General features: G+C 47.3%; 3 protein-coding genes and 1 pseudogene across 3 annotated transcripts; 2 read left to right on the top strand and 2 right to left on the bottom strand.

The window, feature by feature from the left end:
• Nucleotides 1–10,295: 10,295 nt before the first annotated feature.
• Nucleotides 10,296–11,555, bottom strand: LOC136458624 (protein trichome birefringence-like 20). The gene is made up of 2 exons (XM_066458561.1): nucleotides 11,121–11,555; nucleotides 10,296–11,042 (listed from the first exon to the last, which is right to left on the bottom strand). Exons 1-2 carry the CDS (start codon nucleotides 11,553–11,555, stop codon nucleotides 10,296–10,298), a joined length of 1,182 nt encoding a protein of 393 aa, XP_066314658.1.
• Nucleotides 11,556–17,260: 5,705 nt separating this feature from the next.
• Nucleotides 17,261–19,128, top strand: LOC136458623 (uncharacterized). The gene has a single exon (XM_066458560.1). The coding sequence runs from the start codon at nucleotides 17,555–17,557 to the stop codon at nucleotides 19,055–19,057; it is 1,503 nt and encodes a 500-aa protein (XP_066314657.1). The 5' UTR covers nucleotides 17,261–17,554; the 3' UTR covers nucleotides 19,058–19,128.
• Nucleotides 19,129–29,291: 10,163 nt separating this feature from the next.
• LOC136456310 (uncharacterized) lies at nucleotides 29,292–41,142 on the bottom strand. Its single transcript, XM_066456126.1, has 21 exons — nucleotides 40,820–41,142; nucleotides 40,619–40,700; nucleotides 39,922–39,961; nucleotides 39,581–39,829; nucleotides 39,053–39,152; nucleotides 38,897–38,971; nucleotides 38,592–38,690; nucleotides 38,330–38,446; nucleotides 38,118–38,233; nucleotides 37,921–38,020; nucleotides 36,862–37,220; nucleotides 35,586–35,916; nucleotides 34,748–34,944; nucleotides 34,332–34,550; nucleotides 33,744–33,930; nucleotides 32,372–32,619; nucleotides 32,101–32,193; nucleotides 31,922–32,023; nucleotides 31,344–31,722; nucleotides 30,522–30,659; nucleotides 29,292–30,328 (listed from the first exon to the last, which is right to left on the bottom strand). Exons 1-21 carry the CDS (start codon nucleotides 40,949–40,951, stop codon nucleotides 29,564–29,566), a joined length of 4,128 nt encoding a protein of 1,375 aa, XP_066312223.1. The 5' UTR covers nucleotides 40,952–41,142; the 3' UTR covers nucleotides 29,292–29,563.
• A 22,668-nt stretch (nucleotides 41,143–63,810) lies between these two features.
• On the top strand, nucleotides 63,811–66,194 carry LOC136460821 (uncharacterized; annotated as a pseudogene).
• Nucleotides 66,195–71,445: the final 5,251 nt, after the last annotated feature.

Below are 71,445 nucleotides of genomic sequence, written 5' to 3' on the forward strand. Positions count from 1 at the left end.
AACTCTTTCGTTTTTCCACGCCGATCCATGTTATTAGATTGATAACTTAAACATTCATGGATGGAATGGCGGTTGGCTTAAGATTGCCTTAACTCTGAATATTGATTACGCACTCTGGGCAATTACATCTCGTGGGAAATTTCAAGCCTTTGTTCCAGCAGTGTTGGAAGAAAGGACAATTCCAATATAACTCTGCTTGTTCTCTTTCGTACCTTTCTTCCTCGCACCGACGTTCATATTCTTCTTCTTTAAGCCAGCGCTGGTAGTCCTTCTTCTTCTGGTGTTGCCACTTGTTCAATAAGATCCTGGAAGTTACATGAGGACGCATTGCACCAGCTCTGGATGTCTCACCTAGTTCATATCAGCCCTTTTGTTGATCACGCTCTTTCTTAGCATCTTCATACTCATTAGCCTATATTTGAACCTTGGGGTCGACCGACCCGTCTTCTCTAGACTTAGTCGATGTCAAAACCTTTGTCTTTCCTTTAGCCAACTGAAACTCTACCATATGCACCCCTAGGAAAGGATGCTTATCTATGTCCATTGTTGGTTTCTTGGTTGGCTCAAACTTGTTCTTTCCTTGCTCGATGGCCTTCTGAATGTGAAAGTGGAAGATTCTATACTCATTGGTACTATGGTTAGTAGCATTGTGAAACTTGCAGTACTTCCTCCCTTTAAGTTCTTTAGCCAAAGGGATCACATGATTTGTAGGTAATCTCAACTGCTTCTTTTTCAACAGCAAGTCAAAGATCTTATCGGCCTTCTTGACATCGAAGTCATAGGTATTTTCTGATTCCTTCACCCATGGACAAGATACATGAGCCTTGCCCTATGTCCACTCAACGATCATAACTTCTGGATCATCCCCATCAGAATCTACATCATAGGGATCAGTCATAGCAGTAGTACCCTTCAAATACTTCTCTTTGCGCAAGGCCTGATGCTGATTCTCAAAGGCAGACACTCTCTAAACTAAATAGGCTAAACTTTCAAATTCTTGGCCATCAAATTTCTCTTTGATTAGTGGAGACATCTCTTGAAGGGCCAATTCAACCAATTGGCCATCAGACAGATTCAACGAGTAGCAACGACTCCTTACTTCTCTAAATCTTTGAATGAACTCAGAGCCTGACTCATTGTTCCTATGTCTCATGCTTGTCAAGTTTGTAATTTTCTTCTCACCTATCCCACTGTAAAAGTATGCATGGAACTTGCTCTCTAGATCGGCCCATCCAGTGATTGAGTTTGGTTCTAGTGATGAAAAGCAACTAAAGGCCGGTCTAGACAGGGACAAGGGGAAGAATCTAACTTTGTGACTCCTCAATAGATGCTTCTTTGAGCTGAATGAGATAGCGGCTGATATGTTCCATGGTTGTCATCTCATCTATCCCAGTGAATTTGGAGAAATCTAGGACTCTGTAGCATGGCGGGAGATGCACAATATCATACTAGCCCGGGTATGGGCACTGGTTAGAGCTAACCTATCCTTTAGGCTTTAGAACAAACTGGCTCTATATCATAGCAGTGATCTGATTAACAAATTTATCAGCATCCATGCCAGTGACTTACTGTCTCGGCTGCCCTTGAGCCTGAGCCTGAGATCCTTGTATTTGAGCTTAATGACCTTGAGCTCATATGTGCTGGAATAAAAAAACTAGGTGATATCCCTCTAGATAGTTGATCCAAGCATTGTCAGTTGCATATCCTTGTAATCGACTTTTGAAGTAATTAGGATCAACATTCATGATGATCCTCTGTACTAATGGAGCAATTTTATGGACCGACTGAGGCATTTGATAGGAAGTACTGAATCTTCCCTAAGCCGGCTGTTGCACAACCTGCTGAGTAGCCGAAGAGGTTGGCTGCTAGACTGAATAGGCTTGGTTTTGTTCAGTAGGCTATTGATTCATCTATGTGATAGGGGCACTTGGCGATTGCTGTGCTGGTGGCTGCCCTCCTATCATTTGACCTTGCTCCCCTGCTGTTGGCAAGGCTTGATCTTTCCCCCTGCTATTGGCTAAGCCTGAAGATCCTGAGCTTGTCCTCCCAGAAGCTGTTGTATTGGTGGCTGTTGAAACTATCCACCATTCGGCTACTGACTAGAACTAGACACACCGCTTCCCATAGCCAAAGGATTCAAGCCATTAAAATATGATGGTCCTATTTGATCAACCGGCGCTCAGAAGAAAACTTCTTTTATGACATTGCCAATTGTATTAGCTAGCACCTAATTGTGATTCATGAAGGCTTCATGAACAGTCTTGTGGACCATCTAGGCTGCAATTCTAGCTTCAGCTTCCTTGTTCGGATCGCTCTGCCCATGCAGGAGGACCCTTGGTAGTGGAGTCTTCTGAACAACTAAATCATGCGTCCTACTATAAGACAACAACCACTTCTCTCGGAACTCTTCCGCTGCCTTATCAATGAGCGCCCTTTGCTCATCGGGCAAGTCTTCAAAGTTGACCTTGAGGATCGTCTGATTATCCATGTTGACGATTATGATCCCATTGGGCGTGCCAAGAGTGTGTCGACGACAAAAAGTGATAGGGTGCCAGGACACACAGCAAGCTGAGAGAAACCACATGGAGCAGATCCTGAGCTCTCTCTGGGCTTAGGACAAAGGACCGGTTGATTCAAACCTACGGCGTGCCAGTCAATTTGACCCTACAATTGATAAGGAGAGAAAGGTAATCAGTAATCTAAGGTGAAACATGTCGGTGTTGTTCCAGACAGTTCCAAATATACAGCTATATAGCCGATTCAATAAGGCTATCGACTAAATAGTTGATATCCAGTATGTCCACAATATAAGATATTGAAAGACAGATACTATTGGCAATTATCAAATATTAAATGATGTAGATTCAATGCCAATGATCATAAAATATGCGAGAACATGGTAGTCAATTGATATGAAAGAAGAACATCTGCATCAACTTATACTTTGTACTGGCTTAGAGATCAAGGCAAGAACAAGTACAATAAATAAAAGCCAATAAAATAGCAATGCACAGGCTACCGGCATAATAGCTGATTCCAAGGTAAACATAATGCATAACACATGGTCAATCACTTGTCTTAATATAAATGAATCTATAGGCTCATCAAATCTAATCTATCAACACAATAGAGGCGGCCGAACGGATCAAAGACAGCCATGATACTGGTAACAAATTAAACTCTCAAAGCATATAAATCTATCCATATTGAGACAAGATCATAAACACGTGCTACGAGCATGAAAGCATAAATAACTAGCCAAGGGAGGTCGATCTAGGTAAATTTATCATATAGCGCACGAACATTCAACCATCAAAGCATAAATAAATTTACAAACTGACCAAACCCAATTTACGGCACTACCAGTAGGTCAATCAGCTGATGCAGCATTGATAGTAGAATGGCAAACTACAAGTCTAGCGATATATAAATCTACTTGTGCTGTGACAGAATCATGGACGTGTGCCATACACGTGAAAGCTCAAGCTATCGGCTAAAATAGTCGATAGATACATAGCGGGTGGATGACGCCATATCCCCCTTAATGAGCAGATCCATTATCCACCGAAACCCGATCTAGTGTGCTACCAATAGGTTTATAATGAAGACAATAAATCAGAGGTCGATGACTAGTAAACCTATTCCTTAATGGAAACAGGACTCCAAACACTCGCTATGATCGATCTAGGTAGAGGTAAAACGGTCAAGTAAAACAAGATCTAACGTCAAAAGTAGATTTTAACGTTAAAACGGATAACAGATGATAGATCGAAAGATAAGGACCGAGAAACCTTTAATCTAGATTTAGTAATTGGTGATATTATGCCAAACAGTAAACCATCTAGCACAATATCGATAATTAACCTATACCATGGCTCGTAAGAGATCAATCAGCTGATGTAGCCTTACAAACAACGATATAGATTGAAACCTTATACTACGACTTGCAAGAGATCAATCAGCTGATGTAGCCTTACAATTAATAATATAAGCGGTGACGGATATTCATAAATAAGTCAGAGGTCAATCAGTTGATGCAGCCCTACTTGCCCGAAGAACTCGTCGAAATCTACTCTACTCCTACTCCTAAGGGTGGCACAAGGCCGGTAAAAAGTAAAGGTACTATTTTGATTGATATGATGATAGATGTCTATTACAATAGCCACGGTTTAATATTTATACCCGAGGCTTAACTACGAGTCCTAGTCGAATAAGACCGATCTCAAACTTGGAAAAGAAAATAAAGTTTCCTAAATTATGATAACTTGGACCTCAATCTTTCCCTTCTATGAAGTCCGACGTATCCTCTTGCTTCCTGCCTTATCGTGCTTGTCAATGGGGCCCATTTCCCTTATATGTTGATGGCAACTTTGGTTAGCCGATCTTGTTGAATATTTTGGCTTTCCTTTGACAAATTCAGACCTCGAGGTCCTCTTGAACAAAACTTTGGTGTCAACACTATGCGAAGATGCCAAAAGACAACTTTCCCTTAGACCCAAAGCCTTAGTCCTAGAAAACTTGCTGGAATATGACTGAGTACGAATGGGAAGAACCCATGATACGTTGATCAAGGATGTTAGGCTAAGTGAGAGATGAGATGATGCTTGGAATCCTAGAGAGGAAAAAGTCTCCGTGTTTTAGTAAAATGAGAAAAGTCACCACTAGGTATCCACCTATCATGAAGTTCCCCATGTAACCTCGGGCGAGCTCAAGGACGAGCTCTATCTTAAGGAGAGGACATTTTGTAACGACCCGAGTTTGTTACAACCTAGGCAGTCATTTTTGGTCATCAAAGAAAGCAATCACCCTAACTTTTGTGGAGATCCCTAGTGCTCTAAAAGTGAATGATCACTAAGAACCTACCAGAGATGAATCGTAATCATCCCCGGATGACCATAGTCAGGCTCACACTCCAAGCAAGGAAAGGAACCTCAAATGGAATAGGAGGCATCCTATTGACATTATGAACACAAACTCAACATCAGAGATCACATCAAGACATAATAACTTGGTCTCCATTGCCAACCCACTTGATAGTTGAATCAATTCAACAAAGACTATAGGCTACCAGACAGTCCGCTAGATTTACCGGAGTATCCGATAAATATCAGATCAGTAGCAGAAAGTGAGAAATTAGTTGTTTGCCACTTATGAAAGTGGGATCCACATGTCAACACGAAATGGGATAGATATTTCTCAGCTGAAGCCACACTCTATCACTCATCCTCCCATTTGCAACATTCTCTCTCTCTACTCACTCAAGAGCAAGCAAGAACCCTAAGAGCTAGAGACGAGAGGGATTGGAGGAAAGATTGAAGGAAGGAAGGGAGAGGAAGGAGGGAAGCATCGGCAGCAACACATGGACACCCTTCACCCCCTCAACCCCTTCATGGTGAGCTCAAGATGAACCATCCTCATTTCTTGGATTTCCCACCCAAGGATCTAATCCATAGTTTGTGATGCAAGATTGGAAGTTTCTTGCTGGTGGTGGTTCCATCATATGTAAGTAAGTTCAAGAAGTTCTTCTCTAGCTCAATCATCCAACAACTCCATGGATTATCCTTTGATTCACCTTTTGGAATGTTTGCAAGAAAGAGTTCATATGAAGTCAAGTCATGCATGGATGGGGAAGCAGGAATGGAGAAGGTTTGGATCTTCAAGTTTTTGGCTACGGAAGCTCTCAAATCCTAGAGCTAAGGATTTCATCTCAATCTCTTAGTTTTATCTTCATATCTTCATATCTCTAAGTTTGATCCTAAACCTATAGCCACACTTAGCAAAACAAGCTTCAAACCTAGCTACCTTGAGCCCAACAAGCCACCTAAGCTACCCTAGAGATATCTTGCACATGCATAGATCACAGCTCAGCACATCTAAGCTTGAACACCAAGATCACCCAAGAACATAGGTTCTGTCAACCATTTGATGGAGTGTCCGTCAATCTAGCGGAGTGTCCGCCAACCCTAGAAAACCACCCATCAGAGCCTTATCTTCTGTCAACCTAAGTCAATAGAGTGTTAGTAGTTTCATCGGAGTGTCCGCTGATTTATAAGAGTGTCTAACCCCACAACCCGAGAGCATAGAGCCCTTAGCGGAGCGTCCGTGACCTCTCACGAAGTGTCCGTTGATTTATAGACTCAGCAACCCAGCAAACCTGAAACCTCCCAGTTCCTACCAGAGTGTCTGTTACCTCCAATGGAGCGTCCGTCAACCCAAATAGAGCCAAGCCATACCTAAGTCACCTTGAAGCCCAACCCGACTGAGTGTCCACCACCTTGGTTGGAGTGTCCGTCAAGCTAACAGAAATGATGTAGTTGCCTAGATAGCTTACCCAAGAGGTCAATAATACTAGGATAGGTTTAGTTGCAAATAGTGCAATAGTAGAGCCACAGTTAGATGTCTCCTCCCATGTTTCAAAGCAAGCCTTTGTCTTCAAGTTCCCATCGGTTATCTTCAATCTCGATCTTCGTCTTCTTTTAGGAGCCGAGTAGCGTGAGGACGTGTGTGCGAGTGGTCATCTACACAACTTCGAATTCGTTCGAGCGGCAAAACCAGGCAGGCACCCCACTCTCTATTTTGGATACTTATTGTGTTTCATTATGAGTTATGCATTTCATGTAGATTTGGTTAATCAACTCAATGATGCTTCACTAAGTTAGATTTTCTCACTTGTAATTAGAGCCTTCTCTTAATCAATGGGTTTGGTAACATTTAATTGCTTACATGCTTAGCAATGGTAGAAGTCAAGTATGAGAAGGGAACTCATGCTTGCGCGTGTAGGTTGCTACACCGGGTTAATTAACTACTAAAATGAATGAGGGTTACAACTTGTGTGTCTTCCCTAATCTTGATTAAGGACTCAACCTAATTTTGATACATGAACATGATGATCAATTTGGTATTTCTTTCTCAAGCGAGGGGTAGGTCATTGTGAGTGTGGGATCTCAAGTGACATAGCTCATGGAGCAGTTAAGGACCATGCATTGGGATACGTGAGTCCGAGTAACCGTCGTACAGACCACATGTCGCGGATGGGGGTGGCAAGCCTAGTAACTAATTATGACTGGTCTATCCGTGAGACTGGCATGAAGGTGGCGCTGGTAAGTGGGTGGAAGCACTAGAACTAACCGAGCACCAGTCGAACCTTTCATGAGATATTCGGGCCAATTTAGGGAAAGGTTGGAAGACGTGAGGCAACCCTTACATTGTGCACAAGGTATGGAGGTTAGTCCCGTTCTTCCGTGTGAATACCAGTTGTACACCTCTACAGAGTTTTGAAAGCCTGAAGTCCCTCAGGATGGACCCCTTTGGTTGTTCCTACTCAATATACCCATGGTAGTGTAATGATGGAACTTGATGATGTTACAGTTAATGATGTTGACCACTCTTTTGGATATCATACCTTTTAATGCTAATATCTTTAATAATGAACCCATAGCATGTCATCTTAAGAAACGTGATATGCTTTTCTACAAATGTACAAATATCTGATAATACCCTTGCATCCACCACATATCTCTATGTTGGACTTAAGTCCTGCGAGTATGAAATGTACTCACAGTGCTACCGTTAAGTTGTTTTGCAGGTGTTGTTGCATTGGTGGACGTCAGGTAATGCTCTATTCACCGCTGCATAGTAGACCTTGGATTGGGCGAATCCAAGATAAGCTATGAGTTAACTCCTATAAGAATTCGAGTGAATTGCCGAAGAGTTGAACCTAGTGGGAGAAACTAAAATTGTGTATACTCCATGTATCATGTATTTTCCTATAATAATAATGATCTTGATAGATGGGCATGATGTCGAGTGTTATATGCGTTGGTTTGTCACATGGGGTGTTTTGTGTCACTCGACCATTACAAAGATCCTAAAGTGTCGCGTGCTGCTTGCGGGCGCGTGACAAAATAGTTGTCAACTACAAAGTTGTATATCTCATCGAGATCTACAACTTTGGTTTTGGTCATTTTTTCATCTAAGGTTGTTTGTACAATTCAAAAAATTTGAATTTCAAAATTTGAGTGCTTCAAACAAAATTCTGGGACCATAAATGGTTTCAAATGAAAAAGTCATCAATTACAAAGTTGTCGATCTCGTCAAGGTTCACAACTTTTATATAAAGTTTGTTTTCATCTGACTTTATTTGAAAAAAGTTATGAATTTATTTATACTGCAACATGGTTATCACCGCCGTATCATACAACAAACTGGCGGTAAAAATGTCTTCACCGCTGGTTCATATGGCGAGGCGGCAGTGATGAGGAGCACATTATCACCGCCGGTTGGTGGTGCAAAGCAGCTATAGTGATGGACTATCACCGCCGGTTGGTAAGACGAAGCGGCGGTGATAGTTATCAACCCGCACATTCTTACGAACCGGCGGTGATACTCTCATCACCAACAATTCGTATTACAAACCGTTGGTGATAGCTATCACCAACGGTTTTAATGATATCGGCGATGATAAAGGTGTTGGTGATAGGTCAACCTGTAGTAGTGATGCACATATGGGACGACTGTTGTTGTAGCAGCGAGTGCTATTGTGGACATAGGCGTGTCTTTGAAGACGTGTCTCCGCTGGTGGCGACCACGAACGATGGTGTTGTGACCCAAGGAGGCGACGTAGAAGCAGCCCTATTGCTTGGAGTACTCATGCGGTACTTAAGGCGAACATCATAGGAGCCTGGTGGATCATGTACAATTGGTTGGTCAGACCGAGTTAAGGACCGTCTCTCTATTATAGTGAGTCGGAGTAACCATCGTACAGACCACATGTCATGTATGAGTGTCACAAGCTGAGTATTTAGTGGTGACTAACTAATCACGTGGATTCAGCTCGAGATGTAGTTTGGGATAGCTGGAAATGGATAGTACCTCGGCTCATCGTCTTACTGTTCATGGATTAGGACCTTGAGGCAACCCTTATCCGGGCACGGATATGGAGGTTCGTCCTAGACTTTCGTGTGGGTACAACACACCTCTGCAGAGATTTGTTCGAAAGCATGAGTGCCCTCAGACGATACCAGTTGTTCTTACTTCTAGTTTCAGAGTAGCGAGAGAATTTGTGTAACTTTTACTTGAGCTATTCATATGTCTATTTGGTCACTTAATTGCTTTCACTTAATATGTAGCACCTTGAGCACGGCGTATCATGTTTAACTTACGCCATACTTTATGCAATGATTACAAACTCCTAATAATTATTCCCCCTTTGTATCCACCAAATATTTATTTTGGAATAAACCCTATGTGTATAATTTATACTCATGGTACCGTCGTTAAGCTATTTTTAGGTGCTATAAAGACTCGGTGATTACTCATGCCAAACTTGAGTGAAGTTGATGGCCTAGATGGGAGTCCCTGGGAGCTGCGGTTAACTTTGATGGAGCAAGTATTGCGCGAGTAGACATTAGGACCTGGGTTATGCTTAATAGTTGGATTTGTTAGATATGAACAAGTAAATCATTTGAATATTTCATTTTATACAAACTGTAAAGTTCCTAAATGTTGTTGAGTGCAATTCCTTTGCGCTATGATTCTTGATGGTGGTTCTCGTAGTGTGGTTTACTACAACTTAATCCTACAGTAAGCTGCACTAGTGGAGTTCGTTGATGGCGACTCCAGGGATCCTTCTGCGATCGTTGGGTTAGTGCCGTGTTAGTCGACAGGGTGACACGTGGTACTTGACGGGCGGCCGGGATGGAGTCCTCGTACTATCGTAGTCATTTTTTTTTGCGCATATCTTACTATCGTAGTCATGATATACTTATAACACTTTGAAGGAGAGCAGGAAAGGAGAAAGAAATTCCAAGAATGAGGTCGCGGAGGTGGGGACAATGGTGATCTCGGGTAATGGGCCCTCCAACATAAAGGATGTTGTTGTTGTGTGGCAGGCGGTGGCGATGGCAACGACAAAGCCAGTGAGAGTTAGGATGGAAATAGGGAGAAGAAATTCATGCCCCTTGAAATGCTTGGTTATCTTCTAGATAAGCCTAACACATATTGATTTACCCCATACATCAAACACCACATTCCAAGAAAACATCAACAACAAATGGCTCAAAAATTGGCTGAAAGAAAATTTTATGTAACAATACAATCGGATATACGTAATTACGACGCTCAGTGCTCCAATTAGTGCCTTATTACAAATGGAACAACTTTGTTGAGTGGGCAAACCTGTGCTGAATCCAGCACGATGCACGGAGTAGAGGACATTGTATACATCACATCGAGGCAAAAAAAAAAACTAAACTAAACCAAATCAATGAGCACAAACAAAACCACCTTAATTTGTGTTAATTAGAATCTGACAGCATGTGAAGCAGCATGTCATTCCATGCGTCGATGGGCCCTGGCAGGCACCAGTGGATGCAGTCGTTGTACATCGTCCGCTTCTCGTCCGGCCAGTGCCCGTACCGGCTGGGGTGGCCGTCGGGCCTCATCAGCATCGCTGCGGTGGGGTCCATGAGCACCACGTCCAGGCCCTTGGCCTCCCTGAACTCCTCCAGCTGCGCCGTGTAGAACTCCAGCTCCAGTCCTCCCATCGGCGCCGTCTCGTTGGCCCTGTACGGCCGCGTGCGCCGGCAGTCCCCGCCCTTGTCGTAGGCTCCGCCCTCAAAGTGCGACATCGGCGACAGCGTCCGCAGGATAACCTTGCCCCGGAACCGGGCGTCGGAGGCGAGCGCCCGGAGCGCCGTACGGAACGCCATCCGGTGCGAGTGCCGGTTGGTGAGGCTGCTGGTGAAGTTGAGCGCGACGTACATGCCGCCGACGAGCCGCCGGCGCTCGTAGAAGTAGGACTGGCGCGTGAACCAGTTGGCCCCCGAGAGGAGCACGTAGTCGAACCGGGACGCGACGGACAGCCACTTGTCGTCGGGCTCGTCCAGGTACAGCCTGAACACGCCGGGCTGGTCGGCGACCTCCTCCGACCTCACCAGGAACGGCGACCAGAAGAGGTACAAGGTGACGTTGTAGCCCTCGTAGTACAGGATCATGTTCGGGTCCGTCCTGTCCGTCACCGACACGTCCTTGGGCTTCTCCACCTGCAAAATCCACGCATCGCCATGCCCATGCATGAGCCAGCTTCCAACTCAGCTGTAGTAGGCTGCTATACAACGCACCTTGGCCAAGTGGCAGAAGAGGGACTGCATGTGGTTCCTGGCCAGCGAGTCGCCGACGAACGCGAGGGACTTGTTCCGGACGACCTGCAGGAACCTGTGCGGGTCGAACCGCGGGAGGTCGCAGGCGTCCGGCTTCCAGCGCCACTTGAGGAAGTCCAGGTCCGGGCGGCCGTACCGCATGCAGTTCTGGTGCTCCTGTATGAAGTCGCAGGTCTCGTTGGTGTACTGCGGCGAGTCCGGGTCCGGCACCCACTCGCCCCGGAAGATGTCGCACCTGGGCACCACCGGCGCCGGCGCGAGGTAGGAGGAGTGGCTGAGTTCGTCGGTGTAGCCGACCTGCAGGTACGGCACGTTGGTGAAGCAGGAGAGGATGACGACCGCCGAGAGGAAGATGGCGGCCGTGGGGCCGAAGAGGAGCTTGAAGCACAGAACCATGTCTGCTCTATCCCTCGCTCACCAGATGACCACACGACTGTGCAGTGTGCAGTGTGCACTGGAGAGTGTGAGCGTTTGGATCAGTGGCGTTTGGCGTTTGTTTAATACGGAAACAGAGCCCAATCTTTCTACTCGCGTGTTCCAATGTTCAACGTCTGATCGATCGGAGCTGAGTCACAAAGGATTTATAATTCAGTACTGCTTGCAAATGGAGGATCAAAAGGAAGTTTCTGCAGATCGATCGATCACATGGGTGGAAACTGGAAACAATTATATATTTGCAGCAACTGCTGAGGATCTCGATATGTTTTTAAATGGTTTTTCTCCTCTCGGCACTCGATACCACACATTACATTTACAGCAGCTAATTAATCCTATTTATATATTTTCTAATGCGGGCAAGTACGTTCTACTGTCAGTGCTATTAATGCCCGAACGGTTATTGTAATCCGATCTCTGAATTAGCTATACGACGAATGTTCAACGATGTCCTTGCTCGTAATTTCTGACAACTACGCCTCCTGAATCATGCACTGCTTCACACGATCAGACTTACTCATGCTGTCAGAAATCAGAATTCAGAACTTTCGGAAAAGAGAACAAATCCTACAATAAGGCTTTGCCTGCACGTCGATCAATCGATCTAAGCGTACTTCACACGCAAAACTGGCGAGAGTGCAAGAAAAACAATAAGGAGATCAACGTCGTTTCTGGCCAATAAGGTTTTATGCTTGTTTAATCTTACCGAGGAGTTGAACTTGGCAACGAGGAGGCTATGTGGAGTCGAGTCTCACGTTGGAGAACGCTAGTTTTATCCCCTCGAGGATTCTGCGTTAGCCCAGCTGCAATTTTTCTTTTGTTCTCGAGCATTTTTATCGAAACAAGAGGGAACCAGTAGACATCGCCTGCCTGGCTGCCTTGACTTGGTTAGTACTGTATTAACAGCAGTAGCTGTCAAAAGTTCAGAGATGTGCATTTTCAATCCAGAACGGCAATGCGGCATTCCCATTGGAAGAAAGAAATTGTACGGTTAACGATGTTTAATACAGGTTTTTTTTTACCGGATTCGATGCAAATATCTGTAAGCAAAGGGCACTACTCCCTACGTTCTAATTTATAGATCGTTTTAGCATTTCTAAATATGAGTGTGAATTTTCTAGGACGGGTGTAGTTGCACAACATTTGCAATATTCAGATGAAACACGTGCAACATCCACTTGAACACCTGAAACACCCGTTGCAACATTTGCTTGAAACACCCTCTTGCAACATCTGTTGAAACACATGCAACATCTAATTGAAATATTTGCAACATCTGCTTCGAAACACTTAGAAACATGCACGGTCGAAACATGTTCATATTACTATTAAAACATAGGGTGTGTAGCTACATCTGTTGCATGTCAATATTTCCATTCTAAATATATAACTTTTATTAGACACATCATATATTTAGGTGCATAACAAAAATTATGTACCTAAAAAAATCAAAACGAACCATAATTTACGGTAGATGATGGTACAAAGAAATCGGTTCTCCTGTCAGGATACCTTCTGCGTGCATCTTGATTGCAACTGTAGTATCTGCATTAGGCAAATAGGACGCGGAAGGCATAAGCAGTTAAACTAGCAAGTTGACCCACAGAAATAGCTTGAATATTAGGTTCTTCATTCTAACATCAGATTAGTATTTGGTATTTGAAGGTAATTTTATCCATTTGTTTAATTAATTGTAATAGCTCTCTCTTCACTCGTCTTCACGGCGTCTATCAGTATCAACACCATATAGCTATTGTCTACTTTTTTTTTTTTGCGAGACCTAGTATGGCCCTGTTCGCTTCTCTTATAATCCGTCATTTTCAGCTTGTTTTTTCAGCCGAAACCGTGTTTTTCTCTCGCAATAAAACAGTGTTTTGGCTTGTTTTTTCAGCAAAGTGAACGGGGCTATAGATGCACGCAAACGTTTGTATACACGAACGTACACTCCCCTAGGAAAGCACGGATGCATACACACCTTTTCCCTATGAGAAGAACTGAGTTAGACCGGCAAATCTCGAGTTGCACACACACCTTACACCTTATCCACATAGCTCACTCTTCTTCATGGTATCCATATTGTGTTGCCAGACCCGGTATAGACGTAGACGTCCATATACACGACTACACGAGCATACACTCACCCCTATGAACGCACGCATGCACACCCTACCCGGCCCATGAGCATCTTCAAAGAACCGAGTTGGACCGATAAGTCTCAAATCGCCTACCGCCGAAAGAAAAATGTCGTTAAATTCTTAAATAAATCTAGGAAAGTGCAAGTACCTATATCAAGCCAAGGACTTAAACTGATTAAGTGGACATGTTTCACTAAAAAAAACTAACCAATTGAGGTATTTATATACTCAAAGCTATTGTTGTATTTCCCTCATCTTCATTTTATTTCTCACTCCTATCTCGTGGCCGTGAAATTTCTGTCGAGGCCAAATCAAGGTGTGAGCTCCATTTCTTGATAAAACCATTGCTCCCACAGAATTTCTGTTTCTTGGCCCTATGGTAAATTTAAATTTTGGACTATGCATCTTCTCTTGTAGTGTATCCATATTGCCTCTTTTGCCCTAAAACGCCATTAGACTCATCACAATCTTGCTCATGTCTGCTAGAGTCATTGTTGTATCAAGTAGCCACTAGCCAGCTCTGTCATCACGTCAATGTTCTTGGTGTTGGAGTTGTTCCAAATTCACTCCAGGATATAGGCCGGGCTTCTGACGGAGCGAAGCGGAGGCCCGTCGCCGGAGGCTTGGGCCGGAGCGTAGGGTTTCGTGGAGACTTGATTCTCTTGTAAGTCGCCATAGGCGTGTAACCCAAAACTCTTGAGATAGTGAGATTGTTGCTGGCTGGTGCCTGTGGTTTTTCCCTTTCACATCGGAGAAGTTTTCCACGTTAAATCGTGTGTCTCCTCTGTGGCTTGATTCTTTACTTCATATTGCTATACGTCGTTCATAGCACTTGGCACCTCAAATCTTCCTAAAGAAACTGTAGGACCTTCATTGACGCGAGTAACCTGCTTATCTTAGTCGATACACTACCCATGCCACTGTTCCACATCATTGTGATCATATTTGTTTAGGCTTGACCTGATGGGTACGGGAGTGTCCAATCTTTCGTCGAGTAAGGGCCCAGCTGATCATTAACATTGGTATCTTAAAAAAATAACTCGATCACGTAAAAGGTTTGTGGGTCTTTGTATTAAGATAGAGAAAACATTTCCTCCTTGAATAAAAGTACGTATCAAGCTACACCATTTCTGATAGAAACCCTTCACGGAGAGTCTGTTTGTCGTAAAAGAAGTCACATTTTTCTTTGTCGCATGACTTTTCAAAGTCAATTTTGAATCATAACTCATTCATTTTTTCCCTATGTAACTCATGTATGGTCTCGTATACAGTGATAACTCCAAAATTTGAAACTCGCATTCAACAAGCATATAGTAATGTATTACCGAATTTGTTTTGCTTGAATACTCTAGTGAGATAATAGTCCAAAATTCAAACTATGTAAATGGACATTACCTTTATGAAAAATCCTGAAACAGAGCATTCAAATCCCTTTTTATAATATTCTAGAAAACTTTGTAGCATTCCGTGGGTTTTCCTATGTTTCCCATTAATAACTAATTGGAATTACTTAGTATTTGCGGCTCCTTCTAGTAAATTTTTACGAAAATGGCCCTGTTCGCTGGTCTGAAACTTGGCTGAAACTGACTGAAAATACTGTTCCGGCTGAATTATTGTGAGAGAAAAACAGTGTTTCGGCTGAAAAAAGAAGCCGAACAAGCCGAATATGAGGTAAGCCGAACATGGCCAATGTTTGATTCCGAGCGCGCACGCTCCCGACGCTCGGCGCGCACACCCGCGTGGCCGTCCAATGCGCGCGGGGAAGAAGAGAGATCCATCTGATGTGCTCGATGCCAGAGAAGGCAACGCGCTCGACGTCGGAGAAGACGCTCGATGGCCGGAGAAGATGCACGCTGGGCCGAGCTCGACGCCGCCACCGGAGAAGGCACCGCCCGCACCCACCATGCGCCCGTGCCCACGCCACACTCGCCAAGCCCCCGACCGCGACCGCACCGGCGCCGGCGAAGAAGACGGCGGCACCTAGGGTTCCGGCGAGCCACGCCACCCCTTCTTCTCCAACTCTGGCGGGGTATAGAAGGGCCGGCCGGGGAGAGACAGGTAGGCCTGGCGGTGGGGATGGTCGACGGGCGGTTTAGGGGAGCTGGCGGCGGTCGTGGCGGCCAGGCCAGGTCGGGGCGGGAGCGCCATGGCCGGAGTTTGCCGGAGCTTGGAGGAGTTTGCCATGGCATGCACGCGGGAGGTGGTTGGGGGAGGGGGAGGGGAAGAAGGTGGTCGCCGCCGGCGGTAGGGTCTTGCCGACCGCGGCCATGGCCGCGGAGCTCCGGCGAGACCCTACCGCTAGCGGCGGGGTGGTGGGTGCCGTGGTGGTGGGAGGTGGTGGAGGCGGGGACACTCAGAGGGCGTCGCTGGATCCAAGTCGAGGTGGGCGAGGGCTTCGTTGCGGAGCCAGAGCCAGGAGGGGTGAGAGGAGGCGGCGAGGGCGTGCGAGAGGAAGAAGATACGACACGCGGAAGACGTTGCCGCACGTGTTGTGTAGCAATATCCAAATATTTAACATTTTTCTTTTTCGTACCACTTCAATTATTTCTCTCTAAGAACTTGAGCTAATCTTTTGTTTAGGTGGTGTTTGGGATTAAGCTTATCTAATTGACCCCACTCTGTTTTCTTACCCAACGTCCAACTTATCTGGTACTCCCTCCGTCCCAAAATAAGTAATGTTTTAGGTTTGTCTTAAGTCAAACTATTTCAAGTTTGATCAAATTTATACAAAAAAGTAATAATGTTTTTAATACCAAATAAATATTATTAGATTTATCATGGAATATATTTTCATATTCTATCTATTTGGTGTCACAAATATTGATGTTCTTTTCTATAAATTTGGTCACGTGTCCGTGTCCTACCCGGTCTTGATACAAAGACCGGAACCACGTGTCTGCATACAATACGATGTCATTAACGCCCACACGACCTACCCAGTTTCATCGGATCCATGTGTTCACATCCGATATGAAGCCCTCAAAACTCATGCGTCCACGTCCGATTAATGATGTTCAATCCAAGATGATAAGCAGGTCGCTTCCCCTGTGTAGCTGTCCCTCTTGCCATCTACAATCAATCTGGTAAGGTCTCATCCCTGTGAAACTATATATTTAAAAAAATGATGATTAAAGTTAGAAATATTTGACTGTAATAACTAAAGTGAAAAAAAGGCCTCAATGGATTTAAAAATAGTTTAGAATTTTCAATACAAAATCATATATTGTTGTTTTTATTATTTTTATAAATCTGCCGCTATACGTATGGACCAAAATTCGTGGCCCTTGCAACATACAAACAGCTCTTAAGCTGGGCGGGTCAGACTCAAGCCCAAAGCCCCAAACTGACCTCCTTCACGTTATTTTTGTTGGGCCACGCCACAGCCCACTGTGGGTCCCAGTAACACTCTGTTTCAGGACTTTTGAGTTTTGACCTCTCAAAAAGGGAAATGGAAGCAATGTTTGGTTGAAACAGCGGTCATAACTCATGGTCATGAGAGCTTGCGTCGATCGAGTAGCACTGTACACCATCGAAGTGCATGGAGTTCCGCATGCATCATAGCTGATCCCCTCGCATGCATCGCCGCATCTGTAAGTAACTTAAGCCAGGGAAAGCAACCATGGATGACTAAGGTAGCAAGCTCCCAACTCCCAAGTGAAGTCAAATGCCTTCAAGACACTCCACCTTCACTGCTCCATCTCCAAAAGCAGTGCTGAATTCTGAACCGCGGCTAAAATCCTACCCCTTTGCCGCCATTTTGCGCTGCATCCGTGCAAGCGTCCATGCACGCCTAGCGAGAGCTAGCTCGCGCGCTCGGCGTGATCGATGGCCCTGCTCACCTCCCTGCCGAGGCCCAGGAAGCAGCGGTGCCCCTCCCACCCGATGCTCTCCCTCTCGCCGTCCCTCCTCTCCCTCATCCTGCTACTCCCCTTCCTCTCCCTCCTCCTCCTCCACCGCTCCTCCTTCCCAGGCTCCTCTTGCTCCCCGGCATTGGCGAGGGCCGCTTCGCGCCGGGGAAGCGCGGCCGGCTTCGAGGGGGACCTGCGCGACATCGAGTTCTCGTGGAACCACCTGCCATTCTCGGCGACCAGGCCGCCCCCTGCCAAGCTCAAGATCGCCGTGTTCTCCCGGAAGTGGCCCGTGGCCTCAGCGCCGGGAGGCATGGAGCGGCACGCGCACACGCTGCACACGGCGCTCGCGGCGCGAGGCCACCGCGTCCACGTGTTCACCTCCCCGCCGCCACACACCGAGGCCGCACCGTCGCCCTCCGCCGACGGGCCTCAGCTCCACTTCCTGGACGGCGAGCCGGGGCAATGGCGCTGTGACGAGGCGTGGAAGCTTTACGAGGCCGAGGGCGAGAACGACCCCTTCGACGTCATCCACTCCGAGAGCGTCGCCGTGTTCCACCGCTGGGCGCTGGGCGTGGACAAGCTGGTGGTGTCATGGCACGGCATCTCGCTGGAGGCCCTGCACTCGGGCATCTTCCAGGACCTCGCCCGCGGCGAGGAGGAGGCCAGGTCGCCGGCGCTGAACCAGACCCTGGGCCAGTCCGTGTACCGCGTGCTCTCCGAGGTGCGCTTCTTCCGGAGCTACGCGCACCAGGTGGCCATCAGCGACTCCACGGGGGAGATGCTCCGCGACGTGTACCAGATCCCCTCCCGCCGCGTGCACGTCATCCTCAACGGCGTGGACGAGGCGCAGTTCGAGCCGGACCCGCAACTGGGGCGCGCGTTCCGGGAGGAGGTCGGGGTGCCCAAGGGCGCCGACCTGGTGCTGGGCGTGTCGGGGCGGCTAGTCAAGGACAAGGGCCACCCGCTGCTGTACGAGGCCTTCTCCAAGCTGGTGCTGCGCCACCCGAACGTGTACCTCCTCATCGCCGGGAAGGGGCCCTGGGAGAACCGGTACATGGACCTGGGCCGCAACGCCAAGGTGCTCGGCGCCGTGCCGCCGGGGAAGCTCAAGGCGTTCTACAACGCGCTGGACGTGTTCGTGGACCCGACGCTGCGGCCTCAGGGGCTGGACCTGACGCTGATGGAGGCGATGCAGTGCGGGAAGCCGGTGGTGGCGACGCGGTTCCCGAGCATCAAGGGCAGCATCGTGGTGGACGACGAGTTCGGCTACATGTTCGCGCCCAACGTGGAGTCGCTGCTGGAGAGCCTGGAGGACGTGGTGGCGGAGGGCGCCCGGCGCGCCGCGCGGCGCGGACGCGCGTGCCGGGAGTACGCCAAGTCCATGTTCGCGGCCACCAAGATGGCGCTCGCGTACGAGAGGCTCTTCCTCTGCGTCAAGAACGACACCTTCTGCGGGTACCCAGCCGACTTCGATTGACCACTGTGCATTATACAAGTGTCGTACGGTGTTTTTCTCCCGTTTTTGCGTTGAACTCCCAGGTATAGATATTTAACTCGGAGCTCATTTCAAATGAATACAAATGAACAAAAATCTACGATTTGTGTTTTTTTTTATGCATGACTACACAAGTACGCATTCTGAGTTCACTACGAGCTGCCATTTGATGTTGATATGTCTTGTAAATTGTAATGGAGGTCCGGGTTCCAATTCTCAAATATACGCAAAGTACTACTAGAACTTTGCAAATTGCAAACACACGGATGGAGGTTCAAGTGTACGCCGTATGTGGCAAGCAACCAAACAGTACAACTGCGTTGACCTGCCGCAGCCACATGCTAGAATGGCTGACTTCCAGGGATGTCTCGGGATTGGCTTTCTAATATAATAATAGCATCTTGCTCTACGAGACGCGCCTTTACGGCATCCATTTCAGAAAGTACCGTACTAGAACGACTTTGACTAGGTCAGTTGCAGGCTTGCAGTAAGTGTCTGTGAATTCCATGCTTAATCCTCAGAATGTTTACTTTGGAGCTTGGACAGAAACCTTTGTGATATCAAAAGTCAAAGTGTCGGGTTTTTTTTTTTTTTGCATTTTTGGATGGATGTGTCAAGCCTCAAGGGAATTGGAATGTAGACAAATTTGGCTGTCGCGGTGAGCATATGTTTCATATTCGTGTAAGAAAAACATGTTATAGATTAATATAGAGACTATCGATCATTGGTTCACCTGTAAATACAGATGGCGAAGGAGGTTTGGATGCATCTCACAAACTGGGCAGGTCAGGAGATTACAACAATAGAAGACGGGTCACGAGTGGTCAGCGTACGTCCCTGCAGGGCCACAATGTAAGACAAAGGAGAACAATTGTGATGCTGCTCACGTACACGGTTTATTTGGGACATCTAGAAGGAGAGAAACAGAAGAATCTTTGAAGGCAAACTAAACTCAACAATGCAGGTTTTTAATCTAGCCAAAGAAGAATTGGCTCTTGTGGGCGGCAGCCTTGCATCCATGGATCAGCTGATCAAGATCTTGGTTCCTGTGATAGTGGTCTTCTGAAAGCATCTAGGCCCCTAAGTGGATTTCGGTGATTAATGTCAATACAAGATTACTATGACTAACGTGTGTTTTGCAGAGGCAATTAAGTTAGGTCATGGTAATGGAGATCGATTGGGCAATCGAGATTGTCATGCCCCTACGATGGAAATCGTTTCGGTTTTCAAAGGATGGACGACAAGGTTAAGGATAACTAGTTCTAAGTGTCAATTGAAGTTGGAGAGACACTTAGAGTAGTTTAGAACTTTGTTTTTCCTTTGGTCGTACTATGAAGGGGGGTATGAACGGATAGCTTGACCTAGTTGAGTCTAGTGAGTTAGGTGTGGTGCACACTTGTTAAAACTAGCTCTAGGTAGCTCCTATGAATGCCTAAGATCCTTTGGAGCAAACTTCATTCACATATGATCGAAAGTTGGAAGTGAATGGAGGGTCAAATACTGACCGGACGCTAGCTCCGGTGCGACCGGACGCTGACCGCAGGGTCCGGTCAGTTCATTTGACTGAGGAGAACAAGTCTGGAGTGACCGGACGCTGGAAGGTCGTGTGACCGGACGCTGAGGGCCAGCGTCCGGTCGACTCCAGTAAGGGTCCAGACTTGAGAAAGTGCGACCGGACGCGTCCGGTCAGTGGTGACCGGACCCTGAGTATCCAGCGTCCGGTCGTTTACAGTAAGCATCCAAGAGCGACCGGACGCGTCCGGTCGGTACTGACCGGACCCTGACAGCATCCGGTCATCACGTGAAAACTGTTGCGTGGGTTGAACTGACCGGAGCGTCCGGTCAAAATGATCGGAGCGTCCGGTCACCCCGCAGAAGCTCATAACGGTTCGTTTTTCAGGCTGCCTTATAAATAGAAGCTCCACTCGTGAGTGGAGTCACTTTTGCTCATTCCAACAGCTGAAAAACACGTTTGTGAGTGCCAAGAAGAGCAAGGTCCTAGTGAGGTGTTTGTGATTTGAGAATCCAAGAGTGAAACCTCATTAGTGAATCAAGAGTAGACAAGTGTGCATCCATCTTCTCATTAGGCTTCGCATGGTCAAGTGAGAGTTCGTGCTTGTTACTCTTGGTGATCGCCATCACCTAGACGGCTTGGTGGTGATTTGGAGCTTGGTGATCACCCGACGGAGCTTGTGGGTGACCCAACTCAAGTTGTGAGCGGCTTTAGGTGATTCGCCGCGACGGAGTGTCGAAGAATCAACCCGTAGAGAGCACTTGATCCTTACGCGGATCAAGGGGGAGCTACACCCTTGCGCGGGTGCTCTAACGAGGACTAGTGGGGAGTGGCGACTCTCCGATACCTCAGCAAAACATCGCCGCGTTCCTTTCCCTCCCTATTTACTTTGAGCACTTACTTTGAGTATTTACTTTGAGCAATTCAATACTTGTTTTACATTCATAGAATTGCTATGCTAGAGTAAGTTTGGAACATAGGGTGCAAGTCATTTGTGCGTTGATTTGATAGAAACACTTTTCTAGGCACAAGGGGTTAATTGGGCTATCCGTAGAATTTGATTATTGCAAGAAAATTTAGAATTAGTCCAATTCACCCCCCCTCTTGGGCATCTTGATCCTTTCATCTTCGTTAGAAATTTAGGCATTTTCATTATCAGTATAATCCAGAAATATAACATCAGCAGATTTGTGACAGCATATATGTGCATGTGTATATTTCTTATGAACGCTACAGCATGCATAGATGACATACTGGTTGATACAGTAAGAATACAAAATACAGTAATCACAGAGATTAGACTGTACCCAGTGGAGGGTCCCATGCCAAGGGCATCGGAGGCTCCATTCGCACTAGACATAGTGCGTTGCTCGAAGTCGCGAACCACAGTCGATGCAGGAAGATGTTCGCAGTGTTGTCCTATGAACGGATCACCAGGAAGAAGACGCCTTGACGTTCCAGAGAGAGGACGGATCCAAGAGCGATCTCTAGGAAGAAGATGAACGAGCAGTCGCTGATCGCTCCCCAAAAACCTAATCGCCGCTCACCCTGTGCAGGATTCTCAGGTGGACGAGGGTTCCAGAGGCACCTGCTCTCCCGCGACTCCGTGCGCGCAGAGGTATGGGACGGGGAAGTCAGAAGGCTGCTGATCTGTGGTTCTCTCGGGAGTGGTTACAGAAGATGGGGTCTGGACTGACGAAAGACAGGATATATGGCTGCTGACGGGGAAGAGAAGACGAAAGCAGCGGAGAATCCCAGGAGACGGGAAGCAGAAGCGGAAGGGATGGTAACTGACGCAGTCAGTTCGTCTCCACCATCAAGGAGCGAAACTCCCGTGATAATGTGGATTTAAGTGGCAAAAGACTGGCCACGCCCGCCCGCTCGCCTGCATGCCCACCACGCCCACGGCCTGCGCTCGCGCCCACGCCCACGGCCCGGCCAGGCCAGCGGCGGCGCGCGCGCACGTGTGGCACGCCTTTATCCTTTTCTCAGCTTCTCAATTTAGATGAATAATTTCCAACCATATAAGCTGAGTGAGCGTTCAGTCAAAATCCCGTATGGTATTAAACCATACAACATTTAATGTTACGCACCATAGAGTTTTATTTAATTATTAAATATTATATGGGCCAAGCCCATATTATATCCAACAATCCCCACCAAACTCTAGGGTTTGTAACAAAGTAGTCTTAGAACCACATTTCTTTTATATACCAGTGTTTTCGATGGAGACTATTAAGTTGAACATCCATCTAGAACAATAGTTTCACTCAGTCACAATTGAACAATGGACTAAGCCTTGAATTGACAGTTTTGTGTGAGGTGAGTGTCACTAAAGTCCTTAGTTGATACTGGGTAGCAAAAGACACCTCCTCTATTTGAAGCATATAAGTCATACTTCAGTGCCTTTCATGAGTATTTAGAGATCACCCAAATCTCATAGACTGTGACCAACAGTCTGACTCATATAGGTGTGTTCCTCAAAAGATGTTCTGTAGGACAACATCTTTGCTTTGACAAGCCACTTGGAACATATTAAGGCAAAAGTCAGCCTGCCTTACAGAAAGAAAATATATGCATAAGAAATGAGTCTTACTAAGGATCTTTCCTCACAATTTACTACTAGCTTGTTGCACCGTCCTACTTCACGGGATCTCCGATCACATAGAACAGGTTACCACTATAGTAAATTTCAAGTGGGTCTCAAACCCATCTCTCTCGATGCACTTTCTATCATATTGCGTGACAGACCCTTAGTGAACTGATCTGCCAGATTGTTAGACGTGTGAACATAGTCCAACGCTATTACTCCGGAGTTTCTCAATTTTCTGACAGATTTTAGTCGTCTCTTAACATGCCCTGTGGACTTCATGTTATTCTTAGAACTGTTAACCTTCGTAATCATAGTCTGGTTATCACAGTTCATAGAAATAGTCGGTATAGGTTTTTCAATAACTGGTAAATCCATAAGGAGATCACGAAGCCACTCAGCCTTAGATCCAGCAGTGTCTAATGCTGTGAGTTCTGCTTCCATTGTAGACTTCGTTAAGATAGTCTACTTGCAAGACTTCTAGGAAACAGCGCCACCTCCAAGCGAAAACACATATCCACTTGTGGCATAAAGCTCATCAGCATCAGAAATCCAGTTGGCATCACAGTAGCCTTCTAGCACTTTTGGATGTTCGGTATAACAAATATCATAGCTCATGGCCCCTTTTAGGTAGCGCATTACTCTCTCAAGAGCACGCCAGTGATCATCTCCCGGGTTTGACACAAACTGGCTCAGCTTGCATACTGCAAATGAGATGTTAGGCCTTGTTGCACTAGCAAGATACATGAGCGAACCAATAATCTAGGAATATCTTAACTGATCCCTTGCTATTTTTCGATTTTTCCTCAATAACACACTAGGGTCATAAGGTGTAGGAGCAGGTGCACAGTCATTGAACCCAAAGCGACTCAACACATTTTCCACATAGTGGGTTTGTAACAGAGTTACCCCACCATCACCTTCTCTTAGAAGCTTGATATTAAGAATAACATCAGCCTCTCCTAAATCTTTCATCTCAAAATTATTAGTTAAAAATCCCTTCACCTCTTCGATCACTTTGAGGCTAGATCCAAATATCAGTATGTCATCAACATATAAACACAAAATGACTCATTCACCCCCACCATACCGATAGTACACACATTTGTCAGCTTCATTCACAACAAAGCCAACAGATGTTAAAGTTCTGTCGAACTTCTCATGCCATTGCTTAGGAGCTTGTTTTAGGCCGTATAATGACTTTAATAATTTACACACCTTGCCTTATTGACCATTTGCTACAAACCCATCAGGTTGATCCATATAGATCTCCTCCTCCAACTCTCCGTTTAAGAAAGTTGTCTTAACGTCCATTTAATGAACGATAAGACCATAAGAGGCTGCCAGGGAAAGCAAAACTTGAATTGTGGTCAATCGGGCAATCGGTGAATAAGTATCAAAGAAATCATCACCTTCCTTTTGAGTATAACCTTTGGCCACAAGCCTTGCCTTGTACCTCTCAATAGTACCATCAGGCCTAAGTTTTTTCTTGAACACCCATTTGCAACCTATAGGCTTGCACCCATAGGGACGATCAACTATTTCCCAAGTTCCATTAGACATAACAGAATCCATCTCACTCCGTACTGCTTTCTTCCATAAGTTAGCATCAGGAGAGGAATATGCCTCTTCAATGGTCGTTGGTGTGTCATCCACAAGATACACAATATAGTCATCACCAAAAGACTTTGCAGTCCTCTGTCTCTTGCTTTTCCTGGTGACTATAGTGTCATCCTCCTTAGGATTTTGCAGATAGGGTTCCTCAATTTGTTCTATCGGAATAAATTTTTTATGCTCATGGGAAATTATAAATTCATGACCAGTTGTGCTAGGTGCATTTTTCATGAGAAACTCATTCTCAAAAAATGTAGCATCTCTAGATTCCATGATTGTATCAACAGCCATCTCAGGAACACTAGAGTTTATAATTAAAAATCTATAACCCACGCTGTGAATAACATAACCAAGAAAGACACCATCAACAGTCTTTGGTCCAAGCTTTCACTTTTTATTTATTGGCACATTCACCTTTGCCAAACAACCCCAAGTTCGCAGGTAAGAGAGATTTAATCTCTTCTTCTCCCATTCCTCGAATGGTGTTTCTTTATTTTTTGTGGGCACTCTATTTAGGACATGACATGCTGTCAATATAGCCTCACCCTACCATTCCTTACATAGTTCCGCAGTCTCCAATATGGCATTAACCAAATCAGTTAGAGTGCGGTTCTTTCTCTCTACAATCCCATTGGACTGTGGTGAGTATGGTGGCGTCCTCTCATGAATAATTCCATGCACCGCGCAAAACTCAGAAAATTCATTTGAGAAATATTCTCCTCCACGATCGAACCGCAAACGCTTGATTTTCTTCTCAAGTTGATTTTCTACCTCAGCTTTATAGACTTTAAAATAATGCAACGCTTCATCTTTAGTTTTTAATAAATACACGTAGCAAAATCTAGTGCAATCATCTATAAATGTCATGAAGTATCGTCTACCGCCTTTAGTCAATTCGTCATTCATTTCGCATAAATCAGAATGAATGAGTTCTAATGGTGCCAAGTTCCTCGCCTCAGCAGCCTTGTGAGGCTTGCGCGGTTGCTTTGATTGCACACACACCTGGCACTTAGAATCTTTGACTAAGTTAAATTTTGAGATTAAATTCAGATTTACAAGCCGCGTGAGACAGCCAAAATTAATATGACAAAATCGTGAATGCCATATATTCGACTCATCCGAAACAATAACATTGTTCACTACTTTATTACACACATCATCAAGCAAAGATAAGTGAAACAAGCCTCCGCAATCATAACCTTTTTCCGACAAATGTTCCATGTCTCGACACAACATATTTATTGGACTCAAGCACAATTTTAAAGCCATCGCGACACATCTGAGAAGCACTAACAAGATTCTTCTTGATGGAGGGGACATGCTGCACGTTCTTTAATAGCACCGTCTTTTCCGAAGTAAACTTCAGAACGACCGTACCAGCACCAAGTACACGCGCATGCGAACCGTTTCCCATCAGCAAGGCTCCACTCCTGCCAGCCTGATAGGAAATAAACAAAGAAACATCAGCACACACATGAATATTAGCACCACTGTCCATCCACCACTCAGGTGAAAGACAAACTAAAAGAACAAAGGGTAAAGAATTACCATACCCAGATGTTCCTCCTCCAGTCTCGCTAATGACCACATTTGCTGATTTCTTTTCTTGCTTGTAATTGCGGTCTAGGCATGCACTTGCCCAATGCTCATCACTCCCACAAACAAAGCATCCTCCACCTTTCTTGTTGTTTTTCTTCTTAAACTGTGCGGTCTGCTTAGGCTTTGCATTGTTGTTCTCTTGCATGTTCTTCTTCTTTTTATTACGAGATGCAAATGAGTTTTTATTCTGCACCATATTGGCAGCGGAAGACTCGACTTCTTTTTCCATGGTTGTCTTTTGCTCTCGCCCTCTCCTCAACATCAAGAGATCCAATAAACTCAGCCACGCTAAACTCTTGTCTTTTATGTTTTAGAGAAATAGCAAAATCCTTCCAAGAAGGTGGCAGCTTAGCGATTATACCGCCGGTCACAAACTTATCGGGCAACAGACACGGAAAATGTTCTAGTTCCTTCGCTAGCGCCTGTATCTCATGAGCCTGTTCAACCACAGAACGGTTTTCAACCATTTTATAGTCATACAGCTGCTCCATAAGGTACAGCTCACTGCCAGCATCAGAAACCCCAAACTTTGCCTCAAGAGCATCCCATAACTCTTTGCCTAATGTACAAGATATGTAGTTTTTCTCATACTTAGGATGAAGTGCACTAATCACGGCGCCTCGAAACAGGTTATCGGCAGCCAAGAACTTTTGCTCCTCCTCAGGAGTAAACTGTTCAGGCTTCCCCTGTGCGGCGTGATAGCAGTTCATCGCAGTCAACCACAATACCATCTTTGTACGTCATATCATGAAATTCTTGCCATCAAAATTATTCGGCTTCAAAGCGGCAGCAAATTCACTGACAGAAAATTGCCTATTATTAGGTTTTGGGATTGTTAGAAATTTAGGCATTTTCATTATCAGTTTAATTCAGAAATATAACATCAGCAGGTTTGTGACAGCATATATGTGCATGTGTATATTTCTTATGAACGCTACAGCATGCATAGATGGCATACTGGTTGATACAGTAAGAATACAAAATACAATAATCATAGAGATTAGACTGTACCCATGGGAGGGTCCCATGCCGAGGGCATCGGAGGCTCCATTCGCATTAGACATAGTGCGTTGCTCGAAGTCGCGGACCACAGTCGATGCAGGAAGATGTTCGCAGTGCAGTCCCACGAACGGATCACCAGGAAGAAGACGCCTTGACGTTCCAGGGAGAGAACGGATCCAAGAGCGATCTTCAGGAAGAAGATGAACGAGCGGTCGCTGATCGCTCCCCAAAAACCTAATCACCGCTCACCCCGTGCAGGATTCTCAGGCGGACGAGGGTTCCGGAGGCACCTGCTCTCCCGCGACTCCGTGCGCGCAGAGGTACGGGATGGGGAAGTCAGAAGGCCGGTAACTGACGCAGTCAGTTCGCCTCCACCATCAAGGAGCGAAACTGTCATGATAATGTGGATTTAAGTGGACAAAAGACTGGCCACGCTCGCCCGCCTGCCACGGCCCGGCCGGCGGCGGCGGCGCGCGCGCGTGTGGCACGTCTTTATTTTTTTCTCAGCTTCTCAATTTAGATGAATAATTTTCAACCATATAAGCTGAGTCAGCGTTCAGTCAAAATCCCGTATGATATTAAACCATACAACACTTAATATTACGCACCATAGAATTTTATTTAATTATTAAATATTATATGGGCCAAGCCCATATTATATCAACAATCTTAGTATCTAATGTAATAACACGATGTACTAAACCCACTTTCTCTTCTTCCTTCTACTTAAATGATATGCAGTGCTCTTGCAAAGTTTAAAAAAAATACAGATGGACATCAACAGCTCTCGTCTTTGCACGAGTGGCGATTAGCGAAGGGCTTGCTCGCTTGGTTGCTCATATACCCAGCAGCCCGTTGAGCCGCCTCTTCATTTGATCTACGCTCGGGCCCCTCCGAATAGTCGCCGACCACCGCGTCCCTCCCCGTGAGCCTCTGGACGATCGACTTGAAGCTATACCTGTCCGCCTCCACGTGCACCGTCTCGATGATCTTCACCGTGGCCTGCCTCGCTTCGCCCCCTCTCGTCGACATGGAACCAAACCTCAGAACACACGGTTTCTTTTCACGTCGAGGAGAGCAATCAACGCCAGACGCAAAAGCCCGAGCGGCGATCTGCGTCTTCTTATAGCCGGTCAGGAGTTCGGTCGCAGGTGAGAAAAGATCATCAGCCGATATCGTCTAAAAAACTCGAGCCGGATGAGACGTGCAGTCACGAAACCCTCCGTGAACTGGAGTTGCTTGACGGTCGCACGAGCGGCGACCGTACGGTGGTAGATACGTGACAGCTGACCGGAGAGTGAAGAGGTAGGACAGGGAAGCTGCACGGCTGCTGTTGCGCCACATATATTTCCTCATGTCAAAGTTTGCAATACCGGCCCGTCCGGCCGAGGGGCTGCCGTCCTATTGGCTAGTCAGAATAGTTGTCACTTTGCTGTTGCCTACTTGGCTTTTGACACGCCTCGACCAATGAGATTGACCGATGGAGGGCTAACCAACGGGCGACTGCCCGGACCGTGGTATTTGCTGACCGGGCCGACATGGAGCCTTCGGTATGCACAGATTCTCAGGCTGTGTTTAGTCGTAGGAATTTGGATTTGGGGTTACTGTAGCACGTTCGTTTGTATTTGGTAAATAGTATTCAAACATGGACTAATTAGGCTCAAAACGTTCGTCTCGCAATTTCCCACCAAACTGTGCAATTAGTTTTTCTTTTCGTCTACATTTAATGCTCCATGCACAGGCCGCAAACATTCGATGTGACAGGTACTGTAGCAACTTTTTAAAAATTGAGGTGGAACTAAACAAGGGCTCGAGTTAGATGACCCAGCAAGGCATTTTGCAAATCTCAGCACTTACGTTAAATCGGCAAAGGACGAATCAGTCGTGCAAGAAGGATATCGGTGATGCAGCTCGGTTAACTCATCAAGCAAAAATTGAACTGTGGCCCTATCGATTGGTCACAAACAACATAAGCTATGCCCACACAATGACACAAATGGTAGCACGTTCTCACGAGACGCAGACAGCAGATGTACAAGGCTTGCCTGGCGTCTACGAAATCTGAATACCATGGACAACAAATACCTATACCAGTATTGGGGGAAAATTAGTGGAACGAACGCACCAGCATACAAAAAATTGGCACACTGCTAAAAGAATCAGAAATGTTTTATACACCAGAAACACTGGGTGGAGGTGGCAACGATGCCTCTGTTGAAGATGGCTTATCCGTCAACTCGGGTGCCTCGGTTGAGGGGGCAGAGACGGTAACTTCACTGGGAGTAACAGCAGGTGCATCCGAGCTACTGGTATCAGCCGCAGGAGCAGGAGCAGCCGGAGCCGGAGCCGGAGCATCAGGGCTGCCTGCTGCATCTGAAACTGCAGCTGCTGTGGCTTCCTCGTTGACTGGATCTGCTGTGGCTTCCTCATTGCCAGGTGCTGCTTTAGCTTCCTCACTGCTGGGAGCCGCTGTACCTTCTGCAGCTGGGGGAGCTGCAGAGCCTTCTGAAGTCGCGGCAGCTGCATCAGCCACTGTAGCATCTGATGGCTTTGCCTCGTCGCTGCCCTGTGATGGAGTAACTTGATTCATGGGGACTCCTTGTGCCCCAGGAGCACCTTGAGCCATGGGAGCACCTTGAACCATCGGAGCACCTATAGGCCCATTAGAGGCCTTTGCTGCATTAGGGAGGCCAGGTTTTGCTCCGGCCTTTTTAATCACGATTGGAGGTGCAGAGAGGGGAGGCATCCCAGGAGGAAGTATTTCAATGGGAGGCTTTTTCTCAGTTTCCCCCAAGCTTGTGAGCTTTGGATCCTCAAGAGAAGCCAAGAATGCTGCGGCCGCATCGGTTTTTACAGTTGGTGTGTGATCCAGTTCCTTCTGTAGCATCTTGTTCCATGTTATAACCAAGTTCCTTAATGATGGACGACCATGGGCCTAGAGAGTTTATTAGGCTAGTGAGCATGATAATTTCAGCCAAATAAAAAAAAAGTGGATAATACAATAACAGCAATGGAAGTATGGAAGAAAATGGAAGGACAAAAAAATGTGTTATTCCACAAAACCATAATGGTTTGCAGCTCATTAAGTAGGATTGAGCATGAGAGAATTCAATTAAACCAGAACTTACTTGAGCATGTAAAACAGCCTCAGCCAACATTCCGGTGTCCTGCCATGCTTTCTCCATTAGGGCATTATCTCCCAGAACTGCAGCAGCAAATGCTGCTTCGCGTCCATGGCCAGCTGTTATCAAATTGCTTACCAAACCCTGGGCAAGTACACTGGCGTTAGTGGTTATTCCTATGAATTTGTGGCAATTCAGAGAACAATGTATTGCATTTCCAACAGGTGAAGTTAGACTTAGACATAGTCCCCATGAGATTCTAAGCATGTGCTTGGGCCCATGTTCCCTCATATACATGGGTATGAGCATGTCAGTGTCTCCCAGCATTGCAATATCAAAAGAAAAGGCACAATCCAACACCAAAACAGAAAAGGCAACATACACACTTGAGCATGAATTGTGTCATGCTATATCCCATAAAGCTGCACAAGAAAAGCTCTCAACTATATAATAACATTTTTCTACTCCCTCCATCTGAAAAAGAATACAATTCTAGCATAGTACCGAGTCAAACCATCTTGAATTTGACCAAATTTATACAAAAAAAAGATAAATATTTATGACATCAAATTTCTCATGGAATAATTTTCATAATACACTTATCTGGTGTCACGAATATTGATTTTTTTTCTACAAACTTGATCAAACTTTAGATAGTTTGACTAAGGACAGAACTAGAATTGCATCATTCTTGGGACAGAGGTAGTACCAGGCATTGGTGCTGTTATGAATGAAAATTAGAACTTTTTAATCACCAATACTCATCATGGATAAGAATCTCAAGTTTTCAATGTAAATTATTAGCTATAAATTTGTGGTCAAACATACCGACAATCTAGTAAGCTCCCCATGGTTTGCAAGACGGAGTGCCAGGCCTCGCAGCATCTGTCCATGGAGGGCACCCTTTACAGAAGCTGCAGCTGCTAATCTCTTCAAAACTTCACGAGCAATGTCAGATTGCCCAGTGGCATCTGCTGCATCAATAAGGTCAAAAAACTCCTTGACAAATTTCACTATTCCCTGCACGGCATCTGCAAGACTTTCCTGCTTAGCTTGCTTAGCTACCGCCAAATTAAGAATCTGTGTAACGTCAGTGGCATCAGTGGCAGAAGTTTCTTGTCCCACATCTCGGCTATTGCTCATTGTCAATAGACAAGCAAGTGCTCTTTTCAGGTCACTGCTCTGCATTGCAAGGTCAAACTCCAGCCTGCAGGGTATCATAACGAATTCAAATAAAGAAAAAAATCAGAATATGTCCACCAATAATTCTTGATATCCTACTTTGAGAGTTCAGTTAACTCAAAGACATTACTTTGAGAGTGAAGTTAACTCGAAACATGTCCAGATGTACTAGCATGTTACGTCATATAAAACACAGCTCAAATAGGCAAAAGCAAAGGTCTTACCTCTTAGATATTCCAGGCAAATGAAGAGCTTCAGTGGCATAGCCCATACCCAGCATAAACTGAGCCAGGTCATCGTGATGCTCTCGGCCAAGTCTCGTTGCCCTGCATAATGGGTATATATGTTATTCTTCTTCTCAGGTTTCCTAAACAGAGAAAGAGGCAATGCTCCACAAACATACCATTTCACAGCACTAACAGGGTCCCCATATGCTGCAAGGCAACGGCATCTTATACCAGGATGGCTGAGTGACAAGGCATGTGCACACATATACCTGCAAGGTACATGGAATATTTCATAGTTACATCCAGGTAAGCATATCAAAGAGTAACAAAAGGTAACAATGTAAGTTGTTTGAACAAAATTTAATTCCACAGCATTTCATTGTGCATTAAGGAACTGCTCTTGCTCTTTTAATAAAGAAATGAGATGCTCAGGAGAGTATATGTTACCTGTCAACAAGCCAGAGAACTCCATCTCTTACACCAACCACAACAAGAGGTCCAATAGGTCTCTTCTGTTCAGGAGGGAAGCGAGTTACTGCAACAGACACCCCACCTCCAGCAACAGCAACTTCAGCATATCTTCTGTCATCCAGTTCTTTCTGAAACACTGAATCATCTCCATCGAACTTGGATTGCTTTGGCACTATAAATGGTGGTATCGATGGAGAGTGCTGAAAGGAGGCTAAACGAACAACCTGGAATAAAAGTGAAGGTTGTAAGAACAATAAAATATGTCAATATGTACATCATTCAATATATTAACAGACTGCCATTTTTAAAAATAACAAAACATTGAAAAAAAATTACCAGGCTGTTTGAAACTGCAGCTCATTAAAAAAGAATGCATTGCCACATTAACTAAATGTATCCTGAAGAGATAGATTACTACTCAAGTTAAAAATGCCAGGTTACACCTGGTCCTGATTTTTCAAGATAGCTTTGGTTCACAGAAGATTTTACAATAAATTGTGGCCATGGAGAACTTTGATCTGTTCCATTTGTAAGGATTAGAAATACTTGAAACAAAATATTAATTTTTCAGCTCGGCATTGGGCAAATATTGGCACCTCAGCATAAAATAATTTTGTTTCTCAAACAAACTGCATTGGGCAAATATTGGCACCTCAGCATAAATAATTTTGTTTCTCAAACAAACTCAGATACATAGCCACAAAATATTGAACAATACTCCCACCGTTTCAAGATGTAGATCATTTTAGTTTTGTCCTAACTCAAGCTTCTCTAACTTTGACCAAGTTTATAGAAAAATGCACGTATATATACAACATCAAATTAGTTTCACTAAATCCACCAATCAAATATATCTTGATATTGCATTTATTTGGTATTCTAGATGTTGATATATTTTCTAGAACCTTTGTCGAAGTTAGAGAAGTTTGAATTATGACAAAACTAGAGGGAATAAGCATTGCTCCATACATTTTGTCTAATGATAAGGAGTGTGAAATTCTTTTTTATATTTAACATAGAACTTCAAAAGTGTATGTTGCATTTTACAAGGCTCGATATCTTTGTTAATTAACTGATCACTAAGGTGAAAGATTGGTGCTTCAGAAACAAAGTTAATGATGTGGATCATATTGAGCTTTTTTGTTGATAAGTGTGAAAGTCCAAAACACCAAAAAGAAAAGAATCATGTATAAAGAAGTTGCAAATACAGGAAAGTACATATTGATTATGTCCGCTCAGAATTTCTTACTATACACTAACTTCAAGTAACACTTATGAGAACAGAAGACAGCATATGAATAAAGAAGAAAATGGGCACTAAAAGCATCCATCATACTGAATGTCATACCTGCAACATTGGTGGCCTCAATGATACTTTTTCACTCACAGTAACCTGGGGAGCTTCAACAGTGATAAGAGCCAAATCTCCATGCTCTTCAACTGCCCGACTCTGAGCTTCTCTTGCTTTCATTTCTTCTTTTCTCCTTTTTGTTTCAATGTCAATAGCTGCCACTCCAGCATCAACAAAGACACACCTGGGAAATATTGTTTACAAGATCAAGGAACAGAAGTTGAAACCATTGTTCGCTTGACACAACCTAGACTACACGTTCCACTTATATGCAACTATAATCCTGAAATAAGAAAATCTCGAAGAATCAAATAAACTGCATGCTCAATAGCTTGGTACTATCATTTTCGGTACCACTGAACGCAATCCAAATTATAAAATGTCCCTAAAAATGAAATTATTTGCTAAGCTGCCTATAGGCTGCTACAATTTTAATCATAGAAGCAATCATAAGCTCAAGACCTTCATATGGCATTATCCATTTCTATATACAAGCTAGAATCATAAGCATAGCAATATTGAAATATCTTATTTCAAGGGCAAAAGGTGAACATTATTGAAGTATGAAGAAGATTAAAATCTTACTCAATTGTTGTTGGTGTAGCCACAAATAACTGCCTTCTATGCCAAACAGCACCAGTTGCAAAGGGAATTGAGACATCTCCAAGGTACCTAAATTGGGGCCGCAAGGAAGAAATTACTATATACTGCTGATAAGCAAATGCACAATACTCAACAGTTTGGTCCCACACGGTCCACTCAGGTTGTGCAAGCAGGCCGCTTACAGGCTGATAGGTCTCCCAGCTGCACCAATTTAAAATGCAATGTTTAGTCTCACAAAGATGTTAGCTGTTTAGATCATTGTACAAGGAAGCAAAGTGAACTTTACAGGTACATCAGAACAATGTATCAGCCAAGAAATAACTATCCAGACACTGCAGGAATCAGGAAGCAACAAGATCTAGCATAAAATGTCAAAAGAACAATACTTAAATGTATACCTGTACAGTTGGAAATTTTGTGGAGGCCCTTCCTTAGAGGAAAATGGATCATCAGATGCAAAAGATGATCCACTTCCACCAAAACCTGATAAGGGCATCGATTGAACAGTTGATATAGCTGTTGCTGTCAAAGGACTGATTCTACGAGATGTGCGGTATGTGACGCCAAGTAAAGCACCACCATGCAGTCCAATAACCTGAAATATCACAGTCATTAAACTAGACAGAAGAGTTTCTGCTGCTGAATTTGTGCCAATGGACAGAAAGTTAAGGGTTTCTATTTCACTGGTCAAACAAAGATGTACTCAGAAAGTCAGAAGTGAAAGAAAGAAACTCAACCTAGCAAACACCCATGTCAGTATCACTGCTAATGTTCAATGCAACTACAGCACGGTATGATCATATGAAAGCACAACTAGTTTCCAACGACACCAGCATGATGAGACAAGGAAAGTGTAACGATAAAATAAGATTCAATATAAAGAATTGTCAGTGTGTTATCACATTGTCCACAAACAGGAACTTTTATGCAATTGAGCAAGCATAAAAAAGTTCAGCCAATGGTTTAAATCAGTCGCACATCATCTAACTCACAAATGTTAAAAACCGCGTTAATTAGAAGAAAACATGTTACTATGAAATGCAATTTAACTTCTTTAAGCTGAAATTTTTCCATCACATGCTACCACTGCAGCATGTTTTGGACACAATATTAGGGTATCTACAAAAGGTAAGTTCAGATCTCCAGCAAACTATGAATAAAGAGAAATTTGGAATTGAAGACTGATTAGTGCTACAAAAGAAATAAAAAAAGGGGGAATGAGCGATGATTACTGACCGGTTCACTACGACCATCAATCGATCTCTGCAAAACATGTGCTGTTCCATCATCTAATAAGATACGCACTTGCACTGTGGCGGCAGAAGCAGCACTAGCTGCTGCAGCTGCTGCTTGAGCTGCAGCAGCTGCTGCTTCTTTTGCCTTTTTAGAAGAACCACCTTTAACAACAAGTGGCATTCTTGGGGCCAAAGCACTCTCTACTAAAGCATATCTGTCTCGACAGGTGTCCCAGGCAAAAAGCTTCCCTGTGCCTGAATCAACAGCTGACCAATCACTTGCTTTGTATACAGCAAAAGAAGGGATATCTGACCATACAATTGCAACATACCTGAAATGAATGTATAACACTATCATTAGAAAATTCATTTTAAATCTGGAGAGCAGCGAAAATGTCTACAGGTATGCAGGCAATGGGATATTGGAGAACTGAACCAGACAACAAACCATACAAACAGGTTTTTCCAGTTTTTGGCCTGTTAGATAACAAAAGGGTGGGGGTTGGGGCGGGAGTTGACTACGTGTTGACAAGTTTTTCATGATTTGATCACAAGACCATAACAAGCAGTAAATAAAAAAAAATAAAGTATTCAACAAAACCAGGACCACAGGTGTGTTCTAGGGCCTAAACCAATTTCTTTCAGGAAACAGGCTTCAAATCAATTTTTTAGGATGAAACCGGTGGAAACCAGAACTCAGAAATTTTCCAACAGCGCTACAGTAAATGCAAAGCAGATTAAAGCATTAAGCATAAGCAGCACTGACTTGGAAGGTGACAGATTGCACCCAAAACAACACAGCTTAAGCCAATTACTACCTTGTATTACTGGAAAATAATGTGGTTGGTGAATAATGCAACAATAACAAGACGAAGAGCCGAAAACTAGTTCAAATTCAGCTAGGGATAATGTGTAGTGTAGCTACCACAGGCTGGTTGAAAATTTGAAGTAGGTAAACAAAGTACAAAATTGCTAATCCATACTGTATTGTAGTAAAGTTCAGCTTCCTCCAACCAGAAATATAAGTCCATCTAGGTTTCTTCTAAGTCAAACTTTCCTACCTTTGACTACCAATAACTAAAATTTATATAGACAGACAACACAAGATTGGCATTGCTAGATTCATTATGAGAAATACTTCTTGATGTATAACTCTACCGATTTAAAATAATATACTTTTACAGATACATTCCTAGTCAAAGTATCATATTGGAGACTGTTTCGATGTTGTAATGGACTTATACTTGTGATCGGAGGACGTAGACCATATCACTTACTTCCCAGAACTGCTAACGGAAAGGACCGAATAGGAATCGTGGGGAGCAGGAGTGCTGATATGCTTCTTGGTCTGCTTTACTATCAACTGTTCTATTGAATCATTCCTTGATCTTCCTGCATCAGATGCAACACCAGCATTCCCAAGGGATGGATTCGCTGTGTTTGACAATTGGAAATTCAGTAACTTAAGTTCTCTTTCCACTATGTAAACAGCAGAATGTTCCTTGTTGCCTGTTGGTGTTGGTAAAGGAGCAATAGCTGGAAGTGCTCTTGGATCAAACTCGCTTAATATGATACCAATATTAGTTCCAGTAGCAACAAGATGTGGCTGCAAGGGGTGTGCCACCATGCAGTAAACCTATAATATAGCCACAAAATTTAATCTATAGTTAGCAACACACTTGAGGAAAATGCATCACAGCATTTGCAAACTAAAGAGTACTGAGATTTTTTTGCGGGGAGGGGGGGGGGGGGGGGGGGGGGCACCTCTGTTTCATGTACTAAATTGCATGTTTCGAATACAGTTATTCTACTCAGGAAACAAGCTTCAATTTGAAGAATATAGATCAAACAGAGATTATAAAAAGTGTTATATCACTCCAGTCTCTTGAATGAGAGCTGACCTAAATAAACATGGGTATAGGCAGTTCATTACTTTGCTAAAAGTTAACATCCTGGTATTCATGATTCTGAAGGTTTATCCACAACTAATCAAGCCATGGAAGATTCAGCTATCACTAACAACTGTCGATGAAATTGTAGGTGTAGGGTACTGGAATAAGAACCATTGGAACAGTACATGTCAGTTCCATTTTCTTTTTTTTATTAGGTAATGATAATGATATTTGAGATGTCCCAATGTGTGCATGTCCCATCAAGACTCACAGTATCAATGGTGAGATTTTTTCTTTGCAAGGCACAGCATGCAATCTATTCCAACTATTGCAAACAACGAAAAAAAATCATCAAACTATGAAGGCCCCTAGCAAACACCCATGTCACCGCTGAGATGAAAAAAATTAGTACACTCCGTTCAAGGAATAAGAACAGAAGAATACCCTCAGTTTCTTATGCTGTGCAAGAACCTGTGGAGGAACTAGTGATGACAGTTCGCAGAGCGGTCTTGTTAAAGCAGAATAAGTTGGGTGCTCTATGGCCCTGTAATAATAGAGCGTAGAACAGTGCAATAAGCTATGGTTAGCATCCTTAGAGAAAAATCTCCAACTAATGTCTCTGGAGCCGCAGAAATACATACCAAATATGGGAGTCCTTGACACAAGTTAGAATATCAAGGTTTGGTGCACGGGGATGACACCACGATGCAACACTATGACAAGCAAGTTTAGGAACTGGTTTAATGCGCCTTATTTCCTGAGCAGCAAACAGTAAATACAATACTTTAAGCTCTATTTAAAACAATTAAAATAATAAATAATACAACTTCATGCAAATATTTAATATAAGTACCTTGAAAGTAACAGTATCCCATATGGCTAAAGTTTTATCAGCCCCTATTGTAATGAGCTGTGGAGCACTCCCCATCACCCTTGAAAGTTCAACTGCAACTACACCTCCATCATGGGCCTTGAGAAAATATCCCCAAAAAACAGTATTAACCAACCCGCATGCTAAGTAAAGTTTTTAACGAGTTATTTACAAATGTTCTGCACAATTTTATTTTATTTCTTACACATAAATAATCAGTGATCGAAAGTCAGTAACTCAGTACCTTCATACTAATTTTAGGCACAAGCTCACGTGAGTCGTGGATATGATCAGCACTCCATAATATCAGCAGGCCATCGCTGCCACCAGAAACTAAATGTACCTGAAGGGAATGCATTGTTAATTGGAAGATATAACAGTAATATCCGCAGAAATGAAATCGGAAGAATTAACAACAAATAATTGCTAAAAAATGAAACATGCAAATAGAAAATCACAACATATGAACACAACAGAAAGAACATAATTCTAACCACCAAAATGAAACAACCAGAGTCAAAGACAAGACATATTTGTGCAAAATTTTACCTCACCAGCTGCAGACATGTACGTCATTAAGCAAGCTATTGCTCCTTTATGTCCACCTGTATACCTCCGCACAAGCTGCAAGGATCAAAAGACTCAGTTTAAACTTGCAGTACGCCAGTAATGAAGAAAAGGGGGGTAGGTTAGAGTATGTTTAACCTTCCATGTCAACATCGAAAGAACCCTGATGACGCCATCAGTTGACCCAAAGGCAACAAGAGGAGCATCGCTAGCAGATGACCTAGAGAGGAACTCCATACTGCAGAAAAAGCATAGGGTTTTAAATTATCACACAACAGATGAATGTTGAGCGAATACAACACATGCTGTTTGTGTCAAAAGAGTACACTGGTTACTCTGCATTCTATAATACATAAAACAAAGGCATGGTGTGAAGTAGGCAAGTAGCCTATAAGCCTTAAGCGATGTGCAATGTAGGTTAAACTCTTAGCATCTGAAAATATGTAACAGTTTTGCTCCTGAATCAACTACCCAAAATGAGCATTGTTAGAGAAAATCAACCTGGTATACATAATCCAATTAGGCCCATCTAAATGCCAACAACAACAACAACAAAGCCTTTAAGCCCCAAACAAGTTGGGGTAGGCTAGAGTTGAAACCCATCTAAATGCCATGAACAAAGATTTGTACCCATAAACTTAAGTAATTAGAGAAAAGTAACCATACCAAAGGAGTGACCTATTGTCAAGCTCCTGTTTAGGAACATCGCGGCCCCGCATAGTCACCAAATCCAAAAATATGACTTTGTTCTCACAACAAATGACAACAAAGTGCCTTCCTCGTGTTGAGGGTGCAGGTGCACTGAATGTGGAAGATTGCTGATTGACTGCAGTTGGGGCCTCAGCAGCAGCAGAGCAATTGCGCCAATGTTGCCAAAAGCGAACATCATCATCATAAAAGGAAACCTGCTTTACACTTGGGGAAGAACAGTAGGCCCATCGGAAGTCAGGTGAAGGTACTACGCACATGATCATCATAATTAAGGGACAAAAAACTCAAATCGATACCTTCCCCCTCGAATAGCCTCGGTGGGCTTTCCTTTTGAATCTGCACAAACATTGAAAATGAGTAAAGCGACAAGCACATATTGCATCCACTGATCTGGCTTGAAAAAAGATACTAAACAAAACAATAAATCCCATGGATATTGGAAGTGAAGGGGACAGCAAAAATGTGAAGTCAGGAATGACAAAAATAACAGTACAGCTAGCTTCAACAAGGATCAAGATTTAGGCTACATTTAGCCATTTAGGATAGGGTGTTGGCATGTTGCAGATAAGTAAGTTTTGCAAATGACATTTGAAACACAAACTTTAGTGGTGATATCAAACCAATACTTAATACGCTAGTAATGAAGTACAAATTGAATGTAATCATATCCTATAGCAATGAAGTATTTTGCGGTGTTGTTCCTTCTAGATATGAGTATATGAGAATAAGAATTTTCATTGATACAGTGTACTATGGGATTACATTACTACAGGAAATCAAGCAACGTACCATAGCTCTACAAGGACAGAGAAATGGCATTTCAGCACTCAGACAAATTCAAGTTGTGCCAAATAGTAAAACGCCCATTTCAACAAATGAACAACCATATGTCACAATTCAACAGTGTGAACAGCATTACCACTATGCACAACAACCACATGCCATGCCCAAACCACCAATAATAAACGAGAGATGAACTACTGCGCCACATACCATCTCCCTCAGCGAGTTTCTCAAGCTTCGCTCCAACCAAGCGACGCTCATCAACGCCACCTGCCTTCAGCTCATAGATCACCTAATGGATTACAAAAGCACGGTGAGATCAAATGGAGCCCAAACAAAGCTTCGAAGCCGCCTCTGTATCGCGAGATCAAATTAGCAGATAGATAGAGAGTCCCTAGAAGCAAATGGTACCTGGCGGTGCTCCCAGTCCCAGACGGAGACGCGGTCGTTGGCGTCGGCGGTGACGAGCCAGGGGTGAGTGGGGTGGAGCTGGATCTTCACGACCTTGTCGCTCGTCGGCCGGAACGCCCGCAGGCGGAGCATCTCACCGCGGCCGCCGCGTGCTGCGGCGGGGTTGTCGCGGGCGAGAGGCGGGCGGGGGCCGGAGCAGAGATCTGGAGTCTGGAGATCTGGGGATGAGCAGAGAGGGTCAGTGATGTTGTGCAGGGCTCGCGGGTGGTGGCAGGTCGGGGAGATCTGAGTCGGAACCTGCAACGGTGATGAGAAAGGAGGCGAAGGAAGAGAGGAGCAAGATGAGCTGGACGAATGGGCTAAGTTGCCGTAGTAGGCCTGTTTTCGACGGCCATGATGAACATGAGTTAGTTGAAATATATGGCCTTGTTCGCAAAAGAAAATATGGGCCTAAATGTTAATAGGCCTCTTCCTTTTGAAGGCTTCACTTTTTGGACCAAAGCTTCCCATTGGGCTCTGGATCCAAATGAATCGCCTTCCGCAATTCGGTGTTGGGCCCAAAAGAAAGGCATGCAAATAAAAAGGAAAATTTTCATTTTGCCTCCCTCATCTATCGCGAAAGTCAACTTTTTCTCTCTCAACTCTAAATTTACCTAGTGAATATATGATATTGTATGCTTTAGAACAAAGTTTTTGCTGTAACTTTAGATCTATATTTTTCTATAATTAATTCATAGTTGTAGTTTGTCTAGTCCAATTATGGTGAAATTTTTATGGTGGATTAATCATTGCATGCTTGAGATGTAGAAAAAAATTCTGCTCGTTGGATCATATATGACTGACTTATAAATTTATCAATTGATTTATCTAGGTTTATCTAGATAAAACTATAACTCAGTCATAGATGATCCAATGAGCATGAAAATTTTGCGGCATCTCGAGCATTCAATGATTAGCCTACCGTAAAAATTTCACCATAATTGGACAACATAAACTGTAGCTATGAATTAATTACATAAAAGCTTAGATCTAAAGCTATAGCAAAAACTTTATACTAAAACATACCATATCATATGTTTACTATGCAGATCTACTCATGTGGAGTCCAACAAAAAATCATACCCATTGGATCATGTATGACTAAGTTATAGGTTTAATTTCATCTAAAAACTATTTAACAAACATAAACCTAGATAAATCTATAAATCAATCATATGTGATCCAATGAGCATAAATTTTTTACTATAGCTAAAGCATGTAATGATTAGCCCACCATAAAAAAATCACCACAATTAAACTAGAGAAACCGTAGCTATGAATTAATTACAAAAAATATAGATCTAAAGTTACAACAAAAATTTTGTACTAAAGCATAGTATATTATATGTTCATTGTGTAGATATAATCATATGGAGTCCAATAATTTTCTATTTTATTATGATTTTTGTATGATTTACTATGATTTTTCAAAGATTCAATCAAAATAAACATAAAAGAAAAAAGAAAAACACCAAGGAAAGCAGTCATAGAGGTCAAGTGATCGGTTTTGAGAGATGAGGGAGGAACTATTTTTGGTTTTAGAGTTGAGGGAGGCAAAATGGACTTTTTACAATAAAAATGGATGAAGTTGTGCTCTTTTTTTGGCTGAAATCTTATTCAATTTAGAATAATGCCAACCATGTGTTTATGTTTTGGTGAAGAAACATGTATTGATGCTAGAACGTGCCGTCACAGGAGCAGGTCCTCATACATTCGCAAAGGATTTATTGCAGCGCCTCTCTAGTCAAGTCATGATGGTTTTAGCTTTCTATATATGTATTCTGATCATCTCGATAAGAGAAACATAATAGTGAAATATACTCCATCCGTTCTAAATTATATAGCATTTTAGCTTTTAATAGATATGTTGTTTTTACTATGTATTTAGCATAATATATATATCAATACATAGCAAAATCTATATCTTTAAAAAAGTCAAAACATCTTATAATTTAGAATGGACGGAGTAATTTGCAATTTGAAGAAATACCAGAACCAACATTTTTGGAAAATAGGCTATGCCTATTCACCAAGAAAACCTAGGATTGGCTACTTTTTGGCGTGAACAACATGCCTCACGTGCTAAAGAATTTATGCATTATATCTAACTTCCTCCAATAAAAAATATAAGCCCATTATGACATCCACAGCGACCGGCTTCTTGTGTGACACTTTGATTTGCAACATGGATAAAAATTCATTTTAAACAAATGAGCTATTCACATTTAATGCTATGGTTGCACTTAAATTAGATTAATAATCAATAGTATATCTAGTCTTACTGATTACCTAGGAATGCATCGAACCCCACAAATGCAATGGTAGCCTCAAGTGATGACAACAATGATAGCCGATGTATTCCACCATGCTCGGATTGGTGCTTTGTAGGACCTTTGTTGAGCCTCCCTAGCCCCCTTCTCATCCCATTTCGTAACTAATTAAGTAGCATCTCAAAGTAAGGGTGTGTTTGGTTGGACGGATATAGATGAGAGATGACAATCCATAGATGGATGGTGTTTGGTTTGATGGATTGGCTTAAAATGAATATCCACTGCACGCAAAGGCGGATATGGGCCTAGGGCAACTAGGCCCGTGGCTCTAGGCGGCCCAAAAATCCCTAGTACACACACTATTTTGGCCCAAGTTGAAATTGCCCTAGTCATGGCCCAGTTCAGTTTCCCAGCCCAGTAGACTCCATCCGCTGTAGGTGCGCTTCTCTCTGTCTCTCCCGTGCTATGAGTCGCATCGCCTCTCATCCCAGCGTTTTTCTCTTCTCTCTTGTCCCTCAAAACCGTAGGGGAGGTCTGTTGGCGTCCAAATCACCGGAGGGTGTGGCCAAATTGGTAGAAGCAGAAGCAAATCGGCAGCACGCACAACAAATCGAGGTGGTAGCTCTAGGCAGGAGAGGAGAGGCAAGAGGGGAAGGGCAGTGCCGCGGTGAGCAAGAAGCCTCTCTTACGCGGCAAGGTGTGGCGGTGGCTAGTGGCAGGCGGTGCTTGACAGCCAGCAGGGTCACATCGACCTGCTGCTTGCTGCACTGATGCTGCTACTAAGGTAGTTCCAAATTTTGAATCCCCAAATCACCATCGTTCATTCTTTAATCGTTTGTGTTTTTGTGGCTACAACAGCATATATAGGAGATTGTTTTCTTGTTTTATACCAATTTTTGTAGACTTGAACAATGAAGAGGAAAGGCATTGAAATTATTTGTCCTCCTGCTTCTACCCCTATTGTATAACCATGTTGAGCAAGCCAACCTCCTGTAGTTTAATCAGAAGTAGTAGAACCAGATATACAGTACGATTAGAAGCAGTAGAGGAACACAAGTATTAGAAACAAGAGTCGATATAATAATGTGCAAAACGATCCTCATATTATTCTTAATGATGGTGATATTATTGTTGATGTCTTGCTCTTGTGAGCTATTCATATGTGGGTTGGGTTAAGTTTTTTTTGCTCTTAGATGGTGGCCCTAGGCGTCAAGAGTCACCTGCTCCGCCGCTGACTACACGGAATATTGCTATTAGATGTTGGATACAACGGTCACAGAAAAACTAGTGATGAACTTATCCATATTTTTAATCTTTATCGTTGGTGAATAAATTAAGAATTATTAGTATGTTATATCATTAATCAATAATTATGATGACAAGATTAGTTTTGGTAAGTGCTAATATGTTGATTAGTGCATGTTTTGTGTGCTAGTAGTGCTAATTAACATATTTTATTTCAATTAGTGTTAATGTATATTTATTAGTGTATAGTTAGTTGTTATTATTTTTAAATAATAGATATAATTAGTCAACTATTCTCATCACATCCACTCTCATCCATGTAATCAAAGAGAAAAATGGCTCGCTCTATCCATCCAACTAAACATGCAGTATGGATAAACCCATCCCGAGATCCATAGATGGTCATATCACATCCAACTTTACCCTAAAACTAAATGCACCCTAAGTAAACTTGAGTAGCTTGATCCATGATTCTTTATCTAGGAAAACCTTAGGAAACTCATCTCTACCCAAAAAATCATTTATTTTTTTCTATCTTTATTCTTAGATGAACTTGATCCTTGATTAGTATATTAAGTTATAGGGCATTGGAGCGCATGGCTGGGGATATTTGCGAAATAGTTATCCTTATTGTTACTCATTTTGACAAATAACATGGATTAATTTCAGACTTCCAGTAGTAGCTCTTCTTTGTCTATAATGGAGCGAGAGATGTTTGTCCTAAGTTCACTTATGATATCTGCAGTGAATAGTCATTTCTAAAAACTAATTGCTACTACTACGACCAAAGCAGCAGAAATAAACTAAATGTCTAGCCTCGACTACACACCTCTATCTATTATCACAAGAACCTCATAAAAGATCCTAAGCAAGATATATCTACGATGTCGAGCTAGGGAGAGTTCTAGTTGGCAAGGTCACACAAAACTATGCAACTAATCAAGCAAGCAAACTGAGGCTCCTACACATACCAGTGAGCAACAAGCACAAAGCACAAGCTACACTAGCACTACTCACCTAGTTACACTACACAAGCTAACAAGCTAAGCTACTTATCTACACAAGCTAACTAGCATAAGAGCAACCACGCTAGCACGATATACAAACACGTAAAATATAAACAAACAGCGGTAGCGGCTATCGCTATGCAGCAAAGACCGCCGATCACGCTGGATATGTGCATTATGCCATTACCCTAAACAGGAATCATCATCACGGGTATAGAGATACCGTTGCCAACGTTGAGTATTATTAACTATGCGATGGCGAGTGGTGACCCAAAGTTCACGTGACCATCATCTGCTTTGGAGTGTCACGGACATTGATGAATATATGTGCCGCGGCTACGATCCGATCACTATCTTATCGATCCAGCCCATGCATCGCGCGTCTTGCGCGCTCTATTAGGGGGCATACCCATGTAGCGACTAGCCAGTGAGTGTTGCATCTATAAATAAATAATCATTCCTAGCCGTCCGATCCTTTCTTCCTGCGCTGGATGCCCGCCACGCTCCCATGTGGCCGCTGCGCCCGCCTGCTTCCTTCGCTGGCCTTATCCTTTCCCCATACCCACCGATGGCCTTATCCCTTCCCTAGACCCACCGATGCCCACCAAAAAATCCCTGCCGCAGCGAGAGGCGCTAGGCGCGTCCACCCCCGCGCGCTGTAGGCGAATGGCCCAGCGCCACTCTCTAGTTGTGCGACTATCGGTGTTTTGGAACCGGGGGTCCCTCAACCGGCGAGTGAATTTGTGCTGCGTGCTCCTTATTCCGGATGGTGATGCAAAGAGACACAAGGTTTATACTGGTTCAGGCAGTGAGTGCCCTACGTCCAGTCTTAGAGGGTGTTCTTGTATTCCTTACACCGGGGTGCTTATGGCAGGGGGTTACAAGCTAGGCGAGAGAGGGAGTTCGTCCCAAGTCTCTGCGGAGAGAAATGCAGGTTATAGGGTGAGGCACATTGCCCATGTGGGTTGTTTCTCTTCCTGCCCGTTGCCTAGAAATGGTACCGGCTACCTCATTTTATAACCACAAGGAGGAAGCCAGAAGTACATGAGAAGCTACTATTTACTGACGTATTCTGCTCCTTGGAGCAGCGCGGTGTCGTGGGAGTTCCCGTCGGTGTCTAGTCGGTATGGTCTCCAAGGCCGGCGACATGCTGTGCTCTTGTACATTTGCTGACTTGGCGAAGTGCCGAGGCCTGGTGGCTGCTGTAGTCGGTTGTGCCGAGACCCACTGTGCTGAGGCCGAGACCCGCTGTGCTGAGGCCTGCTGTGCCGAGGCCTTGGCAGGTGGCAATGCGGGTCTTGGCGGCCGTCGTCATAGTTGATTTAGGCGGAACAGTGCGGAACGTGCGTCTACAGGATACGGTACCCTGTATTGTTAGTAAGGGATGGTAAAAAGGCGATTTGACCGTTGTCCCGTCGCTCCTGTCGCGGCGCACTACCGATCGTGGCTTATGTAGTGGGTGCAGCTGGGCGCATTAATTGGATGCGACAGCCTGCTAGAGCGACTTTTGAGGCGGAGGCGGTGAGGTTGTGGGACGAGCCCAGCCTCGGGCGAGGCGGAGCATGGCCAGTTCACCCGAGGCCCTACCGGGAGTCTCGGGCGAGACGGAACTCGGTCAATTCATCCGCGGCCTATCGAGGGTCTCGAGTGAGGCGGAGCATGGCCAGTTCGCTGGTCCCGAGGTCACAGGAACCCAGTTCTGACTCCCCACGTCATGTTCATCCTTGGTGCAGGAGTTTAGGCAGCACAGTAGCCGGTAACCCCTACGCAGTCCCGTTGTGGATGGTAGGGCGCTGACGTGACTGACGTCTGGTCTGCCACTTCGCTGTACTGTGCCGTCGCGTGGTTGTCGGAGTGGTTGAGCGCCTTGATTGGATGTGATAGCCTGCCGGAGCAGTATAGTCAAAGCGGTGGTCGCGGGGCTGGTGGCGAGCCAGCCTCACGCGAATCGGAGAATCGCAGACCTCGGCGAGGGGGCCTCAGGCGAAGGGGCCTCGGCGAGGGGGCCTCGGGCGAATCGGAGATTCGGTACTTCTTCTGAGGCCTCGGCGAGGGGGCCTCGGGCGAAGGGGCCTCGGCGAGGGGGCCTCAGGCGAATCGGAGGTTCGGTACTTCTTCTGAGGCCTCGGCGAGGGGGCCTCGGGCGAAGGGGCCTCGGCGAGGGGGCCTCGGGCGAATCGAAGGTTTTTGGCTGAGACCTCGTTTGTCTTATTGGTTCTTGTTTTTAGGGTCTAAGCGGTTTTTTGGTTTTTGCTTGGGGTACCCCTTTTTCTGGTATCCGACAGTAGCCCCCGAGCCTTGGGGGGAGTGTGAGGCACTCCTCCTGAGGTTTCTGACGAGAATTGGCTCTTGATAGTACCTGTCGGGATGGTGTTTCGTACTCAAGGTTTCAGTGGGTGCGCACGAGCGCACCCGCCGGGCGTAGCCCCCGAGGCCCTAGAGGAGTGATTTCACTTCTTTAGGGGCTTTTTTTCTCTGAGTGAGGGGCTTTTATTGTGTTTGCCGAGCCCGTGGGTGTGAGTTCGGATCACTGGGCCTCGACGATGCTGCGGGAAGAGCCCCTTAGCCTCTACCTAGAGCGAGAGGGCCGTCAGGGGTTCCCCCGGCTTTTTGTACGACCCTCGCGCTTCCTTTTCGCTCGGAAGGAGGGGTGGAAGATGCCATGCTACCCTCGGTGGGCGCGAGCGATGGCATCTCCGGTGAGCTGTTATCGGGTGAGTCCGAGTGGAGGCCCGTACCCCATTCGCTGGGGGTCGGCTAGCGGTCCGGAGACACGCTCCAAGAGTACCGAAGGGTTTCTCTAGTGGGTGCCGAGGCCGTTCGTTGGGCCTCGGTGGCTCGGTGCCTCCCTACGGTGGGATCCCATTCGGAGACCTCCCTGCTGGTCTCGGACACGACACAGGGCGTCCCAAGCGTTTCGCTTGCTTGGGCCTCGGCCTCGTACAGGCTCGCCCATAGTCGCCCCTGACTCTGCTGCCCTGGGGGGCTGTCGAAACCCCCTAAGGGCCTAGCCTTCGAACCCCTGGACCGTAATGGGCTTGGGTCGCTTGTCTTTATCTAGGGTGCAGGAAGAGCCCCCGAGCCTCCGCACGGAGCGAGAGGGCGGTCAGGGGTGCTCCTGACTTTTTCGTCCGTCCCTCGCACGTCCTTTTCGCTTGGACGGGGGGTTGTTTGTCGAGCCCATTCGTGTGCGAGCCTAAGCCGCTGGGTCTCGGCAAAGTTGCAGGAGGAGCCCCCGAGTCTCTCGCACGGAGCGAGAGAGCGGTCAGTGGTCCCCCTGGCTTTTGATTCGCCCCTCGCGCGTGAGGGTCTGTCTGTCGAGCCCCCCTCAGGTGCGAGCCTAGGTCGCGGGGTCTCGGCATCTTTTGCAGAAGGAGTTCCCTAGCCTCTGCACGGAGCAAGAGGGCCGTGAGGAGTTCTTCTGGCTTTTTGAATGACCCTCGCGCTTCCTTTTCGCTCGGAAGGAGGGTTTGTTTTGCCGAGTCCCCTCGTGTGCGAGCCTAGGTCGCTGGGCCTCGGCAATGTTTTGCAGGAAGAGTCCCTTAGCCTCTGCACGGAGCAAGAGGGCCGTCAGGGGTTCTCCTGACTTTTTGTTCGACCCTCGCGCTTCCTTTTCGCTCGGAAGCAGGGGTGGAATGTGCCACGCTACCCTCGGTGGGCGCGAGCGATGGCATTTCCGGTGAGCTGTTATCGGGTAAGTCCGAGTGGAGGCCCGTACCCCGTTCGCTGGGGGTCGGCTAGCGGTCCGGAGACGTGCTCCAAGAGTACCGGAGGGTTTCTCTAGTGGGTGCCGAGGACGTTCGCTAGGCCTCGGTGGCTCGGTGCCTCCCTACGGTGGGATCCCATTCGGAGACCTCCCTGCCGGTCTCGGACACGACACAGGGCGTCCCAAGCGTTTCGCTTGCTCGGGCCTCGGCCTCGTACAGGCTCACCCATAGTCGTCCCTGACTCTATTGCCCTAGGGCGGCTGTCGAAACCCCTAAGGGCCCAGCCTTCGAACCCCTGGACCGTAGTGGGCTCGGTGCCCAGTTCCTTAGCTCTGAAGGAATCGTCTGGGGGTATTCCCCTTTCATCGGTTGACAACAGTCGGCGCGACTTTTGAGGCGATCTTCTCGGGAGGTGCCGTTGCTGCGCGATGTGGTGTCAGTGGACGGGACATAACTGTCCACACAATTAAATGTGGAGAAAGTGGGCACGTGGGCGGAGAAATCAGATCTGGATTATATGCACCGGATCTGAGGGAAACTTCCCCGATTTCGTCGCCCGGTGGTTTCGTCTCATCCCTGCATAAATACGCAAAGAGCCTCGCCTTCTCCCTCCTTACCTTTTCCGCATTCACTTTCGCTGCCTCCGTGCCGTTGCTGAGAGCGTAAAGCGCCGGGGAGGAGAAGGGTGAGAGAGAGAGAGATTGAAAGAAAGAGAGAGAGAGAGATTACCGCCGTAGCAGCGTCCTCCACCGCGCAATGGCTGGTGGTCCCGTCATCCTCCCAGCGGATCCCTGGGAGCGGTCTAACGTCACTAAGGAGAAGCTGCAATCGCTCGTGGAGGCCGGTCTCCTTCGCCCGATCACCGACCCCGACGAGCCGGAGTGGATCGCTCCGGGGAACGAGTCGGAGCCGAGGCCGCGTGATGGCTACGTGGTGAGCTTCGTTGTCTTCCACGAGCGAGGCCTCGGGTCGCCGGTGGATCCATTCATGCGGGCGCTCCCGCACTACTATAGCGTGGAGCTTCACAACTTCAGCCCCAACTCCATCGCGCAGGCGGCCATCTTCGTCGCCGTCTGCGAGGGGTACTTGGGGATCGCTCCCCACTGGGAGCTGTGGCTCCACTTGTTCCGGGCGACGTTCACCACCAAGCCGGGGGGAACGAAGGGGGCTCAGAAGCTGCTGAGGGCCAGCGGCTGCACTCTTCACGTGCGCCAAGATCGGTAGTCCCTCTACGTCCCAACCCAGCTGTCATCGTCCAACCGTCGTTGGTATGACGGCTGGTTCTACCTCCGCAACGACGACGGAGGGCTTCCCCCTTATACCGGGCGGGTTGTAGAGAGTCAGCCAGAGAAATGGGGATACGGCGTCATCAAGGTCGATCAGCCTAGGCTGGAACCGCTCTTGAGGGCCTTGGGGAAGCTACGCGACCGCGGCCTTTCGGCGGCCATGGTCGTGGCGGCTTTTCACCGTCGGAGGGTGCTGCCGCTGATGGCTCGGCAGCGGTGGCTGTTCGAGATGACCCCGAGCGATCCGATCGCCGGTATCAAGATGTCCGCCTTCGCCCTTGCAGATGACGAGACCCTGCGTCGGGTGAGAGAGGCGGTAGACGGGAAGCCGAAGATTGACGATTTGATGTCGTTCCCAATGTGCCCGTCGCGGGGGTACATTTCACTGGTAAGTTGGATGTCGCCGAGGCTTTCGCGGCTTTCTTGTTTTTTTGCCTTTTTTGTCTATTGTCTTACTTCGTCGTTTCCACAGGGGATAAGAGACGTGCGAGACTCCCCGTCGCCTGTTCCCGAGGACGCCCGGCGGTGAGGCATGAACAGGGCACGCACCGAGGAGCAGAAGAAGAAGAAAGATGCCAAGGAGGTGAAGCGCACGAAGAAGCTCCTTGTGCACGAAAAGCTAGACGCCCGTCGCCGGCGTCAGAAGCTCGACGGTCTCCCGTTAGAGCCGTCTCCCTCATCGTCGGTGTCGGATTCTTCGGGCGACGGCGGCGGGCGCGAGGCGGGGACGGCCTGCCTGGAACACCTTCCCGATATTAGGGAGATGGTGCCCGGGGCGCCGGCAAGGAGCCTGACGCCCCTAGGAGGAGGAGGTGTCCCGGGGCCGGTGGCGGCCCGTCCCGGGGCCGAGGCCGACACGCCCGAGGCGCGGGTGTCGGAGGAGCGTGCCGTCAGCCCGATGGGCTCGACGGTGGAGGTGGAGCGAGCGACAGTGGGGGCGACCCCATTGTCTCCGCGAAGGGTCGAGGAGGTGCCGGGGTCCGGGGGAGGCCAGCTGGCACTGGTGGACACAGAGGCTGTGCTGCTGCCGCCACCGCCACCGTTGCAGAGGAGGCTGGCGGTGCTGAAGCGGTTGCATCCCCATTCGCGGTAAGCGTCTTTTTTGGTGGAGTCCGTAGTACTTCTTGTTTGCCCCTTGGTCGCATGCTGACCTTGGGGGTGTCTTTGCTTCCAGCCAGAAGCATCTGGTGGAAGATCCTACCTTGGCGCCCCGTAAGGTGCTCAAGGTGAACGTTAGCTCCTCCGCCCATCAGGCAACGGAGGCGCAGGCTGGCATGCAGCGTGGCGCGGCGTCGGGTGGGGCTGTTTCAGAGGAGGAGGCTGCCCAGGAAAAGGGGGCCGAGGCGGCCATGGAGCGAGTGGAGGAGGAGGAGCCCACGCGCCCGCGATGTCGTGGGTCTTGGGGCGAATGAGGCTGGGGCGTCCATCATTGCTGAGGCCATTGAGGGTGAGGCCAGAGCCCCCAGGTCCATCGAGGCTGAGGCGATGGAGATGGAGGCGGAGCAAGTTTTGGCGCCACCCTTGGTTCAGACAATCTCGTCTGACGATTCCTCTCATGGGAAGGAGGCGGCGGAGCAGCTAGTCCTAGATCCCGCCGAGGGGAGTTCGGCCCTTGTCCGGCTACGGCCCGAGCCCCGTGGGTGGAACTTCCCGCGTGTTTTCTGGCAGAACCGGGCTGACCCTGAGGGGGAGCCCGTGTTCGCCCTTGAAGATATCGCAGAGGGGGAGCGGTGGGATACCCTCGAGCAGTACCGCCAACTGGCAGTGAAGTCGCTGTAGACAGCGATGACTATTATGGAAGGGGACCTACCCAGTGTCACCCAGGTAAGTACTTTCCTCTCTCATGCCACGTTGTTTTCTCTCCGAGCCCCCTCGCAGTATTTGACGTGCGTTTTTTGCCTCTTTAGGAGCTCGAGACCCGGTCCCTTAGGAAATCGGTGTTCCTACGAAGGGAGAGAGATATCTAGGACTAGCTCCGACGGCAGAAGGGCCTGCTTGCTGATGCCTAGGGGCTTTTGTCGACGCGGAGTGCGGAAGTGGAGGACCTCCACCTTCGTTGTGCTGACCTTTAGGCTGAGTTGGCCACGGCTAAAGAGCAGTCTGCCCCTCTGGTGGCGAAGATCAAGGAACTGGAGGAGGAGCGAGACTCCTTCAGGTCTCGGGCCCAAGAAGCGACGGCCTCTGCCAAGGCCATAGCCAGGCAGCTGGGTGCGGAGCAGAGCAAGCATCGGCTGACGAAAGTTGCCTTGGCAGAGGCTACTAAGGCGGCCGAGGCCTCTCGCGTCGAGGCCTTAGCCTCGAAGAGCAAGGCCAAGGGTAAGTTCCGCTGAACCGTGCTCCTTGTTCCATTTGTTCTGGTTTGCATTTGACTCCTGACCCCTCGTCGCGGCGTAGATCTGGAGAAAGAGGCCTCCTAGGCAGCTGAGGCCTCCATCGCAGCGCAAGCGGCGCTAGATGTTGAGGTCCGGGAGCATGAGGCGCTGCGCAGCGCTGTCTGTACCGCCTGCGAGGCCCTAGACGTCGAGGGGGTCCAATCAGCCAGCTCCCTTGGGAGCCGCCTGATTGCGTTGAGCGGCCGCGTCCACGAGAGGCTCCGGGGGGCATTGCACACGGGTGTTAAGCGCGCCTTGGCCATCGTCTCCTCGTACTACGCCATCAACCTCGAGGCTGTCAGCGACGGCTACGTGCTGCCAGAAGATGATGAGGAGGCTGATGCAGAGGTCGTGAAGCTGTTGGAGGCGGCCGAGGCACCTGGCACAGCGCTGGCCGGTCTATTTGAAGAAGAGGTGGTCCCTCCCGCGCCGGCCGCCGATCCTTGAGCTTTGACCTGGGCCAAAAGGGGCCATGTAACCGGATTGAGTTAGTTGCCATACCATGACGTTTTTGTGGCCGTCGAGGCCTTTAAAGTTTTTGCGTATGCACGTCTTTTAACCGTTTTCTGTTCTACTTCCGAGCCTGTGCCCTCTGTCTCGATCTTGGGAACCCGCAAAGAAATTCCTCGGAACCTAAGCCGTCCTTTGGCGAAGGGTGGTGAGGGAGCTGCCGTAGCCTAGAGGCGTAGGCTGTTCTCATGACTCGACCGGCCCTTTGGCCTCGAGACAAGCTTTTGGTCTTTGGGTTTTTTGTGAAGGTCCTGTCGGAGCGCGAGAGAGTTTGGCGTAGAAATTTTTTGAAAGACGATTAATAAACGGTGATCGGGACTTAGGGGGTTCCCCCTTTTTAGCCCCCGAGGGAGGCTCGGCTTTGCAGAAGCAGAGCCGAGTCTCCCTTATAACGCTATTGTGACGTCGAGCCCCTATTGATAGACAAGCTCTCTGCACAGAACTTCCTCGGAGCCTACGCTGTCCTTTGGGTGAAAAGGTGGTGAGGGAGCTGCCGTAGCCCGGAGGCGTAGGCCGTTCTCACGGCTCGACCGGCCTTTTCACCTTTGAGACGATCATACGGTCCTTAGGCTCTATACAATCGACTTGTCTATAAGGGGGTTCCTCGAAAGATTATAACAACTAAGAACGCTTCTTTATTGTATTTCGAGAAACAATGTAAACAACGTTTGGAAATTTAAGGGTAGAAACGAGGTAGCTGTTCTATGTTCCAAGCGTTGGTGAAGATTTCGCCCTTCTCGTTGGCTAACTTGTAGGTCCCGGGCTTCAGCACTTGAGCGACAATGTACGGCCCTTCCCAGGGTGGGGTCAGCTTGTGGCGGCCCTTATTGCTCTGCCTCAGTCTCAGCACCAGGTCGCCCACCTTCAGGTCTCGACTTTGGATGCACCAGGCTTGGTAGCATCGTAGGGCTTGCTGGTATCTGGCTGAGTGTAGCAGCGCGACGTCTCGGGCTTCCTCTAGTTGGTCGAGGGCGTCCTCGTGGGCAGTGTGGTTGCTTTGCTCGTTGTACGCCTGTAGCCTCGGGGAACCGTATTCTAAGTCAGTGGGGAGGATGGCCTCGCTCCATAGACCAGGAAGAACGGTGTGAATCCCGTGGCTCGGCTCGGGGTGTTTCTTAGGCTCCAGACGACTGATGGGAGTTCAGCAAGCCATTTCTTGCCAAACTTCTTCAACCGGTTGAATATTCTTGGCTTAAGGCCTTGTAGGATCATGCCGTTGGCACGCTCTACTTGGCCATTCGTCCTTGGATGTCCTACGGCCGACCAGGGCACCCGGATGTGGTGGTCGTCGTAGAATGTTAGGAACTTGCGACCAGTGAATTGTGTCCGATTGTCAGTGATGATAGTGTTAGGAACCCCGAACCTGTGGATGATATCCGTAAGGAACAGCACCGCTTGCTCGGATTTGATCTGAGTGATTGGACGAGCCTCGATCCATTTGGAGAATTTGTCGATGGCTACCAGCAGATGGGTATAGCCCCCGGGTGCCTTCTACAGAGGCCCAACCATATCCAGCCCCCACACAGCGAATGGCCATGTGATGGGGATGGTTTGGAGGGCTTGGGCCAGGAGGTACGTCTGTCGAGCGTAGTACTGGCATCCCTCGTAGGAGCGTACTAGCTTCGTGGTGTCGGCCACCGTTGTTGGCCAATAGAAACCTTGGCGGAAGGCGTTACCTACGAGCGCCCGAGGCGCCGCGTGGTGCCCGCAGACTCCCACGTGCAAGTCCCAAAGTAGGGATTGGCCAGCCTCGGTGGTGATGCATCGTTGGAGAATACCAGATGGGCTACGCCTATACAACTCGTCATTGTAGAGGACGTAAGTCTTGGCTCATCGCGCAAGCCGTCGGGCCTCGGTTCTGTCCGCAGGAAGCTCTCCTCGAACGAGGCAATCAAGGAAAGGGACCCGCCAGTCTATTCCTTGGTCGCCCTTGGGAGGCTCTACGTCAATTGCCATGGCCCCGGGCTCGGCTGGCGGGGTCTCGGTGGTAGAGGGGGCCTCGGGCCCTGTGGTGGGCTCGGCCGATGGACCCCCTTCCGTCGCCGAGACATAGTTGACGGATGGCTTGTGGAGGTCTCTGGCGAAGACGTTCGAGGGGACCGGGGTCCTCGCCGACGCCATCTTTGCCAGTTCGTCCGCGGCCTCATTGTACTTTCGCGAAACGTGGTTGAGTTCGAGACCATCGAACTTGTTCTCTAGGCGACGTACTATCGTGCAGTACGCCTTCATTTTGGGGTCATGGCAGCTTGACTCTTTCATCACCTGATCGACGACGAGCTACGAATCACCCCGTACGTTGCACTCCAAGTTCGATGGTGATTTGCAGGCCATTGACGAGGGCCTCGTATTTGGCCACGTTGTTGGAGGCAGCGAAGTGAAGCCGGATCATGTAGCGCATGTGTACTCCGAGGGGTGAGACCAGGAGCAGGCCCGCGCCAGCCCCAGTCTTCATCAGAGACCCATCGAAGTACATGGTCCAGCATTCCGATTAGATCTAAGCGGGTGGCAGCTGTGTGTCGGTCCATTCGGCTACGAAGTCGGCCAGGACCTGTGATTTGATCGCTTTCCGAGGCGCGAAAGACAAGGTTTCCCCCATGAGTTCGACAGCCCACTTGGCTATTCTACCCGAGGCCTCCCGGTTTTGGATTATCTCTCCCAGAGGAAAAGACGACACCACAGTCACCGGGTGGGACTCGAAGTAGTGACGCAGCTTGCGTCGAGCCAAGACTATGGCATAAACCAGCTTCTGGATGTGGGGGTAACACGTCTTAGTCTCGGAGAGCACTTCGCTGATGAAGTAGACAGGTCGTTGGACAGGTAGAGCATGTACCTTCTCCTGCCTCTCGACTACTACGGCCGCGCTGACTACTTGGGTCATCGCGGTGACGTAGAGTAAGAGGTGCTCGCCCTTGGTGGGTGGAACCAGGATGGGGGGGTTGGTGAGCAGTGCTTTGAGTCTGGCGAGGGCTTCCTCGGCCTCGGTGGTCCAGGAAAAGCGCTTGGACTTTCTCAAGAGGCGGTACAGGGGCAGGCCTTTTTCGCCGAGGCATGAGATGAAGCGGCTTAGGGACGCAAGGCATCCCATGACCCTCTGCACCTCTTTGAGGTCTCGGATCGGGCCCATGTTGGTTACGGCCGAGACCTTCTCCGGATTAGCCTCGATACCACGTTCCGAGACTATGAACCCCAAGAGCATGCCTCGGGGAACCCCGAAGACACACTTCTCGGGGTTGAGCTTGATGCCCTTCTCTCTGAGACACGTGAAAGCAACCTCCAAGTCGCCGACGAGATCACCGGCCTTCCTAGACTTGACTACGATGTCATCCACGTAGGACTCGACGGTTCGCCCGATGTGTTCGCCAAAGACTTGGATCATGCACTGCTGGTAAGTAGCCCCTACGTTTCTGAGGCCGAATGGCATGGTTACGTAGCAGTACATGCCGAATGGAGTGATGAAAGAAGTCGCGAGCTAGTCGGACTCTTTCATCTTGATTTGGTGGTAACCGGAACACGCATCAAGGAAGGAGAGGGTTTCACATCCTGCAGTGGAGTCGATGATTTGGTCAATTCGTGGTAGTGGGAATGGGACCTTCGGGCACGCTTTATTTAGACCAGTGTAGTCCATGCACATCCTCCACTTGCCACTTTTCTTCCTGACTAATACAGGGTTAGCCAACCACTCTGGATGGAATACTTCCTTAATGAACCCGGCCGCCATGAGCTTCTGCACTTCTTTGCCGATGGCCCTGCGCTTCTCCTCGTCGAACCGGTGCAGGCGCTGCTTCGCTGGCCTGGAGCCCTCTCGGATATCCAAGGCGTGCTCGGCGACCTCCTTTGGTATGCCCGGCATGTCCGAGGGACTCCACGTGAACATATCGACATTCGCACGGAGAAAGTCGACGAGCACGACCTCCTATTTGCTGTCGAGGGTGGCGCTGATCTTCAGTCCTCAGCCGTTGGGGACGGTGGGATCGACAGGGACGAGCTTGATGGCCTCCGCGGGCTCGAAGGTCCCGACGCGCCGCTTGGCGTCGGGAACCTCACTACCAAGCTGGTCAAGATTGGCGATGAGGGTCTCAGCCTCCACGATGGCCTCGGCGTACTCGATGCACTCGACGTCGCAGTCGTATGCATGTTCGTACGTGGACTCGATGGTGATGATGCCGTTGGGGCCTGGCATCTTGAGCTTGAGGTAGGTGTAGTTTAGGACCGCCATGAACTTGGCGTAGCACGGGTGCCCCAAGATGGCGTGGTAAGCCCCCTTGAATCCGACCACCTCGAAGGTGAGGACCTCCTTGCGGTAGTTGGAGGGAGTGCCAAAGCAGACGGGTAAGTCGACGCGCCCGAGGGGCCGTGTGCGCTTTCCTGGCATGATGCCGTGGAAGGGCGCAGAACCACCTCGGAGCTATGACTGGTCGATCTCCAGGAGCTCCAGAGTGTTGACGTAGAGGATGTCGAGGCCGCTGCCTCCGTCCATGAGCACTTTGGTAAGCCGGGTGTTGCCGACGATCGGGTCGATGACAAGCGGGTACTGCCCGGGATTTGGAACATAATCGGGGTGGTCATCCCAATCAAAGGTGATTGCCTCCTGAGACCAATCGAGGTACCGGGGGGTGGCCACCTTGACCGAGAAAACCTCCCGGCGTTCCCTCTTTCGCTGGCGTGCCGTGAGGCATGCCGAGGGTCCGCCAAAGATCATGAAGGCGTTGCGAACCTCGGGGAACCCATCATCTTTATCGCCGTCCCTCTCACCGGCGCCCCTTTTCCTGGCATCATCATTGTCGGGGAGCCCAAGCCTGGCGTAGTAACGCCGGAGCATGGTGCACTCCTCGAGGGCATGCTTCACCGAACCTTGATGGTAAGGACAGGGCTTCTTAAGCATGTCGTCAAATAGCCCGGGGCCCCGGGGGCCTCGGGGATTCCTGCGATCGGCTGTGGCGACATGGCCGGCCTCGAGGACCTCCTGCTTCCCTGGGCGACCCTTCTTCTTTCTCTTGGGGGCGCGAGTGGGCGAGGCCTCGGGGGCCTCGTCCTTCTGCTTCCCCTTGACGTCGTTGTTGGGGAAGATGGCCCCAACCGCCTCTTTGCCCGAGGCGAAGTTGGTGGCGATGTCGAGGAGTGCGGCCACTGTGGTTGGTACGTTCCAGCCCAATTCTCGGACCAGGTCTCGGCAGGAGGTGCCAGAGAGGAACGCTTGGACGATTTCCGAGTCACCGACGCGGGGCAACTCGGTGCATTTCTTGGAGAAGCGCCGGATGAAATCTCAAAGAGATTCGTCCGGCTTCTGGCGGCAACCTTTGAGGTCCTAGGAGTTACCGGGGCGCACGTAGGTGCCCTGGAAATTCCCGATGAAGACCCTCACCAAGTCATGCCAGTCGTGGATCTGTGCGGGGGAAGGTGTTCGAGCCAGGCTCGCGCTGAGTCTGACAAGAATAAAGGGAGGTTGCGGATGATGAGCAGGTCATCGTCCGCACCACCTAGCTGACAAGCCAGGCGATAATTGGCTAGCCATAGCTCGAGGTTCGTCTCACCGCAATACTTTGTGAGGTTGGCAGGTTGCCGGAACCGGGCTGGGAAGTGAGCGTTGCGGATGGCTCTACTAAAGACCCGAGGGCCAGGTGGCTCGGGAGAAGGGCTGCAGTCCTCTCTGCTGTCGTAGCGGCCGCCTCGGTGTGGGCGGTAGCCCCGGGCGGCTCCGTCGTCGTGGCGCCGCCGCCTGCCAACTACTTCGTGGTCGCCTTGCGCCTCGCATTGGTCTCCAGGTCGATCGCGCACTGGGGGGCCCTGTCGACCGTCGGCGCATGAGCGGGCTCGGGATGGACCAAGGCATCCTGGCCCCGGTGAGGTTGCGCCGTGGGTTGCTCCGAAGTGCCTCTGCACCGGCGGGTGGTGGAACTTTTGGCCTGCTGCACTGCAGCGGTCTCGAGGAGGTCTTAGAGCTCTCCGCAGACCCGTCGCCCCTCGGTGGTGGAGGGCTCGGGCATTGCTCGGACCAGCATCGCAGCCGCTGCGACATTCTGGCTAGTGTGATTAAAGATTGGGGGTGGCTCTCCCCCCTCGTTGTCGTTGATGCGGTGGTGGACGTCGCGGGCCCTCCGTCGGGCTCCTCCGCCCTCACCGCGCCCTTGCTGCTCCTGCTCGAGAGTATCCCGAAGCTGTTGCAGAAGGAGTCGGTCTTGTTCGACCTTGGCTTGAAGCTCGCGGAGCTGCTCCAGGTCTGGGCGTCGATGCTCCCCACGGACAAGATTCTCGTTCCATGCTGCCGGGGCTTCAAGACACGGAGGTGTAGCATCGCCCGCCCCTGCCCGGGGCGGGGAATGGTTGCCGATCCTCTCGTCCTCTTCACCCGCCCTTGGCATCCCGAGCCCGACGTGGAAGCACTCATGAGACGGATCGTAAGTCCCTTCGTCGTCGGAGTCGGAGTAGCCGAAGCAGTAGTCGCTTGCAGTCATGAAGCGGCGCATGGCTTCGGGGTCACAGAGACTGGAGAAGTCTGCTCCGACCCACGCCTCGTCTTCTTCCGAGGAGTCGACGTGGGCATGTGCCGATATTGCGGGGGAGAAGTTGAGGGCGAAACGTTGGTGGAGTCCTGAGGGCTCTGCGTGCTTGGAAGCGTAGGCGGAAGCGAAGGCGGCGGCGGCGTTTATCAACCCGAAGGGGTACGGGGATGGTGTCATTGCCGGGCACCGCTCCGCCGGGGCTAGCCCCTCAGGAGGTGGCGGGACAGAACTTGACGATGAGGCGTCGCCGTGCGTCGTCGGAATCTTTTTCTTGCCCAAGCTCAGGTTGGATAGGTCCTCGGCCTGGGACTCTGTACCAACAGCTGTGCAAGGGATACCGGCAGAGCATGGCGCGTTGCCCCGAGCTTGCGTGGTGTCGGGGCGGTCCCGCTCGCGTCGCGCCTGGCGAGTGCTACGGGAGCCGCGGCCCGGACGCCGCCTGCGCCTGGGCTGCGGGTCCGTGGTAACGTCGTCGGGTAGTGGAGCTCGGGGTGTGAGGAGTACCATATCGTATCCACATCCTAGAGACATGAACTCTAGGCTCCCGAACCATACCACCGTGCCGAGACGCAACGGTCGTACGGGGTCTGCCATCCGGAACTTGCTGGGACGATGAAGCTAACACGCAGCTCCCCCTACCTGGCGCGCCAACTATCGGTGTTTTGGAACCGGGGGTCCCTCAACCGGCGAGTGAATTTGTGCTGCGTGCTCCTTATTCCGGATGGTGATGCAAAGAGACACAAGGTTTATACTGGTTCAGGCAGTGAGTGCCCTACGTCCAGTCTTAGAGGGTGTTCTTGTATTCCTTGCACCGGGGTGCTTGCGGCAGGGGGTTACAAGCTAGGCGAGAGAGGGAGTTCGTCCCAAGTCTCTGCGGAGAGAAATGCAGGTTACAGGGTGAGGCACATTGCCCGTGTGGGTTGTTTCTCTTCCTGCCCGTTGCCTAGAAATGGTACCGGCTACCTCCTTTTATAACCACAAGGAGGAAGCCAGAAGTACATGAGAAGCTACTATTTGCTGACGTATTCTGCTCCTTGGAGCAGCGCGGCGTCGTGGGAGTTCCCGTCGGTGTCTAGTCGGTATGGTCTCCAAGGCCAGCGACATGCTGCGCTCTTGTACATTTGCTAACTTGGCGAAGTGCCGAGGCCTGGTGGCTGCTGTAGTCGGTTGTGCCGAGACCCGCTATGCTGAGGCCAAGACCCGCTGTGCTGAGGCCTGCTGTGCCGAGGCCTTGTCAGGTGGCAATGTAGGTCTTGGCGGCCGTCGTCGTAGTTGATTTAGGCGGAACAGTGCGGAACGTGCGTCTACAGGATACGGTACCCTGTATTGTCAGTAAGGGATGGTAAAAAGGCGATTTGACCGTTGTCCCGTCGCTCCTATCGCGGCGCACTACCGATCGTGGCTTACGTAGTGGGTGCAGCTAGGCGCATTAATTGGATGCGACAGCCTGCTAGAGCGACTTTTGAGGCAGAGGCGGCGAGGTTGCGGGACGAGCCCAGCCTCGGGCGAGGCGGAGCATGGCCAGTTCACCCGAGGCCCTACCGGGAGTCTCGGGCGAGGCGGAACTCGGTCAGTTCATCCGTGGCCTATCGGGGGTCTCGAGTGAGGCAGAGCATGGCCAGTTCGCTGGTCCCGAGGTCACAAGAACCCAGTTCTGACTCCCCACGTCATGTTCGTCCTTGGTGCAGGAGTTTAGGCAGCACAGTAGCCGGTAACCCCTGCGTAGTCCCATCGTGGATGGCAGGGCGTTGACGTGACTGACGTCTGGTCTACCACTTCGCTGTACTGTGCCGTCGCGTGGTTGTTGGAGTGGTTGAGCGCCTTGATTGGATGTGACAGCCTGCCGGAGCAGTATAGTCAAAGCGGTGGTCACGGGGCTGGTGGCGAGCCGGCCTCGCGCGAATCGGAGAATCACAGACCTCGGCGAGGGGGCCTCGGGCGAAGGGGCCTCGGCGAGGGGGCCTCGGGCGAATCGGAGATTCGGTACTTCTTCTGAGGCCTCGGCGAGGGGCCTCGGGTGAAGGGGCCTCAGCGAGGGGGCCTCGGACGAATCGGAGGTTCGGTACTTCTTCTGAGGCCTCGGCGAGGGGGCCTCGGGCGAAGGGGCCTCGGCGACGGGGCCTCAGGCGAATCGGAGGTTTTTGGCTGAGACCTCGTTTGTCTTATTGGTTCTTATTTTTAGGGTCTAAGCGGGTTTTTGGTTTTTGCTTGGGGTACCCCTTTTTCTGGTATCCGACAGTGACGTAGCGTAGCCGCACGGACGCGCGGCGACGATGCCCGCCTCTCGGCGCGGTGCGTTGCGAGCGACCCTCGCTGGTGGCCCCTATAGCGCCTGGCCCCCTCGCGTCGCCCGAGGCCTCTTCGTCGACCGTCCACTCCACCTTTACCTCTGTCCTTCCCTCTCCTGACGCGTCGATGCTCCCGGCCACGGAACTCTACCCTAGGTTCAAGAACGGCAGGGGAGTGGAATGGGAGCACCCTTTGGTGCACGCGACCTCAAATGCGTCGGATCAGTTGGTGTGCCCACAAATTGTGAGTCCAACCTTCTCTATCTTTGCCTCTCTAGACGGATTTGATTCAATTCGATCTATCTGTCTCAAACAGGACCTCCGACGGTGCAAACCATTTGGTGTTGCCCTCCAACTACGACTCCAACCTTCACTCTTTACCTCCGATGTAGCGTGGAGTTGCCTACCTGTAGAAGCGAGGCCGGCATGGTCCCCAACGGCAAGTGCGCAGCCGTGGTTTTGACCTACCGTGCCTCTGTTGCCTCCTCATTTATTTTCTAGTGTTCATGCCCATCGCTGTATATGCTACAGGACAATGCCATACTGATTTACTCAGCCTCTGCTCTGTGTTACTATAAATTTTGTTGCATTTCTTAGTGTTGCCTCCCTTGACGTACTTACTGAATTATTAATTTCAGCAAGCTGATTACTGTCCCATTTTTTAGGCACATACAGTCTTCCATAGTACAGGTCTATGATTTAGATAAAGCTGTGTAGCTTGGATTCCATCAGTGCGCTAGCAAGGAGGACTTCAGAAGATACAAATTGAGGTTTCTGAATTCAATTGTATTATTTCTGTTCTAACAGAGAAATAAAATGTTGCTCACATCCTCTTCGACACATTTGCACCAAAGCATCACCATGAAAATTCACATGAAACCTCCCAGGAATTATCTATCCAGGTACATGCAGCAATGCCACTACTGACTTCATATGTACACATATTGACTTTGCTGGCCAAAGTACAGCCACATATACTTTAGGCTGTTTATTTGCCTTTGGGACGCACAGACTATATCATTACTCATGCAGTTGTTTCGTACTACAACATAACTTCAGATTACACTTGCAAGGTTATATGATCATTAGGCAATAGGCAAATAGTCTTCAGTCTTAACATGTTCTTACACAGAATCGCATGATTGTTTGTTTCTCCAGTGTGTGGACTCCAAAACACTATGTTGAATACATTGTTTCCGTACTAATAGTGTCATCCATATTCCGCCTTTCAATAGTGAAATTGAGATCGTCACATCTGCTTACTTACTGCTACAATTACCATACTTAGTGAACCATACTTTTGTCTATTGCTGCATGTTCTCAAGAGTGAATTTGGTTACTCCAAAATTTACGGCACCATGTCTACAACTGTTGCATGTTCTGAGTAGTGAACTTGGTTACTGCTAAGATAACTACTCCCTCCATCCCTCAATAGAGGACGTTCTGGGATTGAACGCAGAGCCCAAAGCAAGAGCTAAAAGACCACAGAACCTTATAATGTAATCATTGCTCATGGTGTCAAAATGAAAGACATGCACCACTTTTGCATTAAAAAATAGTACAGCCAAAGCTAAAGCCATGCACAGGCATTTTTTAACCTTACACAAAAGGCACTGCACATTCGGCAAACACACTTAGCGCAAAAAATTACAGTTCGCGCTTTTTTACAGAGACACACGAAAATAAAAATTTAAACAACGCGCCAATAAAGCCAGCTAGCTTATCTTGCCTTGCCTGTTTCATTTCAAACATTCACCGGTCGTTCACATGACCAAGCCCCTAGTCGATTTGAACGCACCACCAGAGGATGGAGGAGAGAAGTTGCCTGATCTCAACAGCGATCCTGCTGAAGCTCAAGATGATGATGATCCCTTCCAAGATGTAGCAGGTCAAACTAGTGAACAAGCATTTCATAAAGGTTAGCACATCCATCTCTCTCTATCTCTCTCTCTCCCTCTCTCTCCCCCCTCTCCCCCCTTCTCCCTCTCTATCTCTCCCCCCATCTCCCCCTCTCTCCTAAGATCAGTTTGTACTCGTTTAATTTCTCCTAGAATAAGTGTGTACTTTCTCCTAAAACTTGTTACTGTAGCAGGTCAGAACCTTGGGCATCCATTTAATCTGAGTGATCATCAACATGAAAGAGACCAAGGAAACCTGCTGACAGATGAGTATTTCCATTAGTACCACAAAAATCTGCATGATAAAAGTGTCATCATCTATGTACTGACAATACATACAAACATTGCAAATTTTGGCGCAGGCAATGACAAAGCTTCACAACATGAACAAGATGTCTTACCTGCCCTCTTTGATGATGCTGCAGTTCACAATGTTTGCCATCCCTTTGATTTGAATCATCCTCAATAGGACAGTGAACAAGAAAACCTACTGACAGGTGATTATTTCCAATCAGTGACTCAAGCATAGACCTATGTTTGCTGAAAAAAAAAACAGATTTAATGCATTTGTGCACATCCTAGGCAAAACACATTTATTAGCTCCAAGTCTCAAATAATCTGTATTGATCAGTTATATTTTTCTGTAGATGATGGCATAGCCTTGCATGTCGAACAAGATGCCTTGGAGGATCTCATAGAGGAGTTTGGCGTGTACACCAAAAGAGTTGACATTGCCTTTGATCAAGAGGAGTTGTTGGACTCGGATGGTGAAGAGGATCAGCAAACACATGATGAGCAAGAGAATGCCCAAGCACATGATGATGAAGAGGATGAGCAAGCACATGATGATGTAGAGGATGACCAGGAACATCATGATCAGTCCCAACATAGGACGAAGGAGTTAACAGATAGACAAAGACAAGACATATTTGAAGATTTGCTTCGGAGCAGTAAGAATGGAAAATTAAAAAGAAACAGTACAACTATTATTGCAGCAAAGTACAGTGTCCGTATACGTACCATACAACGTTGAAGAGAGCAAAAAAGTGTTGGGCACAGGGCATACCAGTAGATGTCAATGGTTTGAAACCTAAGAACTACGGCCGTAAAAAAATTCAAGTGGACCTGTCTACAGTTCCAGATATTCCCCTAAACAGAAGGGGTACTATAAGATCACTTGCAAATGCTCTAGGTGTCAATAAAAGCAGTCTGCATAGGTTGTTCAAACAAGGATTGCTACGACGACACTCCAACTCACTGAAGCCCTATTTGAAGGAAGCAAATAAAAAGTCTAGGCTGCAGTGGTGTGTCTCTATGCTAGAACCAAGTACACTGCCAAATAATCCCAAGTTCAAAGAAATGAAAAATATTATCCACACAGATGAGAAGTGGTTCAATGGGACAAGAAAGAATAAGACTATGTACATGCATCCAGATGAAGAAGACCCACATAGGATAGTGCAAAACAAGAATGCCATTCACAAAGTCATGTTTTATTCTGGAGTTACACAGCCTAGGTTTGATGCTGAAGGTAGATGTTATTTTGATGGCAAGTTAGGTCTATGGCCTTTTGTCCATGAGGTAGCAATCTTGGTCATGTTTTATTCTTGTTTCGCTACATAAGAATCACTATTTTATTATTTCTCATAAGAATCTTTGCATTTTCAGGAACCGACACAAAGAAGAAGTGGCAATAGGCCCAAGGGCACACCTATCACGAAGACAATGAAGGTTGACAGACAAACAATGAGATCTTATATGATATCAAAACTTCTTAAAGCTATACGCATTCGTTGGCCTCGAGAACATGCCTACGAGACAATTTGGATACAACAGGACAATGCTCCATCACATGTCCGCGCCGATGATCCAGAGTTTGCTGCAGCAGTTGCCCAAACCGGCCTTGATATACGCATAATGAATCAACCTGCTAATTCACCTGATATGAATTGCCTAGACCTTGGTTTCTTTGCTTCTCTACAGTCGTTGATAGATAGAACAACATCTAGAAACATGGATGAGCTCATCGCGAATGTGATCAATGAATATGAAAACTACAACCCTGTTCTTCTAAATAGGGTATTCCTCACGCTACAAGGATGCATGATTGAAGTTATGAAAGATAATGGAGGGAATAGGTACAAGATCCCCCACATGAATAAGGAGAGGCTGGAGGCAGTAGGCATGCTTCCCAAATCTCTTAGTTGTGACAGGGAGATAGTTCAGAAGGCAATTGAGTTGTTGAACAACTAATGGAATTATTTGTTTAGCTTTTGAGATCTGCATCAACTAAGGGATATGTTTATGTAGCAGTTGTATATATGTATATACGTTTATTTTCTTGTAATCATAGTGGAGGCGAAGGAAAGCCTTTTGGTGGTGCATGTATAAAAACTAGTTTGGATTCTCTGAATTCCTACTTACTTAATCGTGTCCTTATATGCTCAAATACATATCCAGAAAACAATCTGAATACCCCGTTAATATGACACTATGCTGATAGGCTGTTGGGATCGATAAGCAATGTTGGTAACATCCATGTTGGGACCGCAGTTGCCACCGTCACCTCCATCTCCAACCTCAATGGCACGCTTTCGGCTAACATCGTGGCCGCCGCTCCCTAGCTTGGGGGAGCATGTCCCATTACCGCTGCTGCCCCCAGCTTCAGGGCATGCTTGGAGGCCACATCGCTGTCGTGGACCACCGACTTGACAACGGGCTTGGGGTTCCCATCGCTTTCGCTGCTGCTGCCTCTCAGCTTTGCGCCGCGCTGCTTCGGCCAGGTACGGCGGCGGATCCAGGCCAGGCGGTCGGGTTTAGGGCGGCGCCGCCTAGCGCCAGCCATGCCCGATGGGGAGGAGATGGAAGACGGGGATGCGGCACTGGGATGCGGAGGAGATGGAAGACGGGGAGATGGGGAGGCAGAGGAGATGGGGGATGCGGCACTGGGATGCGGAGGAGATGGAAGATGGGGAGATGGGGAGGCGGAGGAGATGGGGATGCCGCACTAGGATGCGGAGGAGACGGGGATGGGAGCCGACAGAGATGGAGAGGTGGATGCGGATGGGTGTGCTTCCTCCGTCCGTGACCGAGAGGATAAGCCTCTGGAGATATTTTTTCCTTCCCACCGGCTGTTTCCTTTTTTTACTTTTTTTATTCGTGGAGTGGGAGACAGGAACGTGATGGATGGACGGTTGCAGTACTCAGTATAGGGTAGTAGGAGCTAAAACGACATCTATTCTGATACTCCTTTTGAATGCTTGGACGTCCTCTATTGAGGGACGGAGGGAGTAGGAGACAAGTAAGATGTAGTATGGTCTAGGCTCACAATGGTTGTTCATATTTGATTTTATAGTTGTAAATTACTTGACCAAATGCCTCTTTGGTTTGTATTGAAAATTTTGGATGGGTACCTACTTACACATGCAAAAAGCTTCCGGTCTACATAAAAATCTGTCATTTATTTTGCATTTACACTTCCAAAATGATTTCAGTTCTACGAGAAACAAATTTGGCTGCGCATGCGGATGCTTGGGTTCTCTGTTTGCTTCTCCTACTGTATGGTCGTTCTCAGAAAGTTGCAGAATGCAGGTTCCTTTCTACCTGTCTCATTTACAAGCATATCGCCATACAGTAACATTTTGTGTCATCTCCATATCACTTTAGTGCCTATACGATGATAGGTCATATATGCATCAAAGGCAAAGTATGGATTAACAGTTCGCTGCTGGTGCAAAAAAAACACCTTTGCTTCTACAGTTGCACAAATGTACATTGCAATTTGGCTGCTGTGAACATTGTCCTTTTAGGTGAATCTACTCTTCTACAGATGATTTCGTTTTCAGTCAATTGGCTTATTATCTACTCTTCCGTACCTTTTTCCTTTTTCTCAATCTTCGCTTCGTTCTACCTTACGTATTAATTTCACGCCCTGCTATTGTCTATTCTGCAGGCTGTGCTCAGCAGCAAAACAGGAACAAATGCTGTGACATTCTCTGCTGGTTATATCTTCAGGCCATGAGTACAGATTTGGGAATCATACTAGATGTAGGTCATGATCAACAAGATGTGAATCGATGAATACCTTTTTTTGCCTCCCTCTTCGTTAACTGTCATCCTACTGTTCAGCATTGTTTCATAACTGTCCACTATTTCTTCCTTTTTTTTCCTATCTTGACTACCTGTTATGTAACGGGTTACCAGCTAGTTGATGTAAAACGCCGCGAGATTCCAAAGAAACGGATAACCTTTATCATTTAGTCATCGGCAACATATATATATAAAACTACTATCCTATAGATGGCTATAAAATAACTTATTCTGTAGTCACTTTGAGTTACGATAATTACTATGTTAATTTACGAGATTATAGTAACTTCATATTAAGTGGTTTACTATAACGTTATGGTAAATATCTTCATGTGTTATAGTAACCTAACTATCATAAATATGTATTGACATTATCGTAAATTAGTATATAAAATTATCGTAAATAGAGGTGGCTACGGAATAACTTATTTTTGTAGCTGGCTACTAAATACTCTCTCTCTCTCTATATATATATATATCATCTACTGTAGATATATAGCAGACGCCACGCACCTACCGCTACACACTACACATGGCAACAGGCAACGCATTGTCCTTTGTTGAAAGGTCTCAAGACCACACCCCCCCATTGCTGACTTGCATGCATAAAAATAAAATGGGAGGAGAGTACTGGCTCGTATTCTAATGCGGACACGAAGCAAGCTGATCGGATGAACGTGGAGTGTCTCCTCTCGCTAATAAGCAGCGCACGTCGTACCCAAACCATGCATGTAGTGCGACGATGATGTATCGCCGGATGACCCGGAGACGTACGTAGGTTAGGCAGAGGAGATCGATCGAGCCCACCAGTCCACCACCATCTTTTATTGGGTGGAGGCGTCGCTAATTGCATGTTTAGTTCATAAAATTTTACAAAATTTTTCAAGATTCTCCGTCACATCGAATCTTTGGACGCATGCATGAAGTATTAAATATAAATAAAAAATAAAACTAATTACACAGTTTAGACAAAATTCAGGAGACGAATCTTTGAAGCCTAATTAAACTATGATTGGACACTTATTATCAAATAACAACGAAAATGCTACAATACTATTTTTCAAAAAAATTCGCCAACTAAACATGCCCTAGATATCTCGCACTTCGCCGGGCCACTTGCATGCATGGCGGTCGATGCGGTGGTATCTAGTACGGTTATCGCCGTCCGAATCAGAGCTGCGTGTTCAATGTGGGGACGGGACAGGCCGCGCGCTGGGACGCTAAATAATTTGCCTGCTATGAGCGACACACCTGCCAGGGAGCCAGGCGTAGGAATTCGGTTGCCTTGTCCCTCGTTTAGTTGGCAATTTTTTTAGAAAGGGTACTGTAGCATTTGTTGTTATTTGGCAATTAGTATCTAATTATAGTTTAATTAGACTTAAAAGATTCGTCTCGTGAATTTCGTCTAAGCTGTATAATTAGTTTTATTTTTTATTTATATTTAATGCTTCATGCATATGTCCAAAGATTTGATGTGACGGAAAATCTTAAAAAAATTTGCAAAATTTTGGAAATTAAACCGGCACTGGGTCTTGTCCGACTTGACTGGGCCTTAATGACTCAACCTGCGTAGGAGCCAGGCGTAGGAATTCGGCCGCTTAGGTTCTGTCCGACTTGCTTGGGCCTTAATGACTCAACCAGTCTGTTTATTTGTTGGTTTTAGTCGGTCCAAATCAGTCAGTCAACAGTATTTTTCTCTTATAATAAATTAGTCTAAAAATCAATCAACGAACAGGTCGAATCTCTAAGCCACTTTCCCCTTTCTCCAGAACTCTCTCTCCTTTCCCCTCGTGCTATCTCTCTATCGTTTGCGCTTATCCATGGAGAAAGATAAAAAAATCACGGCCAGATTGACGAGGGCGTGGAATGACGGCGTTTTTTTTGTGCATCTGATGGCCGGTTGGCTTCTCTTAGCTGAAAGTTACAGGCAACAGTTGCTTCTTTTCCTTTTCAATTGATTTACTGCTGCTCGAACGATCGCGGGAAGGATCGGCGTGGACCTGCTGAAAAGATGGTCTCGCAAGAAAACTTCTCGTTCGCCGCTCGTCCTGAGACAGTGCTCGATCGCTTAGCGGTCTGTTCGTTTGCTCGTATACGATTATGAATTATAAACTAAAATAATATTTTTCTCTCATATTAAATCAGTTAGCAGTAAATAATCTTCGATCCTTTGCAACGAAACCAGCAGGCTGCTGATCCGCTGCACCCAACCGGGGCCAGGCCGAGCGGCCGGCCGGTGGGGAAAAGGGGGCGTTAGCTGCAGCTGGCCGAGCGCAGAGGACGGTGATCTACTGTGAAAGGCAGATATGCTGCTATCGAGAGCCATGATGGGATAGGGTGACGGGCCGGCCGGCCGGCCAACCTCTGCAGTGCACCGCCACCGCCACCGCCCACCACTACTATTTTGAGTGCCGGGTACGTTGCTGCAGTGCAGGGGACCAGAGGAAGAAACCTTCACTTGTCGTTGGTTTCTCTGACGCGCCAAAATCAGACTGGGCCAGGCACTGCATTACCCGGTCTCTCTGACAACGCGTGCACCGACCATCCTCGATACGCGCCGGTGGTGTGGTCCGTTCCGCCTTGCAACGGTGGTCGCCTGGTCGGTGGAATCCAGTCCGTTATTATATTAGTCCCTTTCTAGTAGAGTGGTGGAGCGAGGTGCTTACGTAGAGGTCTTCTGATTCTACGTGCTTTCCATAGATATCCAGGTTCTCGTACGAATGTTTCAGATCAGGATTTCCTCGAGAAACATTTTCGAAGATATGTTTTAGAAGATGAATCGGAATTCACTTGACCAGATTATTTGGCGAGTAGATTGGATTCTGATTCATAATAAAAAAAATTTCTCAAAATTTCTATAAATAAAAATATGCTTCGAAAAAGCCTATTTTTTATGTGAAAAACAACTTACATACAACTCATTTTAACTTGTTGTATTGAAAAAAGATTATTACTAAAAAAATTAGCGTGCACAAGGCAAAAGAAACGGAAACGAAACGCTGTGAAACCACCCTACTTGCCGATTCCGGAGCCAAGGCAAAGATCCTGGAACGTTTCCAGACGTTTCACACTTCTACCATTTGGCTCCATTTCTCTGGATTCTTAGCAGAATCCGAAACGATTCAGGGAACCAAATGGACCCTCGGTTTGTGCCTTGTAGTACAAACGAGAGTGTTTCTTTCTAAAATGGCTACAAGCTACTCCCTCCGTCCTAAAATAAGTATCATTCTTATTTTTTGAGGAGTCAAATACTTTTAACTTTTATCAAATATATATAGAAAAATATTAATATTTATAGTACATATGCTCCGTTCGCTTCGCTGAAAAAATAAGCCGGAACACTGTTCCCGCTGATTCGTTGTGAGAGAAAAACATTGTTTCGGCTGAAAAAGACGGATTATAAGAGAAGCGATCA

This window comes from Miscanthus floridulus, chromosome 6 (genome assembly GCF_019320115.1).
Source record: "Miscanthus floridulus cultivar M001 chromosome 6, ASM1932011v1, whole genome shotgun sequence".
In the NCBI taxonomy this organism is placed as follows: Eukaryota; Viridiplantae; Streptophyta; class Magnoliopsida; order Poales; family Poaceae; genus Miscanthus; species Miscanthus floridulus.

Excerpts from the sequence above, each read along its gene's own strand:
- LOC136458624 (XM_066458561.1), bottom strand. The coding sequence starts at position 11,555 with ATGGTTCTGTGCTTCAAGCTCCTCTTCGGCCCCACGGCCGCCATCTTC. Across the intron at positions 11,043-11,120 it reads TCTTCTGCCACTTGGCCAAG|GTGGAGAAGCCCAAGGACGT; the intron begins GTGCGTTGTATA and ends TGGATTTTGCAG.
- LOC136458623 (XM_066458560.1), top strand. The coding sequence starts at position 17,555 with ATGGCCCTGCTCACCTCCCTGCCGAGGCCCAGGAAGCAGCGGTGCCCC.
- LOC136456310 (XM_066456126.1), bottom strand. The coding sequence starts at position 40,951 with ATGCTCCGCCTGCGGGCGTTCCGGCCGACGAGCGACAAGGTCGTGAAG. Across the intron at positions 40,701-40,819 it reads GGGACTGGGAGCACCGCCAG|GTGATCTATGAGCTGAAGGC; the intron begins GTACCATTTGCT and ends GTAATCCATTAG. Across the intron at positions 33,931-34,331 it reads GCTACACCAACAACAATTGA|GTGTGTCTTTGTTGATGCTG; the intron begins GTAAGATTTTAA and ends AATATTTCCCAG.